General features: G+C 42.5%; 2 protein-coding genes across 2 annotated transcripts; one reads left to right on the top strand and one right to left on the bottom strand.

Annotated features, from left to right (window-relative positions):
• Positions 1 to 34,871: 34,871 nt before the first annotated feature.
• Positions 34,872 to 52,632, bottom strand: atp5pb (ATP synthase peripheral stalk-membrane subunit b). The gene is made up of 7 exons (XM_070859034.1): positions 52,438 to 52,632; positions 41,558 to 41,594; positions 40,965 to 41,110; positions 40,170 to 40,333; positions 39,660 to 39,785; positions 36,232 to 36,411; positions 34,872 to 35,092 (listed from the first exon to the last, which is right to left on the bottom strand). Exons 1-7 carry the CDS (start codon positions 52,463 to 52,465, stop codon positions 35,021 to 35,023), a joined length of 753 nt encoding a protein of 250 aa, XP_070715135.1. The 5' UTR covers positions 52,466 to 52,632; the 3' UTR covers positions 34,872 to 35,020.
• Positions 52,633 to 52,694: 62 nt separating this feature from the next.
• On the top strand, positions 52,695 to 66,817 carry LOC139227898 (methylosome protein WDR77-like). The gene is made up of 10 exons (XM_070859033.1): positions 52,695 to 52,867; positions 55,453 to 55,638; positions 57,549 to 57,690; positions 58,972 to 59,021; positions 60,295 to 60,365; positions 63,146 to 63,200; positions 64,054 to 64,125; positions 65,132 to 65,243; positions 65,939 to 66,007; positions 66,129 to 66,817. Exons 1-10 carry the CDS (start codon positions 52,789 to 52,791, stop codon positions 66,268 to 66,270), a joined length of 978 nt encoding a protein of 325 aa, XP_070715134.1. The 5' UTR covers positions 52,695 to 52,788; the 3' UTR covers positions 66,271 to 66,817.
• Positions 66,818 to 72,089: the final 5,272 nt, after the last annotated feature.

Below are 72,089 nucleotides of genomic sequence, written 5' to 3'. Positions count from 1 at the left end.
TTATGCCATGGATATATGGCTGGAAACTCATTTCAGGGTTCAAATATGACGCCTAATTTGTGAAGTCTTGTTCACCCTCAGATTGATGCTAGGGTGAGGGATGGAGTCACTGGTTAGGAAACACAGTTTGTGGCAGGGACCAAAGATAATGGCTTCGGTCTTCCCAATATTTAATTGGAGCAAATTTCTATTCATCCAGTACTGGATGTCGGACAAGCAATCTGACAATTTAGATACCAAGCAGGGGTCGAGAGAAGTGGTGGAGAGGTAGATCTGGGTGTCGACAGCATACATATGCAAAGTATGTAACAAAAAAAATCAAATAAATAAGCAGAAGAGGAAATTGTAACTCAGTTGTGCTTGGGAATGGGTGTATTGGTTTTGAGAAGTTATGAGTGAATGTCAGGACAGGTGTGTGAAATATACAAACATTCTTGAGCCATGACATATTGAATCAGCTTGTTCATCATGGTCAGGAACAGTGGAACTGATTATGACATGAATTCCAGCCCTAAATGGCTGTGATGAGATTAATTTGCATTAACGGTGCAAATCCAACAATTTCAAGACATGCAAAGAACCTCACTTCATATTTCAAACACAAAAAGCAACGGTATAAGTAAATTGAATCATTTTCTTATGAAATTTGCAATTAAAAGAAAATCTTTTTGTTGTTAGAAACCTTATTCCCAACACTAACTGCTTACTGTGCCAAATACTTTGACTATCTCAGATGCCAGCTGAAAAGATGTTTCAAAAAGTCTTTTGCGTGATTTCATTGTTTCCTGTTCTATTTGTCGCTGACTTTGATTGCTTGTTCTCTTCGTAGTGTCTCAATGGCAGTTTTCATTCCTACCTTTGATTGCTATTCACTACCTATTTGTTCATGATTTGTTGCAATTACATGACTGTGACATTTGAGCCATTCCGTAGGGTTGCCAACTCTCCAGGATTGTTCTGGAATTAATCGTTAATCTCCTGGGCACTATTTCGAAGAAAAGCAGAGGCATTATCCCTGGTGTTGTGGCCATTATTTATCCCTCAATCACTAAAACTGATTATCTGGTCATTATACATTGCTGTTTGTGGGAGCTTGCTGTGCGCAAATTGACTGCCGCATTTCCCACGTTACAACACTGACTACACTCCAAAAGTACTTCATTGGTTGTAAAGCGCTTTGAAACTTCCAGTGATCGGGAAAGGCGCTAAAGAAATGCAAGTCTTTCTTTTTTAAGCACCATGGGGGGCGGGGCGGGGTGGGGGGGGCAGAAGTTGCTTAGCGCCTTATTTGGGGGCAGTAATAGCTGTGAGGTGGGATTTCCTGCACCAGGCACGGTTGTCCCGCCCTGCGACCTGAATTTGGGTTACCATCCCCACTGCACTTGCCCTGTGTGGCCCGAGCTGGGTGGAATGGATCCGAGAGGGACACAGCGCTACGCAGTGGGTCAGGTAGAAAGGGCCCTTCCCTTCATTAAAGGGGAGGGCCAAGCTGCCGACTCTGCGGCTCCTTACCTGGACCACTGGGGAGCGGGGTGCTGTGGCATCAGCCCAGCATTCATGCGGAGTACCAGGCTGCAAGACTGCGGCCCAGACCCCACGAACCAACATGCAATGGGCTGTGACTGGTAAGTGGGCAGATTTTTTTTTTGAAGTGCCATATCCCCTTTAACGAGTGTCCCGTGAGCGGCATCACCCGGCGCAGCTTCAGGGGGCGCTCCCGAATTTTCACTCCGGGGCGAAAACGGGTCACTGCGCATGGTGATGACGTCGGCATCGCTGGCGCAGTGGAGTGGGGCGCTAATGGTTTCTACCATCGCTAAACTCCCATGGAATTTAGCGGGAACTGTTAGTGGTGCCGTGCCCGGGTGAAAAGTCGTATGCGCCCAGTTAGCACCCCTGGGGACGCTATCAGGAGGTGCAAACGACCTGAATTTCACTAGTGCCTACTGAGTTTTACTATCAAACCTAGTACCCATTGAATCACCCCAACTCCTGCTTTATTTAAACCACTGGCCTAATCAAAATCTGACCTGATTAACATATACTGCTATTTAAATGTGCATGCGGAAGAACAAGAGTGCATTTATATAGCACCAGGACATCCCAAAACGCTTTGTAGCCAATGAAATACTTTTGAAGTGTGGTCACTATTATTACAAAGGGAAATGTGACAGCCAATTTTCACACAGCAGCATCCCAGAAACAACAAGCGATAAATTATTGGATAATCTATTGGTGGAGGAATAAATGTTCGATGGGACAGCTGTCTGAGTATCTCTATTGGTAAGTACAATGTGATCGACAATTTATCACCATTCAACCAAGCAGGCAACTCCACACAATTCAACAAACCCCTAAACTAAATCATTTAAGGATAATTCAAACTTAATATGAATGTGTGTGCGTATCACATCTCCTTCTATCTGCATAAATACAACACTGATGTCATGGAGACTGTGGCAGAAAAATACTAACCTATACATTTGCTTAACATGTGTAAAAGTCCCATCCTACTTTCAAAGTATGTTTCACACAATAGAAGTAAATGACCCTGTACATAATGTAACCTACCCAACTTACTGTCTCCTGGGCCTCTTCCGCTTTGTAGCAATCCAATGGCACATTATATTGAAGTGATCACAGGCAGCCCCGCCCCACCTCTCACAACATCTCATTACTTTGGGTTGAATCACAATCTGCACCCCCCCCCCCAAAATCAAATAATCATGGAGATTAATCCAAGAGCAAATCTCCACAAATATATGATTATAAGTAACATAAGTGTAGAACTAGGTTAAAGGAGCTATATAAATACAAGTTGTTGTTGTTGTTAAATGTTAGGAGGCACAGCTTGTTGCAGAGTTGTCTACCTCTGGAACGGATTGCCCACACATGTAACGAGTGAAGAAATGCTGTAACCATTCAACTGAAATACAGTTCAGTCAAAACAACACCAAGCAAGAGAATTGTGGGTAAGTTTCTCTTGCGTACACACTCGCTGTCATAGTGTAATAACGGGAACGGTAGCTTAGTGGTTATATTACTGGACTAATAATCCAGTGGCCTGGACTAATTGCCAGGAGACATGTCATGTATGTACTTTTGGAATCACTAGCCACTTGATGGCATAACTGTTGGAGGCCATTGGGCTGCACGAACGTGTGTGCAACCCAAGTATAAAAGGCCAGCCATTTTGTATATTGGTCACTTTGGGCCTTAATAAAGCAGAGCCAAGGTCATACCTCTTGGAGTTAAACAGTACTCAGTCTAACAGTTATTGCATACACAACAAGACACGAGCTCAAATTTCATGTAAGCTACTCATCTTAAAAGAAATAATGTGAACAGTTGCATCATGGTTATGTTAACAGTATTTAAATCTGGAATAAAAATGGTGACCATGAAACCCAATAGTTTCAGATTTAAATTCCTTTAACATAACCACCATGCTACCGTTCCCAAGTCGTAAAAATACATCTGCTTCACTGATGTCTTTTAGGGAAGGAAATCTTCCGTTCTTACTCGGTCTGGTTCATATGTGACTCCAGACCCACAGCAATGTGGTTGACTCTTAACTGACTTCTGAGATGGCCCACGTACACCTCCGAACCAAAAGAAAACTACATATTTGCCTTCCTACTCATCTCAATTTAAATGGGCGGCCCCTTATTCTGAGACTATGCCGCCGAGTTTTAGTTTCTCCTATGAGTGGAAATATCCTCTCTGCATCCACCTTGTCGCAACCCCTAATTATCTTATATGTTTCGATAAGATCACCTCTCATTCTTCTGAATTCCTATCTTTATAGGTCCAACCAACTCAACCTATCTTTAAAAGTCAACCCTCTCATCTCCGGAATCAACCTAGTGCACCTTCTCTGGACAGCCTCCGCAGCAAGTATATCCTTCCTTAAATACGGAGACCAAAACTGCACGCAGTACTCCAGGTGTGGCCTCACTAATACCCTGTACAGTTGTAGCGGGACTTCTCTGCTTTTATACTCTATCCCCCGAGCAATAAAGGTCAACATTCCATTTGCCTGCAAAATGGCCCACGGATCCCAAGCGTGTATGTGGTTCGCAAGCTTCCCTGAAATCATGTGGGCCAGCCCAACCAATGACAATGGGGGGATTTCTATTATGCTTATGCTGACTCCATTTACGTACGGAATCCCCACAAACATAATAGAAATCACCGAATAAATAAAATTTCACATCACTTCAATAAAAATAAATGATCACAGGTTCAAAATGAATTAAAATACCCTTTTATTAAACATTTAAAAAATTAAATTTTTTAAAACATGGCAAGAGCTATAAAAGTCAAGACATAATCGCAAATTTATATAAAACCATACACATTGCTATTAAGATCTAGTTGGTTTATTAGCAAAGGTTTGACAATCACACTACACCGTTCATCCACCAAGTTCACAACCGCCTGCCTCATCGTGGATCCTCTGAACCCAACTGGCTGGGGTTTTATTGAGTCTTGTGAACATCATGTGATTGGCTAAGCCATGCACAATTCAACAGCTTTACAACTATTTTGGTAGAAACTTTTATTCAAGTGTCCCCTTGTTTTTTTTTGAGGGCACCAAAAGCCACAAATTAACAAGTGAACATAAAGGGAAACCTTTGTCAAATCAAATCAAATTCAAATTTAAATTCAAATTCTGTTCCCGGTTGAAATGATGCACTCCAGTCTCTCCGGCACCCGCCTCTCGTGGAAGGCCGTGAGCGTACCGGTGGACACCGCGTGCTCCATCTCCAGGGACACCCTGGCCCGGATGTAACCACGGAAGAGAGGCAGGCAGTCAGGCTGAACGACCCCCTCGACCGCCCGCTGCGTGGAGCGGCTGATTGCCCCTTTGGCCATGCCCAGGAGCAGTCCTACGAGGAGGCCCTCGGACCTACCCGCTCCCCTCCGCACAGGGTGCCCAAAGACCAGGAGCGAGGGACTAAAGTGCAACCGGAATTTGAGGAACAGCCCCTTCAAATATTGTAATTGGGGCTGCAACCTCACACATTCGACATAAACATGGAACATGGACTCCTCCAGACCGCAGAAATTGCAGGCAGCCTGGGAGTCTGTGAACCGACTTAAGAACCTATTGCATGGGTCAACAGCTTTACAAACGTGTGCGCATACTCTCAGGTGCATACATTATATTGCTTCCCCTTTTTTTTAGAAGCAATGTATTTATACAATATTTCAAAAGATTACTTATCATGATTACAATTTTACAAATTCAACTGCTGAGCCTGTGTATCTTGTTGTAAGCTTTTAGCTTCCGCCTGTTCCGACCTCCATTACTTTGCAGTTGGCTGGCTATGACCATTTTCTATATTCTTATTTGACTCCGGAGACAGTCTTGGGGAATTTCTGTTTTCAGGGCGTGTAGCCCAGGATTCCTGACCTCTATCCTCCTGTGTCCTCTTGAGTTTCCTTGGAATCCTTACATCCATCCTAGTGTTAGCTTTCTTCCTAAGATCCTGATATTCCCAGTTATCAATATCCTGTCTAGTTGATTTGCGTTTCCTTGTTGATCATCTCAACTGAACCGCAACTCCACCTCCCCCCATGGAAGATACAGAGTCTCTGCGAGATTGTCCCATACCTGCAGAACCACCATCAGGCGGCTGAATCTGGTTGGTGGGTATATGGATGTTGTGATCATTGTGTCCGTTGAAATACTTGGACCTGCCAACTCACTCTGATCATTGTCCAAGTCATAATTATCTAATCATGGTACCGAAGGTGCATCACTCGCTAGCAACATTTGATCCACCTGAAGTTTCCTGATGTATTCACCAATTTTGACCAAGTACTGCTTGGTGCCACATACCTGAATAATTGTACCAATGTCCCATTTGCGTGGGCTTGTCCTTTTCAACAGACTGAGAACTCTGACCTGATCAGCCTTCTGAAAGCACCACTCTTTAACCTCGGAATGATAATGATGTTTCTGCACTGATTGTACCTTCTCTACCTAATCAGACAAGTTCGGTTGCAATAAACTGAGACGCGTCCTCAGCCGACACTTCATCAATAATTCAGCAGGTGTGTACCCTGTTGCAGATTGAGATTCTGTATTTGAATAGAAAATTCGCTAACCTGTGCCTCATGCTCACCGATGATCCAGTCTGTAGAACTTGTTTCCGCAAAGCCTCCTTAACAATCCTGACCAAGCTTTTAGCTGCACCATTCGAAGCAGGATGATATGGTGCTACCAATGTGTGTTTGATACCGTTGTGTCTGGCAAAATTCGCAAATTGCATGAACCGAAATTGCGGCCCATTATCTGACACCATTTCTTCGGGCAGGCCATGGCATGCAAAAATGTCCCGCAATTCATCCAATGCATGCTCTGTAGTCGTAGATGACCCCGTATGCTGTAACTCCAGCCATTTCGAATGGCTATCGATTAGAACCGGAAAAGTATCACTGCCGCTCTCATAAAAATCAATATGTACACTTTGCAATGGTCTCGTTGGTCAAGTCCATATTTGCAGCGCCGTTTTAGCTGGCACGGTTATGCAGTCTTGACAGATAGTACACTTCTAATATTTCTAAGTCTTTATCCAACCCAGGTCAATAAACAAAACTTCAGGCCATCGCTTTCATGCCTACGAAGCCAGTATGCTCAGCGTGAAATTCTGTCAAGACTTTGGCCCATAGTGCACTGGGAATTACTACTCTCAGGCCCCATTGTAGACATTCCTGCTCACATGATAATTCGTGCCGACGATGATAAAAAGTCTTCATCTCCTCATCCAGTTCTGGTCTCCGTATTTAAGGAAGGATATACTTGCATTGGAGGCTGTTCAGAGAAGGTTCACAAGGTTGATTCCGGAGATGAGGGGGTTGACTTATGAAGGTAGGTTGAGTAGGTTGGGCCTATATTCATTGGAGTTCAGAAGGATGAGAGATGATCTTATTGAAACATAAGATAATGAGGGGGCTCCACAAAGTGGATGCAAAGAGGCTTTTCCATTCATAGGGGAAACTAAAACTAGGGGACATAGTCTTAGAATAAGGGTCCGCCCATTTAAAACTGAGATGAGGAGAGATTTCTTCTCTCAGAGGGTTGTAAATCTATGGAATTCTCTGCTCCAGAGAGCTGTGGAGGCTGGGTCATTGAATATATTTAAGGCGGAGATAGACAAATTTTTGAGCGATAAGGGAGTAATGGGTTATGGGGCGCGGACGGTGAAGTGGAGCTGAGTCCATGATCAGATCAGCCATGATCTTATTGAATGGCGGAGCAGGTTCGCGATGCCAAATGGCCTATTCCTGCTCCTATTTCTTTTGTTCTAATGTTCTTATCTAAATGACTCTGATCTTCAGACCACCCTCGCAGGGTGTGCTCATCGGCCCGCTGTAACGTGACATCTTTCTGTGTGTGCTCTGCAATAACAGAGGCGGTAACCGGAAAGTCTTCATCAACGACTTCTAGAGTAAAGAATGACTGTTCGCGGCCAATTTCAAAATCTTCATGAGGCAACCTTGAAAGGACATCCGCCACTGCATTCTGCTTCGACGTACGATACTCGATTTTATAATCGCACTGAGACATCTTTGCATCCTGGAAGCCACCATAGATGGAATTGCCGCCTTTGGACCTAGGATAGCTAGTTTGTGATAGATTACTGGTGTGAATTGCTGTCCCAAAAGAAACTGGTGAAACTTTTTAATACCAAATGTAATTGCCAAAGCCTCTTTCTCAATCTGGGCATAAGCTTGTTCACTTTTGTTGGGCGTACACGATGCAAAGGCAACTGTTTTTTCCTGCCCATCATTCATAACATGGCTGATTACTGCTCCCACACCATACCCAGAGGCATAGAGTCATAGATTCATAGAAGTTTATAGCACAGAAGGAGGCCATTTCGGCTCACCGTGCCCGCACTGGCCAGCCAAAAGCTATCCAGCCTAATCCCACTTTCCAGCTCTTGGTCTGCAGCCCTGTAGGCTACGGTACTTTAAGTGCACATCCAAGTATCTTTTAAATGTGGTGAGGGTTTCTGCCTCTACCACCCTTTCAGTGAGTTCCAGACTCCCACAACCCACTGGGTGAAGAAATTTCCCCTCATATCTCTTCTAAACCTCCCCCCAATTATTTTAAATCTATGCCCCCTTGGTTGTTGACACCTCTGCCAAGGGTAACAGATCCACTCTATCCAGGCCCCTCATAATTTTATACACCTCAATCAGGTCTCCCCTTAGCCTCCTCTGTTCCAAAGAAAACAGACCCAGCATTTCCAATCTTTCCTCATAGCCAGGCAACATTCTTGTAAATCTCCTCCGCAGCCTTTCCAGTGCAATCACATCTTTCCTGTAATGTGGTGACCAGAACTGCAGACGGTACTCCAGCTACGGCCTAACCAGTGTTTTATACAGTTCAAGCATAACCTCCTTGCTCTTTATTTATTTTTCTATCTATTAAAACTCATATGCTGGTAAAAGCCTTATGCCTGCTTTAACCATGCATAAGAGTTTGAAGGACATTTGCTGGACAAGAGTTGAGCAATTAGCCCAAATTTCCGCCCGCGAAGGCCCTTCTCCTGGGCGTGCGTTGGAACTGTCAAAAGAAATGTTGACAGTTCGCAAGTGCCGGATTTTGGCACATGTGCATTGCGCGCCTAGAAACAGCACTTGCGGAGCCTCTATGGGTGCGTGTGCACATTGAACGTGCCCATAGAGACCATCATTTTTGGCCCAATATTATCCTATTACACTGTGTAAAAATAGGCACGAGGGAGTAATTAAAATAGGAAAAAACCACAATCTCCAGCTTTAGGTGAGAATAAACTATGGTTTATGACTTTGCCCTTTTTGTTGAGATTATTTTATTGTCGTAACTTTGGCTTCCATGCCCATCGTTGTGGTTGAATCAAGGAACTCCTGATGTCATAAACTGCAGCAGCAAAGTGAGAACAGTTTGGACATGTTCAACTTCTGAGTTTAAATTAACGTTACGTCCCTCCCGACTACTTGATGTGTTATATAATAAGTAGAACTTTGTTGAAGCAAATGATTTGTTAATGCTCTGGGCTTGGCATTTTCATTCCCTTTGGGATTTTAACATCTGGGATGCCACTCCAGTGCAGTACCGAGGGAGTGCTGCACTATCGCAGGTGCTGTCTTTCAGATGAGATGTTAAGCCGAGGCCCCGTCTGCTCCCTCCGGTGTACGTAAAAGATCCCTTGGCACTATTCTGAAGAAGAGCAGGGGAGTTATCCCCGGTGTCCTGGTCAATATTTATCCCTCAGTCAACATCACTTAAAACAGATTATCTGGTCATTCTCACATTGCTGCTGCCGGCGACACAAGTAGCACTTGCAAGAAAGGGGCAAATTGATCAGGAGGACGGCAACTGGGGAGGGGGAAGGGGTTGAGTTAGCGATCTCGGGGGCGGGGAAGGCCAGCAGTGATCGGCAGTATGGAGCTGGGAGGAGCACTGCTGCACCTCCAGGCTCCACATCCACGTAATATTTAAACGATACATTTTTGGTGGCAGCCTGCAGCGGTCCCTTTAAGGACTGCTGGTTAGACCGCATGTAGACCTGGCGTTGGCTGCATTCAGAGCAAACCAATTTGGTACAGGAAGTATCTGCAAAGTGTCCAACACTTATTTCAGGTGAAGGGCGCAGAGCGCCTCGTTTGATGCCTTTATCAATATGGCGGACAGCACACGTCCAGCTCAGAGCATGTGCACGCGCACATCGCCTGCCTTATTGGGTGCTTTGGCGCCCAACTTCTGTCCATAAAATGGGTACAGTTTCAGAATTTCTAGGCCAGCTAGCTCCCACAAACAGTAGAAATATATTAGGAGGTAATCCTCAATAGTGATGTTGCATGAGGGATAAGTGGTGGCTAGGACACCGGGAGAACTCCCCTATGCCTCCCCTACTCCAGGGAAAAATTTTGAATTTTAATATTTCAATTACAAAATGTCACTATAAGAACAAGAAATAGGAGCAGGAGTAGACCATTCGGCCCCTCGAGCCTGCTTTGACATTCAATACGATCATGGCTGATCTTCTACCTTGACTCCACTTTCCTGCACTATCCCCATATCCCTTGATTCCCTAAAATCGAAAAATCTATCGATCTCTGTCTTGAATATACTCAACGACTGAGCTTCCACAGCCATCTGGGGTCGAGAATTCCAAAGATTCACAACCCTTTGTGTTATGTTCAGAATAACTCCACAAGACTGTGTGCTGTAAGCTCAAACTGGTGTGACCTTAGTCTCTTTAATCAAACTCCAGAGTGAAGAAGCAGCATGGCAGACAACCTTTCATACTTGCTTGCACGAGGTGTGCAGGTGATCCTTGGGTCTCCAACAGGTGTGCCCCCTGGTGGCAAGTCTTACACTATTATAAAGTTTACATACATAACATCACTCCCCGCCAAAGTCTTAGATACAAATTATTTACAAGTTGAGGCGATCCAGGGCTCTTCGTTCCTGGGTTGATCGCCTGAGTTGAAGTCCTGCCATGGGTGAGTCGGTCAGATCAATGATGCACTGCAGCGCGGCTGGTCTGATTGAACTGTCAGGCATGGTGGATTCATCCTCGTGATTGACAGCGAGGTCGATTGCTGGTTGGATGTGTGTTGGTGGATCAATGGTGGTAATGTCTTCTTCAAACTGTTCTTGGTTGTCAGTGAATCGCAGTTTGGTCTGATCCAAATGCGTTCTGCACATTTGTCTGTTCAGAAGTTTGCAACAAACACTCTAATCCCCTCCTTGGCTAAAACAGTGCCAGCAACCTATTTGGGACCGTGACCATAATTAAGAACAAATACAGGGTCATTAACCTCAATGTCAGGCGATACAGCCGTGCGATCGTGGTACGTGTTATGCCAGTGACGTCGGGTTCCTACATGATTATTGAGATCCGGGTGGACTAAGTAGAGCCTGGTTTTGAGTGCTCTCTTCATTAACAATTCTGCCGGGGGAACCCCGGTAAGTGAGTGTGGTTGCGTCCGGTAGCTGAGCAGAACCCAAGGTAACCGAGTCTGCATTTCAAGCTCTGCTTGATAGTTTGGACTGCCCGTTCCACTTGATTGTTGGATGCGGGCTTAAACGGGGCAGACCTGACATGTTTGATGCCATTGTGGGTCATGAACTCGTTAAATTCCGAGCTGGTGAAATATGGTCCATTGTTATTAACAAGGATGTCGGGCAAACCATGGGTGGTGAACATGGCCCGGAGGCTTTCAATGGTGGCAGTGGACGTACATGATGATCTTATTGCACATTCAATCCATTTAGAGTAAGCGTCCACTGCTACTAGAAACATCTTTCCTAGAAAGGAGCCACAAAAATCTACGTGGATCCTGGACCACGGTTTGGAGGGCCATGACCACAGACTCAGTGGAGCCTCCCTTGGTATATTGCTCAACTGTGAGCAAGTGTTACATTGGTATACGCATGGCTCCAATTCTGAGTCAATGCCGGGCCACCAAACGTGTGGCCTGGCGATAGCCTTCATCATGACTATGCCTGGGTGAGTACTGTGTAGGTCGCGTATAAATGTCTCCCTGCCTTTTTTTGGCAAAACCACGCGATTCCCCTTTAGGAGGCAATCCGATTGAATGGACATTTCATCCTTGCGTCGGTAAAACGTCTTAATTTCGTCTTGCATTTCCTCAGTAACAGCCGACCAGCTCCCATTAAGGACGCAGTTTTTTACTAGTGATAGCACAGGCTCCTGGCTAGTCCAGGTCCTGATCTGGCGAGCCGTGACGGGTGACCCCTCGCTCTCAAAAGCATCCATTACAAGAAGCAAATGTGCGGGTTGTGCCATTTCCACCCCTGTGGTGGGCAATGGTACCCGACTGAGGACATCAGCACAGTTCTCAGTGCCTGGTCTGTGGCAGATTACGTAGTCATACGCAGATAATGTTAGTGCCCATCTTTGGAGGCGGGACGAAGCATTGGTGTTAATACCTTTGCTTTCTGAAAACAGCGAAGTGAGCGGTTTGTGGTCGATTTCGAGCTCGAACCGGAGTCCAAATAGGTACTGGTGCATTTTCTTAACCCTGTATATGCATGCTAATGTTTCTTTCTCAACCATAGTGTAGGCTCTTTCAGCCTTAGATAAACTTCTGGACACATATGCCTGATACATTGGCTTGCTGTAACACACAACCGACCCGGTACGAAGATGCATCACAAGCTAGTACTGAACATTTATACGGGTCATACAATACAAGTTACTTGTTAGAACATAGCAGGTTTCTGGCCTTATCGAAGGCTGTCTCTTGATATTTACCCCAAACCCAGTTGTCACTGTTACATAGCAATAAATGTAAAGGTTCCAGCAAAGTGCTTAACGCGGGTAGAAAGTTACCAAAATAATTGAGGAGTCCCAGGAATGAACGCAGATCCGTCACATTCTGTGGTCTGTGTGCATTCTTGATGGCCTCCGTCTTAGAGTCCGTGGGTCTGATGCCATCTGCCGCAATCTCTCTCCCCAAAAATTCGACCTCTGGCACCAGGAAAACACACGGAGCATTTCAGCCTGAGTCCCACTCTGTCCAGTCGCTTTAGAACCAAAACCTCTTCCAGGTTGTGCAAGTGTTCGGTGGTGTCATGACCAGTGATCAGGATGTCGTATTGGAACACAATGGTGCGCGGAACCGATTTCAGCAGACTCTCCATGTTCTTCTGGAAGATGGCAGCAGCCGAGCGAACCTCAAAAGGGCATCTGTGGTATATGAACAGTCCTTTGTGCGTGTTGATGCACGTCAATCTTTTTGAAGATTCAGCCAGCTCCTGTGTCATGTAAGCAGAGGTTAGATGCAGCTTGGTGAACGACTTCCCCCCTGCTAACGTTGTGAACATGTCCTCCGCTTTGGGTCGTGGGTACTGGCCCTGTAACAAGACTCGGTTGATCGTTTCTTTATAGTCTCCACAGATTCTGACCGTGCCATCGCTTTTCAACACCGGAACAATTGGACTGGCCCACTTGTTGAACTTGACTGGCAATAAAATTCCCTCTCATTGAAGTCTGTCCAGTTCAATCTCGACTTTCTCCCGCATCATATATGGAAACGCTTGGGCCTTGTAATGAACAGGCCGTGCATCAGGGACTAGATGGATCTGCACTTTGGCGCCTGTGAAATTGCCGATGCCTGGCTCAAATACCGATGGAAATTTGTTTAGCATTTGAGTGCACGAGACGTCATCCACCGAAGACTGCGCTTTGATGTTGTCCCAGTTCCATCGGATCTTTCACTGCCAGCTTCTGCCGAACAACGTTGGGCCATCGCCTGGTACAATCCATAGTGATAAATCACGCACAGCTCCATCGTATGATACTTTCACTGCTGCACTGCCAATGACTGAGTATGAGCTCTTTGGTGTAAGTGTGCAGCTTTGTATGAATCGGGCTTAGTTTTGGCCTTTGTGCTTTGTTGCCCCACAGTTTCTCAAAAGCCTTCTGGCTCATAATTGACTGACTCGCCCCCGTGTCCAATTCCATCGAAACTAGAATGCCGTTTAATTTAACTTTCAACATTATAGGAGGACTTTTGGTGGTGAAGGTGTGTACCCCATACACTTCCTCTTCAGCCTCGGGTTGAGTTGCCTCTGTTATTTGTTCAGCGTGATCCACGCCAGATCGGTCATCTTCTGCCGACTCTACCATGTGGTGAGTCGCAGCACGTTTGCACATTCACTGGAGGTGCCCCAATGTTTCACAGCCTTTGCACACATAGTGCTTGAATCGACATTGATGGGCTCTATGATTACCCCCGCAGTGCCAACATATTGTTAATGGATTCGCATTCATGCCCCACGGACGGACTGAGTCATCTTCAGTCTGGCCTCTGCAGTTTGAGCTTACAGCATACAATCTTGTGGAGTTATTTGAACATAACAATTGGTGACAAGTAACACATCACAAACTTTCACGTGGTCATGACTGCCGTTGGTATTCTTGAGAGATTTGTTGAGGGTGATGATTGGGAAGTCTTCGTTGAGTGTCTTGACCAGTACTTCATGGCTAACGAACTGGATACGGACAGTAACGTGGTCAAGCACAGGATGATTCTCCTCACCGTTTGTATGCTGAAGGTGTTATTTTATGCACAGTACTTGCCGGTGAGCTTCGATGCTGAGAAGATATCTGCTTAGTGTTATCATTCGTGGACATGAAAGCCTGGGCTATTGTGATGGCCTTGCTCAGATCTAGGGATTCGACAGACAGCAGTTTGCGAAGAATGACCTCGTGTCCGATTCCAAGCACGAAAAAGTCCCGCGACATTTCCCCCAAACATCCGGCAAATTCGCACGGTCCCGCAAGGTGTCTTAGGTGGGCAACATAGCTCGCCACGTCCTGGCCCTCGGAGCGATGGTGCGTATAAAAGCGATACCTGGCCATTAAGATACTCTCCTTCAGCTTGAGGTGTTCCCGAACCAGTGTACACAACTCTGCATATGTCTTGTCCGTTGGTTTCGTTGGTGCTAGCAGTTTTTTGATGAGGCCATATATCGTGGACCCACAAACGGTGAGGAGAATCGCCCTGTGATTGACCACGTTACTCTCCATATCCAGCTCATTGGCCACGAAGTACTGGCCAAGACGCTCAACGAAGGCTTCCCAATCATCACTCTCAACAAATCTCTCAAGAATACCGACGGCAGTCATAACCGCGTGAAAGTTTGTGATCTGTTACTCGTCACCAATTGTTATGTTCAGAATAACTCCACAAGATTGCATGCTGTAAGCTCAAACTAATGTGACCTTAGTCTCTTTAATCAAACTCCAGAGCGAAGAAGCAGCATGGCAGACAACCTTTCATACTTGCTTGCACGAGGTGTGCAGGTGATCCTTAGGTCTCCAACAGGTGCGCCCCCTGGTGGCAAGTCTTACACTATTATAAAATTTACATACATAACACTTTGAATGAAAACATTTTTCCTCATTTCAGTCCTAAATGGCCCCGTATTCTGAGACTGTGACGCCTAGTTCTAGACGCCCCAGCCAGGGGAAAGATCCTCCCAGCATCAACCATGTCAATCCCTGTAAGAATTTTATATGTTTCAATAAGATCACCTCTCATAGGCCTAGTCTACTCAATCTCTCTCAGAGCACAATCTCCTCATCCCAGGAATCAGTCTGGTGAACTTCGTTGAAGTCTCTTTCAAGTATATCTTTCCTTAGGTAAGGAGGCCAAAGTACTCCAGGTATGGTCTCTCCAAAGCCCGATATAATAAAACCCTCAAAGGTCTAATTTGTTTTGTAACGAGTCACTAGACATGACAAAGTGGCCAAAAGCTTTGTCAAAAAGGTCACTGCATTCATTTTGATAAGTTTGTAAACTTAAGATTATAGTTCTTAAATGACTTGTGTAATATCATCACACAACAATGGTGTGAATCATATAGACAGTGGTGGGCTGACCCCTGTTGCTGGTAGGCCACAGTGTCAGATAATCCTACAGGAGCCTTGAGTGCATCTAATGGAGGAACCACCCAGTGTCAATCAAGAGGTTTGTGCACCTAATGAGAAACCTAGGTGTTGAACCCAAGACTCGCAGACAGTGACAAGGCCACTTGATGACCAAAAGGATGTGAAGCTTTGAGAAAGAGGCATGGAACTAGCCTCCTGATTGCCAGATTACATATCATTACATAGAAATTATAACACGGAGACAGGCCATTCGGCCCAACCAGGCTGCCTTGGTGTTCATCACCCACATGACTACATGAGCAGTAGTCCTGATTATATGTCCACCCCCTTTTCTTTCCATATCTCATTATTCCCCTTTTTCTTTATTTGTTCCTGGGATGTGCGCATTGGTGGCAAGGCCAGCATTTATTGCCCATTCCTAATTGCCCTCAAGAAGGTAGTGGTGAGCCGCCTTCTTGAACCATTACATTCCGTGTGGTGGAGGTACTCCCACAGTGCTGTTAGAGAGGGAGTTCCAGGATTTTGACCCAGCCACGATGTAGGAACAGCAATATACTTCCAAGTCAGGATGGTGTGTAACTTGGAGGGGAACTTGGAGGTCGTGGTGTTCCTATTCACCTACTGCCCTTGTCCTTCTAGGTGGTAGAGGTCGCGGTTTTGGGAGGTGCTGGCGAAGAAGCCTTGGCGAGCTGCTGCAATGCATCTTGTCGATGGTACACATTGCAGGCATGGTGCGCCGGTGGTGGAGGGAGTGAATGTTGAAGTGGTGGGTGGGGTGTCAATCAAATGGGCTGCTTTGTCTTGGATGGTGTCGAGCTTCTTGAGTGTTGGAGCTGCACTCAGAAGCATGTACTGGCAGTGCAGCGTAGGTGCTGGCAACAGCTAAAATGCAAGATAATCCCACTATAAGATGTAATGCTGGTTTTTGAGGAGTCACAGCTCTTGGATGCAGGTCTAAAAATTATCTAGGTATATGTAACAATTTCTTCAATCTGATTTGCGAATGAATTCTGCCACTGCTATACATCGGTGTGCGGAGAACAGTATCAGATGAGTTCAGCTTTACCTTGTTATGGCTAATTTGGGCTAGATTTTCCACCCGCCCATAGTCAATGGACAGAAAGTATTGCATATAAGCTGCCAAGCATTATTGCATATCTTCTGTTTACTTCTCTATGATCGCTTGACCTAAATCCTACTTGACTCTTAAATTAAATGATACTGATCATCTAAATTGACTGGTGCTCTCCATAGCTTAACCAGTGCTCCACATTTAGATTGGATTGTGTTCATAGAATCATATTACCCAGGCCATTCGGACCATCGTGCCCGTGTCGTCTCTGTGTTCTGCATCTAGATTGACTGGCGGTGTAGTGACCTGAAAGTCTAGAATGTTTTTACCGTCTTCATATTCGGTATAATCTGCCCGTTGCATCAAAGAATTCCTCAAATAAAATTAATTCAGAGGCAAATACATATGTCTGACAAAATAAGCTGTGTTTGATTGCTTACTATGCAGCACCATCTATTGACAAATTATGTCATCACATGTAGGTGAAGATTTTACTTTCATTGATTAGATAGAATTGTGACATACAATCACTAGAGGGAGCTCACTCTAAAATCAGTGTCCAACAGTAGACTGGCTCCACTGAAATGTTACTTTTTATTACAGAATATTGATAATCAGGAGGAATAACCAGGGTGAATAATGAAGAGGGACACTGAACAAAAGTGTCAATGGGAATATCCGAGGTGTAGGGATGTGTTTGTTTTTCTTTTTGCTGAACACATTCATCTCACCACCTTCTCAGAGCATCGAGGGATGGGCTATAAACGCAGCCTTGCCGGCATCAAGAGAACACATATTTTAAAAACTAGGTAAGTACAGCACAGGCACGATGGGCCAAATGGCCTCCTTCTAAGCTGTATCATTCTAATAAGAAAGAAAGAACAACAGATTTATATAGTGCCTTTCATGACCACCGGATGTCTCAAAGTGCTTTATAGCCAATGAAGTACTTTTGAAGTGTCGTCACTGTTGCTCTATAGGAAACACGGCAGCCAATTTGCACACAGCAAGCTTCCACAAACAGCAATGTGATAATGACCAGATAATCTGTTTTTTGTGATGTTGATTGAGGGATAAATATTGGCCAGGACACCAGGGATATCTTGCCTGCTCTTCTTCAAAATGGTGCCATGGGATCTTTTACGCCCACTTATATGCTTTATAGTAAGTGTTGTTGGAGCTGCACTCATCCAGGCAAGTGGAAAGTATTCCAGCGTATTCCTGACTTGTGCCTTCTAGAGGGCGCAAAGGCTTTGGGGAGTCAGGAGGTGTGTCATAATACCCAGCCTCTGACCTGCTCTTGTACCCACAGTACTTATGCGGCTGGTCCAGTTAAGTTTCTGGTCAATGATGACCACAAGATGTTGATGGTGGGAGATTTGGCGATGGTTATGCCATTGAATGTCAAGAGGAGGTGGTTAGACTTTACTTGTTGGTGATGGTAATTGCCTGGCACTTGTCTTGCCACTTATCAGCCCAAGCTTGAATGTTGTCCAGGTTTTGCTGCATGCGAGCACAGACTGCTTATTATCTGAGGAGTTGCGAATGGAACTGAACACTGTGCAATCACCAGCAATCATTCCCACATTTGATCTTATGATGGAGGGAAGGTCATTGATGAAGCAGCTGAAGATGGTTGGGCCTAGGACACTGCCCTGAGGAACTCTTGCAGTGATGTCATAGGGCTGAGATAATTGGCCTCCAACAACCACAACCATCTTCCTTTGTGCTAATTCTGATGCCAGCTAGTGGAGATTTTTCCCCCTGATTACAACAGTGACCACACTTCAAAAGTACTGCATTGGCTATAAAGCAATTTGAGACATCCTGAGGTTGTGAAAGGTGCTATATAAATGCAAGTCTTTCTTTCTTCTCTCTCATTCTCTTTTCCCCCTTCTTTCCCTCAATCCCTGTCCACTAGTTCCTCTTTCCTTGTCTGTCTTGGGAGGATTCATTAAAAGGCATGACGATGGCTAGGCAATGGCTAACATTTAAGGAACGAATGTATAAATTGCAACAGCTATACATCCCTTTCTGGTGTAAAAACACAAAAGGAAAAGTGGCCCAACCATGGCTAACAAAAGAAATTAAGGATAGTTTAAGTTCCAAAGAGGAGTTAGACAAAGTTGCCAGAAAAAGTAGCAAGCCTGAGGATTGGGAGCAGTTTAGAATTCAGAAAAAAAGGACCAAGAGATTGATTAAGCGGGGAAAAATAGAGTATGAGAGTAAACTTGTAAGGAACATAAAAACCAACTGCAAAAGCTTCTACAAGTACGTAAAAAGAAAATGATTAGTGAAGACAAATGTAGGTTCTTTACAGACAGAAACAGGAGAATTTGTAATGGGGAACAAGGAAATGGCAGAACAATTAAATAAATACTTTGGTTCTGTCTTCACGGAAGAGGACACAAATAATGTCCCAGAAATGCTAGGGAACCAAGGGTCTAGTGAGCAAGAGGAATTAAAGGAAATGATTATTAGTAAGAAAATAGTGCGGGAGAAACTAATGGGACTGAAGGCCGATAAATTCCCAGGGCCTGATGATTTGCATCCCAGAGTACTAAAAGAGGTAGCTATAGAAATAGTAGATGCATTGGTTGTAATCTTCCAAAATTCTATAGATTATGGAACAGTTCCTGCAGATTGGAGGGTGGCAAATGTAACCCCATTATTTAAAAAAGGAGGGAGAGAGAAAATGGGGAACTACAGATCGGGTAGCCTAACATCAGTAGTAGGAAACATGCTATTATAAAGAATGTGATAACGGCACACTTAGATAATATCAACGGGATTAAACAAAGACAGCATGGATTTATGAAAGGAAAATCATGTTGAAGTTTTTTGAGGATGTAACTGATAGAATAGATAAGGGAGAACCAGTGGATGTAGTGTATTTGGATTTTCAGAAGGCCTTTGATAAAGTCCCACATAAGAGGTTAGTGTGCAAAATTAAAGCATATGGGATTGGGGGTATTGATTGGCATGGATTGAAAATTGGTTAACTGGCAGGAAACAGAGAATAGGAATAAACGGGTCTTTTTCGGGGTGGCGGGCAGTGACTAGTGGGGTACCACAGTGATCAGTGCTTGGGCCCCAGCTATTCGCAATATATATATAAATGATTTCGATGAGAGAACCAAATGTAATATTTCCAAGTTTGCTGACAACATAAAACTAGGTGGGATTGTGAGTTGTGAGGAGAATGTAAAGACGCTGCAAGGTGATTTAGATAGGTTGAGTGAGTGGGCAAACAGATGCAGAATCAGTATAATGTGGATAAATGTGAAGTTATCCACTTTGGTAGGAAAAACATAAGGACAAAGTATTATTTAAATGGTGATAGCTTGGGAAGTATCGATGTACAGAGGGACCTGGGTGTCCTTGTACACCAGTCATTGAAAGCAAACATGCAGATGCAGCAAGCAGTTATAAAGGCAAATGGTATGTTGGCCTTCATTGCAAGAGGATTTGAGTACAGGAGTAAGGATATATTACTACAGTTGGTGAGACCGCACCTGGAGTTTCCTGTGCAGTTTTGGTCTCCTTACCTAAGAAAGGATATACTTGCCATAGAGGGAGTGCACCGAAGGTTCAGCAGACTGATTCCTGGGATGGCAGGACTGTCATATGAGGAGAGATTGGGTTGACTATGCCTGTATTCACTAGAGTTTAGAAGAATGAGAGGGGATCTCATTGAAACGTATAAAATTCTGACTGGGTTGGATAGACTAGATGCGGGGAGGATGTTTCCCCTGGCTTGGAAGTCTAGAAAAGGGGTCACAGTCTCAGGATACGGGGTAGAAAATTTAGGACCGAGATGAGGAGAAATGTTTTCACTCAGAGGGTGGTGAACCTGTGGAATTCTCTACCACAGAAGGCTGTGGAGGCCAAGTCACTGAATATATTTAAGAGGGAGATAGATAGATTTCTAGAAACAAAAGGCATCAAGGGATATGGGGAAAAAGCGGGAATATACTGTTGAGATAGAGGATCAGCCATGATCATATTGAATGGCGGTGCAGACTCGAAGGGACGAATGGCCTACTACTGCTCCTATTTTCTATGTTTCTATGTCTCTTTCTCTCATTTCTCCCTTTCTCATTGGTCCATTCCTTCCTTCTTTCTCCAATCCACTCTCCTATATTCCTTTTGTTGTACACAATTACCAACAGTGGGTCTATATCCCTTAATGCCGAGTCTCCTAAAGCTAAGTGGCACCTATCGTAAAGATTTCCTTTCTGTGCATTTGCACCAAAGGTCTGTACTTGTATCAGGAAGAACGATGCAGCTCCACATATAATCCTTTTCCAAGCTCCAGACCCACACATTGTTTCAGGGCTAAGTGTGTGTTGCAGCCCTCATGTGGTGACGCATTCAGGTTACAATTACATGAATAAAAATTGATTCCACAAACATGCTTTATCTTACAGCATAAATATGAACTAAAGCATTTCTAATGCAAGAAATGAAATCCAAAAATGCTGGAAATACTCAGCAGGTCGGGCAGCATCTGTGGAGAGAGAAACAGAGTTAACGTTTCAGACTGATGACCTTTCGTCTAATGCAAGAATTCCAGTTACCAAACTTCACTCTCACTCATGATCGACTTGTTCTTGTCATGAGAATGGATTGAGAACAGGAAGTCTGATTACTCTAAGAAGGTTGTTCATTTTCCTGAAAGAAAGGCCAATGCTTACTTTGGTTGCTCTCATCAGATTCCCTTCCCTAAAGGACATTAGGGAACCAGATGGGTTTTTACGACAATCTGGTAATTTCATGGTCACCATTACTGATACTGGTTTTTTTTAATTTAACATCAACATGGAGGATACATACAACAACAACTTGCATTTATGTAATGCCTTTAACATAGTAAAATGTCCCAAGGCATTTCACAGGAGTGTTAAAGAAACACAATTTGACACTGAGCCACATAAGGAGATATTAGGGCAGATTGGCCAAAGAGGTATCATAGAAACATCATCGAATCATAGAATGGTTATAGCATGGAAGGCAGCCATTTGGCCTGTGGAGCCCGTGCTGGCTCTCAGCTAGTCCCACTCCCCCGCCCTTTCCCCGTAAACCCTGCAATTTTTTTTGTCTTTAGATACTTATCCAACTCCCTTTTGAAAGATAAAATTGAGTCTGCCTCCATCACCCTTTCAGTCAGTGCATTCCAGATTTTAACCATTTGCTGAATAAAAAAGTACTTCATTGGTCATGAAAGACACTATATAAATCCAAGTCTTTCTTTCTTTAACATAGTGAAATGTCCCAAGGCGCTTAGCAAGAGTGTCACCAGTAAAATAAATTGACACTGAGCCACAGAAGGAGATATTAGGACAAATGACCAAAAGCTTGGTCAAAGAGGTAGGTTTTAAGGGGCATCTTAAAGGAGGAGAGAGAAGTAGCGAGGCAAGGTAGAGAGGCAGAGAGGTTTACGGAGGGAATTTCAGAACTTAGGGCCAAGGCAGCTGGAAGCATAGCCGCCCATGGTTTAGACAGAGGCCGTTTGACTCAACCTGCCTAAGCTTGCTCTCTGAAAGAGCCATCCACTTAGTCGCATTCCCTTTCTCCTTATCTGCCCTTTAGATTTTTGGTGGGTTTCACATATTTAACAGGCACGGTGGGCTGAATGGCCTCCCTCTATGTCATGTTTCATTCTTTGATTAATCACTTCCCTTTTAAAAACTATTACAAAATCTGCCTCCACTGCTGTTTCTGATGGGATATTTCATGTCCTAACAGCCCTGTGTATAAAAAATGTCTGATGGGATATTTCATGTTCTAACAGCCCTGTGTGTACAAAAATGTCTCTTAACCTTACCCGAGATAGGTAGGGACGAGGTCAGGAAAAATATAAACCCAAGGATAAAAATTTTAAATTTGAAGTGTTGGGGGACTGGGAGCCAATGATTGTTGGCAGGGGGAGGGCGGGGCAAAGACCAAGGCTTCTGTCGTTCCAATATTTAGCTGCATGAAATTGGAGTTCATCCACAACCAGATGCCAGACAAGCAGTCAGAGGCAGTGGCAGAGTTGTGAGCGGGATGGCGAGGAATAGTTGAGTAATATCATTGTACATGTGGAAGTTGATTCCATGTATTCAGATGAAGTCACCAAGGGGCAGGATATAGATGAGGAAAAGAAGCGGGGCAGGGAGAAGTGGATCCTTCGGGTATTGCTAAGCTGACTATGACAGAAGCAGGAAGAGAAGCCATATGAAAAAATACTCTGACTACATTCGGATCGGCAAGAGTGGAACCAAATGAGGGCAGTCTCAGCAAACTGCACAACAGAGGAGAGATTTTGGAATTGTGGCTGACTGTGTCAAAGTATTCAGTGAGGTCAAGGAGGATGAGGAGGGATAATGCGCCATAATAACAGTCACAGAGAATGTAATTTGTGACTTTGGTTAGAGCCATTTCAGCAGAGGATTCAAACGGAGTTGTAATCAAGATGGACATAGAACCATTAATATGGCTTTGTTATTTCTGAATTTTTCTTTAATTTATCTACATATCTTTTCTATTTTTTCTACTGTTCGATGGTCCATAATAAACTCTCAATAGAGTAACAGTTCCCGTCTTATTACTCAGCTCTAACCAAATAGCTTCAACTCTACCCCCTTTATCATCCTTACATTCTATTGGTATCTCAGGCGGAACCAGACTGTTTGCAACCTTGGTGAACTGTTTAATCGAACTGAGCTGCAGATGCCATATCCTTTTCATCCACAGAAACGTACTTTCACGTCCCCAACATAGCCTGCCTCCACCTACCCTAGCTCCTTAACCATCGAAAGCCTTATAGGTGCACTTCAAGACTCAACTAATCCAACTCATTCCTTGCCGATCACCCATCCATCACCTTCCATAAACTGTGACTTGTCTAAAACTCTGACATGTATCCTGTCTCATATGGTGTACTTTGTCCAGCACCCCAGTCCTCGCTGACCTAAATTGGCTCATTCCCCAGTATCTCCAAGTTGAAAATCCTCATTCGTATCTTTTATTTCCCTCCATAGCCTCACCACACCCTAACTCCACACCCTCCTCTAGACTTAAATCCCCTTCTCCAAAATTTCTGTTCCTTCTTCTTCTGCCGTATCTTGGATTATCCAAATACCTGGGTCCTTCTCTCTGGAATTTCATCCTTAGATTCCCTCAGTCTTTCTAGCCTTTAAAATCTCCTCAAACTCCATCTCTTCAAGCTTTTGGTCACCCATCCTAATCTCTTCTTTCCTGGCTCAGGTTTCCATTTAGCTTCTGTGAAGCATCGTGGGATGTTTTATTACATTAAAAGTGGTGGTTGTATTAGTATTGTAATGTGACAAATACTACTACCGCTCTACTCAAACTGGAGTTCCTACTCAAGCCACTGGGTTCAACCAGGTTTCCATTTTAAATTTAATATGATTGGGTCAAAAATAATTCAGTCATTGTTGTTTCTTGTGATAAGTGGATTTTCAGAGACATTTTATGGCAAATTACAAAGGAACCATAAGGACCAGGTTAAAATTAATAGCAATGTCAAATGTTATGTGCTAGTCCAGATTTAAGATGCTGGCCATAGCAGGGTATTTGTAACTATTTTAATTGGCTTAAAGATGTCAACTGAATCTTGTTATTTGTAGAGGTAACCCAGATCAGTAAAAATTAGGTTAAATCAGCTTTAACTGTTGTACATGTAGTGCGAGAACTGTATCCTACTGCTTTGCTTCAGATTTAAAATGATCCTCTGTGTTTAAATTCCTTCATGGCTTTGCATCCTCTTTACCTCTTTTCCCCCTGGCCCCCCTCCATACTAATATATGGCAAAATCAATGTGGAAACGGGGCCTCACAGGAACAGAAAGAGCGAGCCCTTTGCTACTCCAGATTTACATGCCCACATGAAACATTTGTATGGAAAGTAGATAACTCCTTTTCAGCTTATGGACTTTTATTGTATTAGTGTCTGATGGTTTTGGTCAGATTGCTGTTGTCATTTACATATCACCTTACCTTCTAAAACTTTTAGTTCTACCACAAACGTTGCATACTTCAGCTGAGACAAAACTATTCCACAGATGTATTGTCTTGCATCTTCCGTTCTTAGTTGGTGCAGGGTTATAGAAATCATTGTTACTTTTATCATCCGTGATGGATACCCTTCCCAAATACAGCTTATCCATGTATCCAGCCATATTATCACACAAGTCAGCCATCACTTTACACCAGCTTTTTGTATAACTGTCATCATCATGGTCATATCGCAAGTACACAGTGACTGATTCCCCCAGAGTTCCTTCGCTCATTGGTGGTCCTCTTAGTATTGTAAGATTCAGGATCACGGGTCACTCACAGATACCCGAAGGGTTTTAGGAGTTAAAAGGTATTAAGGGATTGATAGTTCAAATGTAGTCAAATACAACACAATCAGGATAAACTTAGTAGACATACGATCGTGACAAATAGCTTTTATTGGTCCCGATTGGATAGACGGCTGGTGGTATGAACAGTTCTTATCTTCACCGTCTGCCCTGAAATGCCTTCTGGGTCTTTCTTTTATTCTTTTTTTTTAGGGGTGGGCCGTGTGTAGGATATGGACAGGACCATTTAACCGATGATATGTCAGGTTCTTTGTCTCAACTCTTGGGTGAAACCCTCCTCTTCACATCCTCCCAAGGTTGGAGTCAGTCAGGCCGTTCTAGGCCTTCAGATGTTTGGAGCCGCCTGTTATCAGTTATTTATGTTCACGCTGTTCAAGCCGCTTTAGCGATTGTACCCTGGAATTAATTCTTCAATTCTAACATCAGTCTGATGAGGCTTTTTGGTCTCAAGTTATTTCTTCCAGTCCACGATTTCTTACAATGTACATGGAACCTGCTGGTATGTGGATTGAAGACAGGTTTACAACACAAATCAACAGAAAGACATGCCAGTGAATTTTTGACAAGTGTTACTTAGTATGATAAACATTGTACCTGTCATAAGTTCCAACCCCAATTCCAGATCATTTCAGTCTTCAGAGAAATTAAGCACATGGGTTATTTTCTGCAATAATGGGTTTCTTTAGTTTTTTTCCTGTCTTCTGATGTATTACCCCCAATTTTTAGGCAAAGTATAGATCGTATTCTTACTGAGAACACCAGAGCTAATTTTGCCATCTTGGCTTATATTGATTTATAAAGGCAAAAAAAGTGAATTTGGAAAAAATACTCCTGATTTTCTCATTGGTAACCAAAACATACACAGAAAAACTATAAGCTGAACAATGAGAAAAACTTTCTCTTTTAAGTTTTAAAAGTAGTAGGCCATTTGCCTTCCTCTGCTTTAATGCTTATTTATATTTACATAGTACAATCACAATCTTTACTGCCTTACCTGATATAAACATCAATAGCAATAGAGCCTTTAAATCCATATTCTGCCCATAAGTAAAGACCAGCATCTTCTCAGTTTGGGATTTTGATCATTTACTTGAATTTGCATTTCACAGTTTTCTGGATTGAGGAAATTTATCATTGTAACGTTTCTGAATTATTGCTCAATAGATTGCAACTGCCATAAGTTAACACATTGCAAGGTTTTAGACAGGATTGGTCTCTTGAAGATATCCAACTGATTACAGAGCAACGATCAACAAAAACCAATACTATGCTGAAATATATATAGCCAAAACAGTAGAATCCAAGTCAAAGTCCTAATCAAATTGTACTGCGTTCTAGTCACACCCCAGAGGAAAGCACAGATTCAGGAAAGGGAGGGTGTGACTGTTGGGGAGCAGGGTAGTGGGGATTTAGGAAAGGTTGAGAAAGAGGTCCCACAGACGCTGGTCCTGCCCAACAGGTAGATGGAATTACTACCTGTGAGGACAAGAAGACTGCAGGGAGAATGGCCACAATGCAGACCAAGACACCGTGGCTCAGAAGGCTGTCCAAGGGCCGGGGGAAGTGGTAGATAGGAGACTCTATAATTAGGAGGATAGATAGCATCTTCTGCAGCCAAGATCGAGAATCCCGAAGGGTGTGTTGCCTACCTAGGTGTGAGGGTAAGGGATATCTCACGGCAGCTGGAGGGGAACTTGGAAGGGGAGGGGGTAAATCCAGTTGTCCTGGTCCATGTTGGAATAAACGACATAGGTAGGAACAAGGAGGAGGTCCTGCTGAAACAGTATCAGCAGTTAGGCTCTAAATTAAAAAGCAGGACCTCGAGGGCAATAATCTCTGGATTATTACCCGAGCCACGTAAAAATTGGCATAGAAGCAGACGGATTAGGAGAATTAACATGTGGCTAAAGGGTTGGTGTGGGAAAGAGGGGTTCCTTTTCATAGGACACTGGCACCAGTTCTGGTTCAAGAGCTGTACCGATGGGATGGGCTCCACCTGAACCGGGATAGGACCAGTGTCCTAGCGGAAATGGTAAATAGGGAGGTGGCAAAGGCTTTAAATTAAGATGGGGGGAGGAATCTACAAGAAACGTAACCAGCTTAAATATAAACAAAACAGGAAAAGAGTGCATAGGAAAGAATAAAGTAAGGGAGGACATTGATGGCAAGGGAATAAATAGAGTTATAGAACAGGAGTCTAAAAAGATGATTAAACATAAAGTGAGAGAAAATCCTATTAAAAATGAGTTAAACGGTCTGTACAGCGATGTATACAATGTCCGTAATAAAACAGGGGAGCTGGAAGCAATCATGCGTTGCGAGGAACCAGACATAGTAGGGATTACTGAGACATGGCTACACAAAAATCAGGACTGGGAATTAAACATTGCAGGGTGTAAGATAAAGAGGGAAAAAGGAGAAGTGGAGTAGCTGCACTTATTAGGGATAACATAATGGCAGTAGAAAAAAGTGATGCAACTATCAGCAAGACAAAAATAGAATCCATATGGATAGAGATAAAAGATGATAAAGGATCAATCACACTAATAGGTGTCGTCGACAGACCACCTAATAGTGGAAGGGAGGCGGAGGAAGAAATATGCAAACAAATGAGGGAAATGAGTAAAAAAAAAATCAAATAATAATCATGGGGGATTTCAACTACCCCGATATCAACTGGACAGAAGGGGTAATTAAAGGGGATAAAGGAATGGAGTTCCTACAATATGTACAGGACTCCTTTCTAACCCAATATGTAAAAAGCCCAAGTGAGGGTTTGCTATTGGATCTAGTAATGGGGAATGAACCAGAGCAGATAAGAGAAGTAAAAGTAGAGGAATAGCTGGGCAATAGTTATTATAATATAATGCGCTTTAAAATGATAATTGAGAAGGACAAACGTATGATGAAAACCAGGGTAATAGATTGGAGAAAAGCTGATTTTGAGGGACTGAGAATAGAACTAGGGAAAATAAAATGGGCAACAATATTGGCAAACAACGATGTAGAACAGCAATGGGAAACATTTAAAATGGAGTTCAACAGAGTGCAGCAACAATATATTCCACTAAAAGGAACGAATAAACTAAACACTAATCAGACTCCATGGATGAATAAAGCCATAATGGAACAATTGAGGGTAAGGAAAAAGGCATACATTAAGTACAGAGACAGCAGGGCAGTGCATGATAAGGGAGGATACGAAAAGATTAGGAAAAAAAACAATTAGGAAGGCAAAGAGGAACTATAACATTTAATTATCAAGCAACATAAAACAAAATAGTAAAATATTTTACAGGCACATCAATAAAAAACAGGACGGTTGGGATGGGAATAGGGCCATTAAGGGATAGACAGGATAATACCACAGGTAATGATAGAGAGATGGTAGAAATATTAAATTATTTTGCTTCAGTATTTACCAGGGAGATAGAACAGGTGAACATGACGTTGGATGATGAGATTAGTAATGAGATAAGTACATTTGAAATAAAAGAAGGGATATCTTAAATAAACTAATCAAACTCAAAGAGGATAAAACCCCTAATCCGGATGGATTACATCCACGCATTTTAAAAGAATCTAGGGAAGAGATAGCAGAGGCATTACTACACATATTTAATCATTCGTTAGAACAAGGTGTAATGCCAGAGGACTGGTGGATAGCTAACATAATATCTATATTAAGGGGAATAGAACATGTCCAGGGAATTATAGACCGGTTAGCTTAACATTGGTGGTGGGAAAAATAATGGAATCCCTACTAGAAGAGAAAATAGAAAAACATCTAGAAACTAAAAATATAATAACGAATATTCAGCATGGATTTCAAAAGGGAAAGTCTTGCTTGACCAACCTCATTGAATTTTTTGAAGAGGTAACAGAGAGAGTAGACAAGGTAATTTATCTAGACTAATGAACAAGGTCAGAGAATGCGGAGTCAGGGGCCAAGTAGCAGAATGGATAGCTAGCTGGCTTCAAGACAGAAAGCAGAGAGTAGGGCTTAAAAGGTAGCTATTCGCAGTGACTGAAGGTGGGTGGTGGTGTTCCACAAGGATCAGTGCTAGGACCACTCTTGTTTACAATTTATATTAACGATTTAGACTTTGGAATCAAAAACACAATTTCTAAATTTACGGATGACACCAAATTGAAAGTCAATACTGAGGAAGACTGCAACAAATTACAGGAGGGCATTAATAAACTTGCAGAATGGGCATATAATTGGCAAATGAAGTTCAACACAGATAAATGTGAGGTATGACATTTTGGTAGGAAGAATAGGGAGGTCACTTATTACTTGGAGGTGTGAGTCTAGGTGGGGTAGAGGAACAAAAGGGATCTTGGGCACAAATACACAAATCACAAAATTGCGACACATAGAAACATAGAAAATAGGTGCAGGAGTAGGCCATTCGGCCCTTCTAGCCTGCACCGCCATTCAATGAGTTCATGGCTGAACATTCAACTTCAGTACCCCATTCCTGCTTTCTCGCCATACCCCTTGATCCCCCTAGTAGTAAGGACCTCATCTAACTCCTTTTTGAATATATTTAGTGAATTGGCCTCAACAACTTTCTGTGGTAGAGAATTCCACAGGTTCACCACTCTCTGGGTGAAGAAGTTCCTCCGCATCTCGGTCCTAAATGGCTTACCCCTTATCCTTAGACTGTGACCTCTGGTTCTGGACTTCCCCAACATTGGGAACATTCTTCCTGCATCTAACCTGTCTAACCCCGTCAGAATTTTAAATGTTTCTATGAGGTCCCCTCTCATTCTTCTGAACTCCAGTGAATACAAGCCCAGTTGATCCAGTCTTTCTTGATAGGTCAGTCCCGCCATCCCGGGAATCAGTCTGGTGAACCTTCGCTGCACTCCCTCAATAGCAAGAATGTCCTTCCTCAGGTTAGGAGACCAAAACTGTACACAATACTCCAGGTGTGGCCTCACCAATGCCCTGTACAACTGTAGCAACACCTCCCTGCCCCTGTACTCAAATCCCCTTGCTATGAAGGCCAACATGCCATTTGCTTTCTTAACCGCCTGCTGCACCTGCATGCCAACCTTCAATGACTGATGTACCATGACACCCAGGTCTCTTTGCACCTCCCCTTTTCCTAATCTGTCACCATTCAGATAATAGTCTGTCTCTCTGTTTTTACCACCAAAGTGGATAACCTCACATTTATCCACATTATACTTCATCTGCCATGCATTTGCCCACTCACCTAACCTATCCAAGTCGCTCTGCAGCCTCACAGCATCCTCCTCGCAGCTCACACTGCCACCCAACTTAGTGTCATCCGCAAATTTGGAGATACTACATTTAATCCCCTCATCTAAATCATTAATGTACAGTGTAAACAGCTGGGGCCCCAGCACAGAACCTGGCGGTACCCCACTAGTCACTGCCTGCCATTCTGAAAAGTACCCATTTACTCCTACTCTTTGCTTCCTGTCTGACAACCAGTTCTCAATCCATGTCAGTACACTACCCCCAATCCCATGTGCTCTAACTTTGCACATCAATCTCTTGTGTGGGACCTTGTCGAATGCCTTCTGAAAGTCCAAATATACCACATCAACTGGTTCTCCCTTATCCACTCTACTGGAAACATCCTCAAAAAATTCCAGAAGATTTGTCAAGCATGATTTCCCTTTCACAAATCCATGCTGACTTGGACCTATCATGTCACCTCTTTCCAAATGCACTGCTATGACATCCTTAATAATTGATTCCATCATTTTACCCACTACCGATGTCAGGCTGAGCGGTCTATAATTCCGTTTTCTCTCTCCCTCCTTTTTTAAAAAGTGGGGTTACATTGGCTACCCTCCACTCCATAGGAACTGATCCAGAGTCAATGGAATGTTGGAAAATGACTGTCAACGCATCCACTATTTCCAAGGCCACTTCCTTAAGTACTCTGGGATGCAGTCCATCAGGCCCTGGGGATTTATCGGCCTTCAATCCCATCAATTTCCCCAACACAATTTCCCGGCTAATAAGGATTTCCCTCAGTTCCTCCTCCTTACTAGACCCCCCGACCCCTTTTATAACCGGAAGGTTGTTCGTGTCCTCCTTCGTGAATACCGAACCAAAGTACTTGTTCAATTGGTCCGCCATTTCTTTGTTCCCCGTTATGACTTCCCCTGATTCTGACTGCAGGGGACCTACTTTTGTCTTTACTAACCTTTTTCTCTTTACATATCTATAGAAACTTTTGCAATCCGTCTTAATGTTCCCTGCAAGCTTCTTCTCATACTCCATTTTCCCTGCCCTAATCAAACCCTTTGTCCTCCTCTGCTGAGTTCTAAATTTCTCCCAGTCCCCAGGTTCGCTGCTATTTCTGGCCAATTTGTATGCCACTTCCTTGGCTTTAATACTAACACAGGTTAGCAAGGCCATAAAAAAAATCAACCAAGCTCTAGGGTTTATTTCTAGAGGTATAGGGAAGTTATGTTGAACCTGAATCGAACCTTGGTTAGACCACACTTAGAGTACTGCATACAGTCCTGGTTGCCGTATTATAAAAAGGGTATAGAGGCACTGGAGAGGGTGCAGAGAAGATTTACAAGGATGATACCAGAAATGTGAGGGTGTACATATCAGGAAAGGATGAACAGGCTTGGGTCTCTTTTCTCTTGAAAAAAGGCTGAGGGGTGACCTAATAGAGGTTTTTTAAATTGTGAAAGGTTTTAATAGAGTGGATGTAGAGAGAATGTTGCCACTTGTGGAGACGAGCATAACTAGAGACCATCAATACAAGAGTCATGAAGAAATCCAATAGGGAATTCAGAAGAAAATTCTTTACCCAGAGTGGTGAGAATGTGGAACTCTGTACCACAGGGAGTGGTTGAAGTGAATAGTATAAATGCATTTAAGGAGAGGCTAGACAAGCATATGAGGAAAAAGGGAATAGAGTGTTATGCTGATAGATTTAGATGAGGAATGATGGGAGGAGGCTCGAGTAGAGCATAAACACCAGCATGGACTTGTTGGACCGAATGCCCTGTTTCTGTGCTGTATATCCAATGTAATCCTATGTAATCAGATTTAAATACAGTGTCCAGTTCTGGTCCCAGAGTCGCAGGGAGACATTCAAACGATGGAAACAGTGCAAGGCCAAGAGGCAGATTAGTGTCAAATGTGAGTTAGGAGGAAGATCTGAAGAAACGTGGGCGTTTCAGCCTAAATTAAAGAGATTAAAAAGGTAAATATGTAATATAACTTAAGTTACATTGTGAGAGTAGGACAAAACAAGAGTCAAACTAGTTGAAAGTAAATTCAGGGCTGATGTGAGGAAATACTTCTTTACAGCATGGTCCACCTATGAAACAGACTTCTGGGGAGAATAGTGAAACCAAATCCTGGAATTGTTAAAGGAAGAAACGGACACAAAAATGGGGGACATTAAAAGCCTTATAGATAAACTAAGGTGGCCCAAAAAGCCTTTCCCATCCAAAACTGCCTTGCAATCAACTGTAAACTAATATGGTTGTCTCTATACTCCAATAATAATTTTTGTTCATGTTACCTAGGAATCAAATGTATTCTGTGGCAATATCTATGCTTCTGGCTCCATCCACAATGCCTGAGGATGTCAGTTTATATACAATTTATCAACACTATAGTATTTTTGCCAATTTAACAGCAGAGAAAATACTGCGATTCAGCTTGAGAAGCAATCATTTTTGCAAATGTGGCTGTATTTCAATATGTTAACAGGCATTCCGTTCACAAGAGTTAAACAAATATTTTTAAACTAAAATGTCTTCCTTCGAGATCATTTTTTTAAAAAAAGAGGAAATAGGTACTGTTGCAATTCTGTTTGAATTTCTATTCTCAAAGATGTGGGATACAACGCCAAAATGTGTGGTCAGTCTGGCAGATTCCGCACGAAGATAAAGACTTTAGGAATATAAATAGCTAATGCAAGCATAGCCAGCCTACAGTAATATACTTTGGGTAGATGATGTTACACTGTTGAGGAAGCAATGACCCGGATTTTGCTGTCAGCGGTGAAGAAATGGCATTCCTTGTTCACCGCGTTGATTGTTGTCCAGAAATTTTGCAGGCTTGTCAGCGTAGATTTCCTCGAATATAGAGCATTTTGCAGTGCGCCATCCTCTACAGGGTATCTGTGGCATCTATGAGGAGGGCAAGAAATAGCGAGGCTCTTCAACTGAAGATTGAAGAATCCCCACAGACCTAGCGTCCAAACCAGGAAATATAAAGCAGGAAGCATAAAGCAGGAAACATAAATGTGATTTAAATGATGTACAGAAAGCGATATAAAGATTGGGAAATACAGATCGAATTAAGGGAGATGAGATACAGAAAAAGTTTTAAAAAAATCTTCAACATGAATTTTCTTCTGAGGGAATGAGACTCCACTTTAAACATTAATTTTTCAAGGCCAGAGAGGTTGTAATTATCATGCCGTTAAAAACCCGCTTACTCCTGAATGTACGAGCCGTAACTTTTGCAGCAAAATGGAACTAGTGGGCGAGTAGTCATTTCAATGCCGACTGTGTTGGCGAGGACTGCAACAGCGCACCCCGAGGAGCGGGGTACCTCCGACAGCAACTTCCAGATTTCCGCGATTAATTGTACATGTGCGGACGCCAGAAGTTGCTGTCTGACTTACCCCGTAATAACTGGGTGATAGCCTCACCATTATTATTATGTGGGTCAATGTATTTTAAGCCAGGGTATCAAAACTTTTGTCTTTGCGAGCAGAACTGGTCCCCATTATGGACTGCGGAGGGATACATGTTCCCATTAATTTGCATATGCCAATACTAATAGACCTCTGTATTTTGATTCACTGTTCAAGCAACAGCACTAACAGCAGCTCTTTACAAATGCCAGGGCCACTAAATTTAAACAGGGCAAACCAGCAAAGAAATACAAGTGCAAATAAGAGAGTTGCCAGGGCTGCAGGCTGGACATTTCTGGTCTAAACCTTTCTACATATGTAGCCTCATTTATGTACCAGCTCCTCCTCCAGCTGCTTTTCAAATTATTAATTAAATAACTGTGGATCACAACAGGAAACAAAAGTTAGCTTCTCCCAATCATCCCTGGTAAAATCTATATGCTTCTTGCTCCAGCTACACATTAGTGACAAAAGCAGACCAGTTTTGGAAGATATTTTTGTCTGGATTTTACTGAAGAAATTCTTCTGTATGCTATTTACTGTGCCATGATCTATTCTATATTTCTAATACATGACACTATCCACCTGCTGCTATACTGTCACTCAGTAACATATCCTGCATATGCATGTGGTAAGCTTTTGAATGAACAGAGCAGAGGAGCCACTGAAAAAGGCAAACCAAGATTTTAGTAGCATGATAGGTGGGTTCAGTAACAGACTTCATCACAAAACAGTTGCCACTACCCGTAATTGAGCCTGATATTGTACTTCTGTCAATAAGTGAGACTCAATACAGGTACATGACACAGACATTGTTTGCCAGAGTAAGTTAATAACCTCAAAATTGTTCTTCTTAGAGCAGAGAAGGCTAAGGGAGATTTCATAGAGACGTTTAAAATCATGAAGAGTTTAGACAGAGTAAATATAAACTGTTTCCAATGGCTGAAGGGTCAAAAACCAGAGGGCACAGATTTAAGAACCAGAGTCAATGTGAGAAAAACAAAGTTCATGCAGCAAGTGGTTAGGATTTGGAATGCACTGCCTGATAGAAACAGATTCAATATTAGTCTTCAAAACGGAAGTGGATGAATACTTGAAGGGATATGGGAAAGGAGCGGGGGAGTGGGACTGACTGGAATGCTCATTGAAAGAGCCGACGCAGACTCGATGGGCCGAATGGCCTCCTTCTGTGCTGTACTATTATATAATTCGAAGTGCTTGGTATGAAAAACAATGCAGATTATAAATAGGATAATTACAAATATTCTACAAATAGCATTTTTGAACTCATGAGTTCAGGCAGTTATTAAAAATAAATGAAAGGATATCAAGTGTAGATTTATCAACACTGCATTTTAATGTTTTTCTCTCAGTTTACAAGAACATTTCAGGTCAGTGCAGTTTATTGGGAAATTAGATTATTCTTTTCAAAGTTACACATTACATATTTTGTTTCTATATGGGTAGTAGTTCTGAATCAAGGCTAAACCTTTGCTTGAGCTGCCTTGGCCAGTACTTTGAGGTCAGAGATACATTTGGCAATGCTCTCTTTCTCCTATGAAGAAAAAAGCAAAATATTAGCAGAATCACATCCTTTTAAGCCACTGTATGAACAAAAATACAAAAAATCAACGTAGGAACTGATGATGCAAAGACAAACATTGTGGCATAATGGTGATTAGAGAGATCTCTGCCCATTTTGAGTCAGCCAATCCCAGGCAGTAGGCATGGCATTGGGGGGCGGGGGGGAAAGAGAAGAATGTCTAGGAAAAGGGATAAAACAGTCAGAGCTCCCACTCATCTAGTGACGCCGAGAGCGTGCAGAAATCAAGCGCAGACAGCGGAAAGAGTGTGCGTCAAACCAGTCCCACCCACCCCTTCCCTCAACGACTATCTGTCCCACCTGTGACAGAGTCTGTGATTCTCGTATTGGACTGTTCAGCCACCAAAGAACTCACTTCAGGAGTGGAAGCAAGTCTTCCTCGATTCCAAGAGACTGCCTATGATGATAATGATGACAAATCCTGGACATCTGAATGCCAGATGAACATAATAATGGCTCCCACGTTTCAATTGATGCTCACGGTGCAATTTCCCGTGTGAGTTGCTGTGCATGTACCAGAGGTGTAGAACTGTAGCCTAACATGAGTCTCCACTTCAGGAGAGGTGGGGAAGAGAAAAATCAGACGGAAGATTCGAGGAATGGAAAGAGTACACTACTTTTGACATTTATAAAATTTAAAACTAGCAAAATATTGTAACAGCCAACTAGGGCATAATCTCCCACAATTATTATTTAGTTGCACCTGGTAAACACTAAATAAAAGCTGTCAATTTCAATTGTGTTGCGTGCTTTGACTTATCATCTCATGTATATGCATGCTTTAAATTGTAGAATTATGAAAGAGTAAATATCAAGAACTGGGACATGTGTAGTCCTCTTGTACCTCAGATAGGTTTGGCAACTCTATAATTGATGTACAGCTCGCCCATAGACTCTACAGCTGTCCAGTACCACTTGCACCACTGCACGTTTTTACATACCAACAGTGAAGTTGGTAATTTTGCAACTGTTCAAATGCCTGCAGACATGTTCCTTCTCATCACATTTGTAACACGTTGCTGTTCTAATGTATTAGCAGAAGTTGGTTTGTACAAAAACCCGCATCTCTTTCATCTTATTTCCCTACCTACCTGTTGTGGTGTGATGCTCTGGATTACACTCTTCTCCACCCAGTTAACCATATGTTCTTGTGCAAGCCTTCGCTGTAGATGCTGGAGACCGATTTGGTAATCCAGGCGTTTCTTCACTGCATTGTACACCATGTGCAGTCGTTCACGGTGGTTGGTTTCTAGCATCATTGCAACATTATTCTACAAACAAACAAACACTGTTCAAATGCCTGCAGGCATGTACCTCATCACATTTATTACACAATGCTGTAGTCAATGTTAGAAATTTATAATTTTAAATACATCGTAGCCAGGGTAGTAGTGCTCCATTCTTCATAAATTACTACAGAATTTCCCCCCTGCCCATAATGTTTTTCATCTCTGTTTCCCGCATCATTTTGTACTGGAATAAATGTTGGTTATATCAATACCAATAACTTGGCACAAAAAAACGGAAATGCTTTAAACATTCAGCAGGTCAGTCAGCATCTGAGACTGACATTTCAGGTGTGGACCCTTCATCAGAACTGCAGGATATATTAGAACAAAGGGAAGAAAGTAGGAAGGAAAAACACACAAGGGAAAAATAGAATAACCTGTAAATTGCTTACGTGGAACTCATGAGATGGTTAAATGACAGAATTGATATTAGTACCAGACAATAGAAGAAGTCAAAGAAATGAAAGACATTTATGAGACAGAGAATGCAGGAATATTTTTGGAGCTGGTTGATAAATGGAAACACAAACTACTTTAATGTTATAATTCAGAATAGTGCCCCATTAACTTCAATTTTCTAATTTCTATTCATCTGCAATTCATTAACCTCCTTGCATTTCACATCCAGCTGTAGTTCTTACAAAGAGTTGCAACTGAAATATCACTTGGCCTTTCTCTTCACATTCCAGTCATTTTATTTTTATATCTGCGATCGATTACTTGCCACTTTAATGCTTTTTTGTCACATCTGGTTAAGGGACAAGCAGATGAGACAGCTGGCTGTTAAGTGGTATCTTATAGGACCCTGAAATGAGCCTTCGACCGCATAGCCACAGCATAGAACGCCTATTTCCACCTCCGTAACATTGCCAGTCTCCGCCCTTGCCTCAGCTCATCCGCTGCTGAAGTCCTCATCCATGCCTTTGTTACCTCTCGACTTGACTACTCCAATGCACTCCTGGCTGGCCTTCCACATTCTACCCTACATAAACTAGAAGTGATCCAAAACGCGTCTGCCCACGTCCTCACTCGCACCAAGTCCTGCTCACCCATCACCCCTGTGCTCGCTGACTTACATTGGCTTTCAGCTGAGCAACGCCTCAATTTCAAAATTCTCATCCTTATTTTCAAATCCCTCCATGACCTCGCCCCCTCCCTATCTCTGAAATCTCCTCCAGTCTCCACCCCTACCCCCCACTCCCAAGATGTCTGCGCTCCTCTAATTCTTCCCTCCTGAGCATCCCTGATTATAATTGCTCAACCATTGGTGGCCGTGCCTTCTGTTGCTTAGACCCCAAGCTCTGGACCTCCCTTCCTAAACCTCTCTTTCCTCCTTCAAGACGCTCCTTAAAACCTACCTCTTTGACCAAGCTTTTGGTCACCTGCGCTAATTTCTACTTCTGCGGCCCGGTGTCAAATTTTTTTAATCGCATAATACTCCTGTGAAAGGCCTTGGGACGTTTCATTACATTAAAGGCGCTATATAAATACAATTTGTTGTTATTACTGTAAACTCGTAAGCGGAACATGGATACTCAGAAGGTAAAAATGCTTGCTACATTTAAACAGTTTAAAATGCTCAGTCAGTGTAAACAGAAGGAATCCGTTTAGCAGTTTTTAATAGTCTTATAAAATAGATTTGCCAGATTCTATATTCTGTTGCTTGTGCTGCTGAAGAAACTGGGATTGACGTGCTGTGAAATTCTTGGAGCCCTGATATTAACTGACCTATGATGACAAAATAACATCCAGCCCTTTTCTGCATTATGTCAGTCGACCAAGCAAAGCTTTTTAAGATTTCCTTCGCCAAAAATACCACAAGCTAATTATAGTAGTCCATCACACCTCCTTGTAACGCAAAACGCCATAAAAGCATCTCATTACCCCAGTATAAGCCTTTCATATTTCATGTTGTACCTCCATCTTGAACAAGGCTCAACTTCATGGAATGTTTAGGATCATTTATTTACATGTACAATTTGAACCTGATTAAATAAATAAAACTCATTTCAATTCCACAGCAAGAGAACTATTAATTGTAACAGGAAATGTTACCTCTAATAAAGTCAGGTGCTAAGACTTCATATGAATTATGATCACAGGGTAGTTCACAACTTTTGCAGTTAATTCTACTGCTTTAAACAGCATCTTTATTAGGAACTTTATGCTGAAGAAAACAAGGCACTGCCTATGATAAGTATATATATATCATCATAGGCAGTCCCTTGAAATTGAGGAAGACTTGCTTCCACTCTAAAAGTGAGTTCTTAGGTGATTGAACAGTCCAATACGGGAATCAGTCCCCGTCACAGGTGGGACACATTCCGTGAAGGAAAGGGTGGGGACTCGTTTGCTCCATGCTCCTTCCGCTGCCTGAGCCTGTTTTCTGCATGCTCTCGTATACACGCACACACACACACACACACACACACAAGAAGCTAACTTCCAGTCTCAAACAATGGTCAATAGGTAAGGTTTGTTCGGCTGGCGAGTATGAAGGGAGATGTACTCTGAGATGTGTCGCTTCCAATCACTAAAAAGCGATGATCAGCGAGGAAAGATGTTGTCTCCAAACATCTAGGTACTGCTCAGTAGGGGTGAAGGATAATGACTGCTCAAAGGAAAGGATGGTCGGGGGGGGGGGGGTGCGGGGTGTGTGGAGGAGAAAAGAGAAATTATGTGTATTCGGGGTTTGTTTCCACTTATCTGTGCTCATGGGAAGGAGTGTCACCTTTATTTCCATTTAGATTTCAGCAGTGCTGGCACTGGAAGATCAATGGAAACAGCAGGAGATACTTTGATTATTAAAAAGAAAATCCAGTTTTGAGAATCTGGACTCATTCTGCATCTACCAGTCTGACACACAAAAGTGGGTTTCACGTGTGTATGAAATGACATTAGATCAGTACAGCAGGAAGTTTGTCAAATTGCTCTCAGGATTTCTTGAGTCCCCTGATTTACAATACATCAGAGAATGCATTTTGGCAATTTTGGACCTGATCTAATCTGCAGCATGACCCGCGTAACAAATAAAGACAGAGCTTTAGTGAAATAGGAGAATTAATTAGCAACATCATTCATTTACCAATTTCAAAACCATTGCAAGTAACAAGACTATTACCATAATTACTTTATGCCAATTAAATTAATAGCAATAATTAAAATTGGAGCAGAAAAAGGGTCACAGAAATTTTTCATACAAGGGACCACTAAACAAAATGCATTCGTACCCGCTTTGCATCAAAAAGGTGATGACGACCGTCTATTCTCCACTGTTCTTTTTTCTCTGCTTCAATAGCTTCTGACAGGCTGTTCATGGCCAAGTCTTTTACTTCTTGTGCTTTTTGAACTTTGTCCTGTTATTGTCAAACAAAATAGGCAATATGGAATGCAGCTGAATCATAAATACATCACTGGTATTTTGCGAAAGATTACATATAATCAGAATTTGCACAGAAGATTTCTTAGAGGAACATTAAAAAAGGGATATGTACAAGAAAATTATTTTGAAGGTAGCAATATTTAACCAGTGGCTGCAGTGGTCACTAGCATATCTTTAACCACTATCGTAAATATGCTTATAGAATGCCAGAACACAAAACATGTCCTCTTTTTACACAACTGACAAAGTATTTGATATGCTTCTCTAGATTAAAACATCACATCTGAACAGAATTCAAATTTTGAAAGAAACCCAGTTTTTGTACCAAGCCCAGGCATTAAATCCCATATTACTCTACCTCATTCAATTTGTCAGCAAATGTTGCCACGTCCTTGCCAAACTTTTTGATACCATAGAGGATAACAATGCCAACGGATATAGCTGCAAATGTTTCATGGTTAATGACATAGATTTCCTTTGATAGAAGGTAAGTCAACAGGCCAGTGCCGAACATATAAGGGCCTATGAGGGAGGAAAAAAAAAATATGTACCAAGATTGTCCTAAAATCGTTGTGTTAAAAGTGACCAATGGTAGAAAATTTCCTTCTGGTCATTAATATTCTACAATAACGAGAATACAATTTATCTGTAGAAGTGAATTCAGACTTACTGCTCGACAGACTTGTTTGAAGCTAAAAATGGTGCATTAATTCTGTTTCTATTCAAAGTTGCACATAGAACATGAAGTCCAAAACCCACATTCAGTGCTAGCTTGCACCAATAATAATAGTTGAGCATTTGCAACTCCACAACATTAAATATTACCGCACTTTAGTGTTAAATGACACTTTGGATAAAGTTCTCAGTCAAAACTGCAGGTGATTACTGAATTTGAAAGGAGACCTGTTGTATTAAAACACTTAAAGTACCTCTGTTGCTCATTTATGTAAGAAAACTTTTTCCAAATATAATTTTAGATCAGTGACTTTATAGTTATGATCCAAGAGGAAAATATTCACAAAGACTGTTTTTACAAATGCTAAGCAATGGAAACTAATAACAGTATTTCAATGCACCATAACAAAGGATAAATAAAGCAATCTTGGAAACAGAGGAACTTACTATACAATTTGCAAAGATATTTTGTACTGACCCGTTACTCCAGTCTTGGGATACAAGAACTGAAAGAATTCTTCTGGAAATAGACCATGGCGCACTTTGCCTCCTTGCTCAGGGAGGGGTGGCACTGGCGCTGGAGACTGACGGCTAGTATGAAAAGTCTTGGATACTGGCAACAAACTGGAAAAAGAATCAAGCAACAACGTTGAATAGTTTGCAGAGTTCAGATGGATATTAGCAAATTACCACAGCATAGAAACATTTAAGAACACAATTGTACTTTTATACTTTTGGTCTGAGATATTGAGATAGCTCCTTGGGTGTAGTGACACAATACTTTTGATTTATATAAACCTTGCTCCTTCAGAAAAAAACAGCAGCCTCAACATTTAATCTTTTTTCCAAAATTAGAATAGTACTGCCACTATATAGATTTTGATTATAAAATAAGACATGTGAAAACTGGTATATTGAAATGAGAAATACAAGGAAGTTCACCAATTATAGTATTGCAACTTTTTGCATGGTCACGTCCAATAGATTGCACTGTCTCTTAAAACCGATGCCATTTTGACAAAACCTCAACATTAATATACACTTTACATACAAGAAACACCTGTCACTAACCTGGCACTGATAGGTGCCGATGTCTTCACAGCAGAAGCTGAAAAAAGAATTATACATAAATGCGTAAGACTAGAACAAATTAGTCAGTAAATACATTAAAAAAAAGTTTATCTTCTTTGTTAAAGATACATTTTTTATGGTTCAAAGTGATGGACATGCAACCTCCCCATTTCAGGCACCCAGTTGCAGTATCCTGTACTCCCAAAATCTGAAGATCACTTATAGGGCCCAAGTTTCCACACGATAAAAAACGGGCGCCTCTCCGAGCTGGGCGCCCGTTTTTCGCGCCTAAAACGGTGCCTAAAAAAAAAATTGCGATTCTGGAGCGTTCTGCAGCTCCTTGTCTGCCTGGCGCGGCGCCCAGGGGGGCGGAGCCTACACTCGCGCCGATTTTGTAAGTGGGAGGGGGCGGGTACTATTTAAATTATTTTTTTTCCTGCTGGCAACGCAGCGCGTGCGCGTTGGAGCGTTCGCGCATGCTCAGTGTGAAAAAAACATTGGCACTCGGCCATTTTTGTAGTTCTTTGTAGCTGTTTAATTTTTGAACATTTTTTTAATAAAAGCACATTAGCACTTGCAGCCTTCTCACTGTCTCCTCCCACCCCCGCGGGAAGAACGGGCGCCCTCTCCCCTCCCCCCCCCCCCCCCCCCGGGAAAGAACGGGCGCCTCCTCTCCCTCCCCCCCCCCCCCCCCCCCCCGCGGGAAGAACGGGCGCCTCAGGCTGACTGCAGAATTCTCCGTGCCTGAAGCACTTTCACACAGGTAGGAAGATGGTTTATTTAATCTTTTCTTTGCTTATAAATGTTTATTCAGGTTGGATTTATTTGTATAATATTTGTAGAAGTATAAATAAGGATTTATTGTAGAATTTAATGAGTTCCCTTCGCCCCCCCTCCCCCCCCAACTCGTTCCCTACGCCTAATTTGTAACCTGCGCCTGATTTTTTAATGTGTAGAACAGGTTTTTTCAGTTCTACTAAAATCTTCACTTGCTCCATTCTACTTTAGTTTGGAGTACGTTTTCACTGTGGAAACTTTGAAATCAGGCGTCAGTGGCCGGACACGCCCCCTTTTGAAGAAAAAATTCTGTTCCAAAGTAGAACTGTTCTACCTGACTAGAACTGCAGTAAAAAAAATGTGGAGAATTGCGATTTCTAAGATAGTCCGTTCTCCACCAGTTGCTCCTAAAAATCGGGCGCAAATCATGTGGAAACTTGGGCCCATAGAGTCAGTCTGCCATTTCCAACTATCCTTCTGGAGTCAATGAGATTGCCAACTCAAATATACCAAATGAAGATTTTTTTTTTTGCGAGCTCACACCCATTAGAAACTGTGTCAACATTGCCTAAACTCATTTCACATGGGACCCTCAGAGTCAGCCTTTGCGACCCCAGTGTATTCAAGACCATGTCCCAGGAGGTCCAAAGATAAAGTGTTAATGCAAGTATTTTTTATGGTAAAATATTTCCTCGATGCTTGGGCTTGTCGTTGATTAAATATACTGCTCAGGTAGGGTAACTAAAACACACCTATGGTCTATTCAGTCCCTCATTTAAAATAGAAGCACTACAATACTTAAGATAACCAGAGTTCATAGGACAATGGAGAATATGAACAAATCTTCAGTAATTTGACATTAGAACCCAAAGCTGTAAAAATTTGGAAGTTATCCAAAATAACTTCCAAATGCTGCCAGACCCCATTCCATATGGCTATTCTACACCATCTTCCACTGTAAAATGATATAAAAATATCAAAATACTGATACTACCTCTGAATGAATTAAAGACAGTAACCTCAGTATTCAGAAGCGCATAAACTATTGAAGATGTCATCCAAATTTAACTATAATAAAGTCTTTAAATATATTAATGTTTTGCAAAACTTTGTAGTATTCAAGACAGTATGGACAATACAAGAGATTTTACAATTAAAACCCAAGCAATGGCAAAATACTTGATCATGTGTTTCTAGAAAATATCACCATTATGTTTTATGCAATAGCACATCTAGATGTAGTAAAATAATTAAACATTTACTATCAACTGCTTTAGCAAAGTGGAACGAACTCTCCATAAAATACACTTCAACTCTGGCATTTGGTTTGCTTCTGGATCAATATCCTAATTCCAGGATTCATAGAATCACAGAATGGTTACAGCACAGGAGGCCATTCGGCCCGTCAAGCCTGTGACTGCTCTCTACAAGAGTACCTCAGCTAGTCCCACTCCCCTGCCCTTTCCTCGTAGCCCTGAATTTTTTTCCCCCTTCAGGTACTTATCCAATTCCCTTTTGAAAGCCACGATTGAATCTACCTCCACCACCCTTTCAGGCAGTGCAGTCCAGATCCTAACCATTTGTTGCATAAAAAAGTTTTTCCTCATGTCGCCTTTGGTTCTTTTGCCAATCACCTTAAATCTCTGTCCTCTGGTTCTCGACCCTTACACCAATGGGAACAGTTTCCCTCTATCTACTCCGCCTAGACCCATCATGATTTTGCCGGGAGATCGAGGCCCTGATAAAAGGGCGCAGGGAGTCGGAGGAGCAACACATGCCGGGAGATCGAGGCCGAAGGTAAAACAAAGAAGTAAAAAAAAAAATCGAAGTGTGATGTCACAGCCAAGCGGGTAAGTGATTGCCTGGTGAATTGGTAAGTATTTTATCTTTTTCTTTTCTTATCAGTAGGAAACCCTTGGCATTGTTGCCAAATTAAGTTAATTTAAGGGTTAAGTCATGGCAAGAGAGCCCAGACCTGTGTTATGTTCCTCCTGTGCTATGTAGGAAGTCAGGGACGCTTCCAGTGTCCCTGACAACTACATGTGCAGGAAGTGTATCCAGCTGCAGCTCCTGACAGACCGCATTGCGGCACTGGAGCTGCGCATTGACTCACTCTGGAGCATCCGCGATGCTGAGGATGTCGTGAATAGCACGTTTAGTGAATTGGTCACACCACAGGTAAAGGTTACACAGCCAGATAGGGAATGGGTGACCATAAGGCAGAGCAGTGGAAGAAAGGTATTGCAGTGGTCCCCTGTGGTCATCTCCCTCCAAAACAGATACATCACCTTGGGTATTGTTGGGTGAGATGACTCATCAGGGGAAGGCAGCAGCAGCCAAGTCCATGGCACCAGGGGTGGCTCTGCTGCACAGAAGGGCAGGAAAAAGAGTGGGAGAGCTATAGTGATAGGGGATTCTATTTTAAGGGGGATAGGCGTTTCTGCGGCCACAGACGAGACTCCAGGATGGTATGTTGCCTCCCTGGTATAAGGGTCAAGGATGTCTCGGAGCGGCTGCAGCGCATTCTGGAGAGGGAGGGTGAACAGCCAGCTGTCATGGTACATATAGATACCAACGACATAAGTAAAAAATGGAATGAGGTCCTATAAGCTAATTTAGGGAGCTAGGAGTTAAGTTAAAAAGTAGGACCTCAAATGTAGTAATCTCAGGATTGCTACCAGTGTCACGTGCTAGTCAGAGTAGGAATTGCAGGATAGCTCAGATGAATACGCGGCTTGAGGAATGGTGCAAGGGGGAGGGATTCAAATTCCTTGGACATTGGAACCGGTTCTGGGGAAAGTGGGACCAGTACAAACCGGACGGTCTGTACCTGGGCAGGACCGGAACCGATGTCCTAGGTGGAGTGTTTGCTCGTGCTGTTGGGGAGGGTTTAAACTAAAATGGCAGGGGATGGGAATCTATGCAGGGAGGCAGTAAAAAGGGGGCAAAAGCAAAAGGTAGAAAGGGGAAAAGCAAGAGTGGAGGGCAGAGAAATCAAGGGTAAAAATCAAAAAGGGCCACATTACAACATAATTCTAATAGGACAAAAAGTGTTAAAAAAAACAAGCCTGAAAGTTCTGAGTCTCAATGCGAGGAGCATTCGTAATAAGGTGATTGAATTGACTGCGCAGATAGCTGTTAATGGATATGATGTAATTGGGATTATGGAGCCATGGCTCCAAGGTGACCAAGGCTGGGAACTCAACATCCAGGGGTATTCAATATTCAAGAAGGACAGACAGGAATGAAAAGGAGATGGGGTAGCGTTACTGGTTAAAGAGATTAACGCAATAGTAAGGAAGGACATTAGCGTGGATGATGTGGAATCTATATGGGTAGAGCTGCGAAACACCAAAGGGCAGAAAACATTAGTGGGAGTTGTGTACAGACCACCAAACAGTAGTAGAGAGGCTGGGGATGGCATCAAACAGGAAATTAGGGATGTGTGCAATAAGGGTACAGCAGTTATCATGGGTGACTTTAATCTACATATTGATTGGGCTAATCAAACTTGTAGCAATACTGTGGAGGAGGATTTCCTGGAGTGTATAAGGGACGGTTTTCTAGACCAATATATCGAGGAACCAACTAGAGAGCAGGCCATGCTAGACTGGATCTTGTGTAACAAGAAGGATTAATTTGCAATCTAGTTGTGCGGGGCCCCTTGGGGAGGAGTGACCATAATATGGTAGAATTCTTTATTAAGACGGAGAGTGACACAGTTAATTCAGAGACTAGGGTCCTGAACTTAAAGAAAGGAAACTTCAACGGTATGAGACGTGAATTGGCTAGGATAGAATGGAGAATGATACTTAAAGGGTTGACTGTGGATAGGCAATGGCAGATATTTAAATATCACATGGATGAACTACAACAATTGTACATCCCTGTGTGGCGTAAGAATAAAAAAGGGAAGGTGGCTCAACCGTGGCTAACAAAGGAAATTAGGGAAAGTGTTGTCCAAGGAAGAGGCATATAAATTGGCCAGAAAAAGCAGCAAACCTGAGGACTGGGAGAAATTTAGAATTCAGCAGAGGAGGACTAAGGGTTTAATTAGGAGGGGGGGAAATAGAGTATGAGAGTAAGCTTGCAGGGAACATAAAAACTGACTGCAAAAGCTTCTACAGATATGTGAAGAGAAAAAGACTAATGGTCCCTTGCAGTCAGAGTCAGTTGAATTCATAATGGGGAACAAGAAAATGGCAGACCAATTGAACAAATACTTTGGTTCCGTCTTCACTAAGGAAGACACGAATAACCTCCCGATGTTACTAGGGGATCGAGGATCTAGCGAGAAGGGGGAACTGAGGGAAATCCTTATTAGTCAGGAAATGGTGTTATGGAAACTGAAGGGACTGAAGGCTGATAAATCCCCAGGGCCCGATAGTCTGCATCCCAGAGTATTTAAGGAAGTGGCCCTAGAAATAGTATATGCATTGGTGATCATTTTCCAACATTCCATGGACTCTGGTTCAGTTCCTATAGATTGGAAGGTAGCTAATGTAACTCCACTTTTTAAAAAAGGAGGGAGAGAGAAAACAGGGAATTATAGACTGGTTAGCCTGACATCGGTGTTGGGGAAAATACTAGAATCAATTACTAAAGATGTAATAGCAGTGCATTTGGAAAGCAGTGACAGGATTGGTCCAAGTCAGCATGGATTTATGAAAGGGAAATCATGCTTGACAAATTTTCTTGAATTTTTTGAGGATGTAGGTTAGGTGAATGGGCAAATGCATGGCAGATGCAGTATAATGTGGATAAGTGTGAGGTTATCCTAGTAGAGTGGATAAGGGAGAACCAGTGGATGTGGTGTATTTGGACTTTCAAAAGGTTTTTGACAAGGTCCCCCACAGGTGATTAGTGTGCAAAATTAAGGCACATGGTATTTAGTATTGGGGGTAATGTATTGACGTGGATAGAGAACTGGTTGGCAGACAGGAAACTAAGAGTGGGAATAAACGGGTCCTTTTCAGAATGGCAGGCAGTGACTAGTGGGGTGCCACAGGGTTCAGTGCTGGGACCCCAGCTATTTACAATATACATTAGTGATTTAGACGAAGGAATTGAATGTAATATCATCAAGTTTGCAGATGACACTAAGCTGGGTGGCAGTGCGAGCTGCGAGGGGGGGGGGACTTGGACAGGTTAGGTGAATGGGCAAATGCATGGCAGATGCAGTATAATGTGGATAAACGTGAAGTTATCCACTTTGGTGACAAAAACAGGAAGGCAGATTATCTGAATGGTGACAGATTAGTAAAAGGGGAGGTGCAACGAGACCTGGGTGTCATGGTACATCAGTCATTGAAGGTAGGCATGCAGGTACAGCAGGCAGCAAAGAAAGCAAATGGCATGCTGGCCTTCATAGCGAGGGAATTTGAATATAGGAGTAGGGAGGTCTTACTGCAGTTGTACAGGGCCTTAGTGAGACCACACCTTGAGTATTGTGTGCAGTATTGGTCTCCTAATCTGAGGAAGAACATTCTTGCTATTGAGGGAGTGCAGCGAAAGTTCACCAGACTGATTCCCGGGATGGCAGGACTGGCATATGAAGAAAGACTGGATCGACTAGGCTTATATTTACTGGAATTTAGAAGAATGAGAGGGGATCTCATAAAAACATATAAAATTCTGACGGGATTGGACAGGTTAGATGCAGGAAGAATGTTCCCGATGTTGGGGAAGTCCAGAACCAGCGGTCACAATCTAAGGATAAGGGATAAACCATTTAGGACCGAGATGAGGAGAAACTTCTTCACTCAGAGAATTGTGAACCTGTGGAATTCTCTACCACAGAAAGTTGTTGAGGCCAGTTCGTTAGATATATTCAAAAGGGAGTTAGATGTGGCCCTCACGGCTAAAGGAATCAACGGGTATGGAGAGAAAGGAGGAATGGGGTACTGAAGTTGCATGATCAGCCATGATTATATTGAATGGTGGTGCAGGCTCAAAGGGCCGAATGGCCTACTCCTGCACCTATTTTCTATGTTTCTATGAACACCTCTACCAAATCTCCTCTCAACCTTCTCTGCTCCAAGGAGACCACCAGCTTCTCTAGTCTATCCACAATCTCACAAATCCAGGGACCCCAGGTAGGATTGGGATGGCTTTTAACTATTATTTAAATACTGTAATTAGGATTTAACCGTCTTCTCCTTTAGTATATGAAAACTTGTTTCATTACCGTATAGTAATGACAGTACAATATCAACAGCGTACAATCCAACAAGAATTTAAACTTGCTTCCTTGTTTTGGCTTTAAAGTCCAAGATGTATATAGCACTTCATCAGCTTCTGCACACACTCATTAACAAGCAAGCAATGCATTAGTGAGAAACGATATTGGCTAAGAAGATCTAGCTGTTGAATCAGTTTGGGTGGAGATAAGGAATAATAAGGGGAAAAAGTCACTGGTGGGCATAGTCTATAGGCCCCCTAACAGTAATACACAGTTGGACGGAGTATAAATCAAGAAATAATGGAGGCTTGTAATAAAGGAACGGTAATAATCATGGGCGATTTTAACTTTCATATTGATTGGACAATGCAAATTGGCCGGGGCAGCCTTGAGGAAGAGTTCATAGCGTGTATCCAGGATAATTTCCTTGAACAGTACATTGCGGAACCAACCAAGGAGCAGGCTCTTATAGAGCTGGTACTGTGTAATTAGACAGGATTAATAAATGATCTCATAGTAAAGGATCCTCTCAGAATGAGTGACCATAACATGGTTGAATTTCAAATTTGGTTGGAGGGTAAGAAAGTTGGTTCTCAAACCAGGGTCCTAAGCTTAAATAAAGAAGACTACAAAGGTATGAGGGCAGAGTTGGCTAAAGTGGACTGGGAAAATAGATTAAAGTTATGGATGGTTGATGAGCAGTGGCAGACATTTAAGGCGATATTCCATCACTCGCAACATAAATATAGCACAATGAGAAGGAAAGACTAAGAGAAGGGATAACCATCCGTGGCTAACTAAGGAAATAAGGGAGGTTATCAAATTGAAAACAAGGACATACAATGTGGCCAAGACTAGTGGGAGGCCAGAGGATTAGGAAACTTTTAAAAGCCAACAAAGGACAACTAAAAAAATGATGGAGAGGGAAGATAGATTATGAGAGTAAACTAGCACAAAATATAAAAACAGATAGTAGGAGTTTCTACAGATACATAAAAAGGGAAAGAGTAGCTAAAGTAAATGTTGCTCCCCTAGAGGATGAGACTGGGGAAATAATAATAGAGAACAGGGAAATGGCAGAGATGTGAGATGTTGAACAAATATTTTTGTATCGGTCTTCACGGTAGAAGACACTAAAAACATCCCAATAGTGGATAATCAAGGGGGCTATAGGGAGGGAGGAACTTAATACAATCACTATCACTAATGAAGTAGTACTCAGCAAAATAATAGGACGAAGGGCGGACAAGTACCCTGGACCTGTTGGCTTACATCCTAGGGTCTTAAAAGAGGTGGCTGCAGAGATAGTGGATGCATTGGATATATTCAAGAGGGAGTTAGATATGGCCCTTACAGCTCAGGGGGTCACGGGGTATGGAGAGAACGCAGGAAAGGAATACTGAAGGAATGATCAGCCATGATCTTATTGAATGGTGGTGCAGGCTCGAAGGGCCGAATGGCCTACTCCTGCACCTATTTTCTATGTTTCTATTGGTTGTAATCTACCAAAATTCCCTGGATTCTGGGGCGGTCCCAGCGGATTGGAAAACCGCAAATGTAACGCCCCTATTTAAAAAAGGAGGCAGACAAAAACCAGGAAACTATAGACCAGTTAGCCTCACATCTGTCGTTGGGAAAATGCTAAGAATCAAGCAGAACCAGCATGGTTTTATGAAAGGGAAATCATGTTTGACAAATTTGCTGGAGTCCTTTGAGGATGTAATGAGCAAGGTGGATAACGTGGATACCAGTGGATGTGGTGTATTTAGATTTCCAGAAGGCGTTCGATAAGGTGCCACATAAAAGGTTACTGCACAAGATAAAAGTTCATAAGGTTGGGGGTAATATATTAGCATGGATAGAGGATTGGTTAACTAACAGAAAAGAGAGTCGGGATACATGGGTCATTTTCCGATTGGCAAACAGTAACTAGTGGGGTGCCGCAGGCTCAACTATTTGCAATCTATATTAATGACTTGGATGAAGGGACAGAGTGTAATGTAACCAAGTTTGCTGATGATACAAAATGGGTGGGAAATCAAACTGTGAAAAGGGCACAAAAAATCTGCAGAGGGATATAGACAGGCTAAGTGAGTGGCAAAAATCTGTCAGATGGAGTATAATGTGGGAAAATGTGAGGTTATCTACTTTGGCAGAAAAAAATTGAAAAACAAATTACAATTTAAATGGAGAAAAATTGCAAATTGCTGCAGTACAGAGGGACCTGGGGGTCCTTGAGCATGAAACACAAAAAGTGAGTATGCAGATAACATCAAGTGATCAGGTTATTACAAGGGGATAGAGTATAAAAGCAGAGAAGTCCTGCTACAACTGTACAGGGTATTGGTAAGGCAACACCTAGAGTACTGCATACAGTTTTGGTCTCTGTATTTAAGGAAGGATATACTTGCATTGGAGGCTGTTCATAGAAGGTTCACTAGGTTGATTCCAGAGATGAGGGGGTTGACTTATGAAGTTAGGTTGGACCTATACTCATTCAAGTTCAGAAGAATGAGAGGTGATCTTATTGAAACATGTAAGATAACAAGGGGGCCCAACAAGGTGGATGCAGAAAGGATATTTCCACTCATGGGGAAACTAAAACTAGGGGACATAGTCTCAGAATAAGGGGCTGCCCATTTAAAACTGAGATGAGGATGAATTTCTTCTCTGAGGGTTGTAAATCTGTGGAATTCTCTGCCCTAGAGAGCTGTGAAGGCTGGGTCATTGAATATATTTAAGGGGGAGTTAGACAGATTTTTGAGCGATAAGGGAGTAAAAGGTTATGGGGAGCGGGCAGGGAAGTGGAACTGAGTCCATGATCAGATCAGCCGTGATATTGAATGGTGGAGGTGGCCTAATCCTGCTCCTATTTCTTATGTTCAATCCTACCCAGGATCCTTGGATTTGAGAGATTGAATCCTGGAATTAGAATATGGATCCAGAAGTAAACCCAATGTTGCAGACTGGCGCAATCCAAGATCCAGGATTACGTGCTGAGGGACGCACTTAAAATTGGCGCAGCCGCCGCAAAGGCACGGTGGGGAAGGGCCACAGTTTAAAGCCCTTCTGCCACGGTAAACCCGGGGGCAGGAATCAGTACAAAACTCCCCTCGGGCCGTACTTGTAACTTCTTTTTTGTGTACATGGAGCACCACGATCTGTAAACACCTATGTAGTGCCATGTACAATGCAAGGTCTGTTTCGTAATGCACGTTGAAAAGAAAAAATGTAAATGTACTGTCACCCATTCCATGTACTGTATAGTGACACATGTAATGTAATTTGTCGAATGTACTACAATGTATCCCGTATTGTACCAAATTGTACTTGAAATGAAAAGCAGGGAAATGTATCGAACGGAACTGCCGTCAGCACCCAAATGTAGTGTATGGGATTGCTGACCGCAGCTAAATGTACTGAACTGCTTTTGAATGTACTGTACAAATTTTTATATGAATAAAGTAGATTTTGAAATTTAAAAAAAGTAAACCCAATGTCAAGAGTTGAAAGTGAACTGAAGCGAGAATGAGGGAAGGGCAGTGGACTAAGTGGTTAGCTCTTTCTTCCGTGCTGTAAGATTGTGATTCTATTTCTGTCATTAAGTGCGGCTAACTTCGGTATAAAAACAACATTCACTTCACTGCATTTGATGCAGCAGCCTTGTGACCTTAAAGCTGGGCGCCGCACTGTATAACTTTGCCTGGAGGACATGAGCATCCAGGCCTCGGCGCTGAGGATCCCTTCACCCGCCCGGTTAGGAAGCGGAGTATTGCCGGCCAGTGTTGTCGCAGCCGGACCAGAGGCGGGCGAGCCGGCACCTGGTGAACCAGGGCCCTGCGAGCGGCGACGGCTGCGCTCCCGCTCTCCCCGCGGCCTTGTCTGACCCGAGCACCGGCTCCCGCACACTTTTCTCGCTTACCCGAGGCCAGCGCGACGCGGGACAGCATGTTCTCAGCTCCTTTTTAAAAAATATATATATATTAGTTGTCCGGTCGTGTAATGGAATGGAGCAGAAAGGAGAGTAAAGATCGGCAACGGCGGCGTTCTTGTTCGCCTCCCTCTCCTTCTCTGGCGCCGACCTCTAGCCCAAAATGGCGACCATCAGGCCGCGGGAGCGTCGGGTAACCGTCAGCTGGGGCGCACGCAGTCTCGCGAGAGTCAGGCTGGCGTGCCCGGGGGTGAGGGGTGAGGGGGTCAGAGGGCTCGAGCGGAAGCACGCGGGCCCGGCGCGGCGTTGAGCGGACCGCGGGAGCAGAGCCGAGCTGAGAGGATGGACAACCGCTGGCACATCCCGCCCAACGCGCCCGCCTGCATGGAGAGGCACCTGGACGCGCTTCACTACCGGAAAGGTAACCGGGAGACGAGAGGCTGCGGCTCGAGCCCCCGATAAGATGGCGATAAACGCGTGGGAAAGTGTGTTTAGCGCGGCGAGCTTCAGGCGACCACTGCGCCGGCCCCAGCTTCAAGGGGGAGGGGTGTCTAACACTGGCTGAACTGTTCTCGTTTACAATCCCTGCCTCTCGCCTGCACCAGGATGAAACCTCGGCTGTTTATATTTCGCAACATAAATATATATATATATATATTGCCGTGTATTCGCTTTAAAGTTTCGCTTTTTTTTGGTAAGAACAATTTTTTTTGACTTTTCGGGTCATTTAAAACTGAAGTTGCATTTCTGAAAACCAGCAAATGCGCCAGGATCCTTTCATCCCGTCTGATTCCTTTTGTTTCTTGGCGCCCGCTAACACTTCTCTCTGGCTCTTATTTCACGTGGGTTGACGCTGCCAGACTTCAGATGGTAATGTTTCAGCCCACTGTCTGGAGAAAATGCTTGCTTTGTTTTGTGGAGCGCTCACCACTGAGGGGGGGATCTCGATATGCTTTTCTGAGCGTTCTTTGGTGGGTTTTAACCGGGGGGCTAAGCACTCATTTTAGGATGTAGGAGTGAGCCTTCAGGGACCGCACAGAAACCCCACACACTGTTTTCCCTTGTCTCGATTCTGATCTGAAATTGCATCATGACAGTAACAGTCAGCAATCCCTGACATCGTTATTTAAATTAACTTTTGAAATGTTGAGTTTAAAGATGTGTAGTGATTGGATAATTCATAAAAATGCTTAGTAAATTCATTGAAATTGCTTTACAAGCTAGGATATCCTTTATGCAGCATTTATGCAAATGATAAAGGAATTTACTATGCTCATAATTGTTTGACATGAAGTGAAACGAGCAATCACTAGCCTATAGTTAAAAGCTTATGAACTCGAAAGACATGATGAAAGGTCATCGACCTGAAACATTAACTCTGTTTCTCTCTCCATAGATGCTGCCTGGCCTGAGTGTTTTCCAGCATTTTATTTTATGTTTTATATATTACCATATGTACAGTTCCTTAGTGATTAAATGTGTTCTGGGCTGCCCTACTGAGCGATTATAAAACAGAAAAATCCCAGATTTCATTCATTGTAAAAGTTATCGAACCTTGGAGTTAGCAGTGGGGTGCTAATGGTGACTTCTGCAAGTGTGATGCTGATTTGCAGTAAGCTACCTCTTTCACTCTCCCTCATTCTGAGTCTCCATCTTTGGCCTTCTACACTGTACCAACCAGGCTCAATGCAAGCTTCAGGAAAAGTATCTTATCTTGCAGCTTTCTGGTCTAATCTATCTTGTGAACACTGGCTTTAAGCATTTCAGACTCTCTTCCATCTCCCTCGCTCTTTAATTACTGGGTAGGGTTCTGGTGCATGAGATGGGCCTGTCAGTTTCCAATGAAGAAGGTTGACATTTCAAGTGTAGCCCTTAGTCAGAATGCAATTCTGGCAAGGGGTATGCACTGGGTGTTAACAACAACAACAAGAACTACTTCCATTTACATAGTGACTTTAACATAGTAAAACGTCCCACGGTGCTTAACAGGAGTGTTATCAATAAAAATTTTGACACCGAGCCACAGGAGGAGATATCAGGACAGATGACCAAAAGCTTGGTCAAAGGTAGATTTTAAGGAGCATTTTAAAGGAGGAGAGGCAGAGAGGTTTAGGGAGGGAATTCCAGAGCTTAGGGCCAAGGCAGCTGAAAGCATGGTCGGCAGTGGTGGAGCGATTAAAATTGCGGATGCGTAAGATACCAGAATTGGAGGTGCGCAGAAATCTTGAAGACTTGTAGGGCTGGAGGAAGTTACAGAGATAGGGAGGGGTGAGGCCATGGAGGGATTTGAAAACAAGGATGAGGATTTTAAAATTGAGGTGTTGTCAGACTTGGAGCCAACGTAGGTCAGCGGCACGGGGGTGATGGGTGAACGGGACAATGCAAGTTAAGATACAGGCTGCAGAGTTTTGAATGAGTACCAGTTTATGGAAGGTGAGACTCTGGCCAGGAGAGCATTAGAATAGTCAAGTCTAGAGATAACAAAGGCACGACGAGGTTAACTTGTGTTTTCACTTTTCTGGTAGGCCTACTGCATCTTTCTATCAATTTTCTATTCTAGTTTCAGACCTCAATTTTCATTTTTGCTCTTTCCATTTTCTTGCATTTTTTTTCTGTGTGGGCCTCTCTTGGGTCTTTTTAACATCTTCGTTATTTGCATCATCTTTTGATGCCTCGCCGAGCTGATCCTTTATTCCATCAAACAGTTTTCTGTTAAGAACTTTGCAGGTCATTCAGTGCATTACTTTCTTACTGTGATTGTAGCATCTGTTCTCTTTCTCTCGCCCTCCCCTCACCCGCTACTCCGTTTTCATTAATGAACAAAGTGTTGTGCCTCAAATATTAATGTCTTTTTTGCTTTTCATATATGTACTAATCTTTGTATTTACAAGTACTTAATATTTTTGCTTCATTATTCATTAATTTGTTTGTTGCAGCACGGTAGTTGCCAGATATGTTTTTGATTCTCCGACCTACTTAAGTTGCTGTATCTGTTTTTGATTGCAGATGGAGCTCTGTTACTTGGAGCATCTACATTATCTGGGCGCAGTTGGCTGGGCTCTATCTGGTTGTTCAAAGACCCACTCAAGGCCCCTAATGAAGGGTTCTGCACGGTTGGTGTCCAGACGCAGGCAGGGGTGGTGGATACATGTTGGGTTTCTGACAGAGAAATCCTTGTAGCATCTGATTCTGGTAAGGCTGCATTTTAAGTACTTCATTGAGTAATAGAAATTACAGCCTAGGAGACCATTTGGCTGTTGGGGCTTCTACCAGTGCTAGATTGTCAGCTGGTGTTATCCAGCATAAAGCCCATTTTTCTGTTCCTTCCTGTAGCATTTTATCATCATCCTTTTCAAATCAATAGTTTGAATCTTAATCAGTGTCATTTTCATTGATTGACCATAAGTTTTTGGATACTTTCCAAAAATGTCTTCTAATTTGATTGAGTTTTGGGCAAAGTTATGAATATCTAAAGCCCGGTAAACTGTAGAAAGGAGTTTTTCAGGAGTGTGCAGATAATTAAGCAGACTTGAGCATTTTATATCATAGAAACATAGAAAATAGGTGCAGGAGTAGGCCATTCGGCCCTTCTAGCCTGCACCGCCATTCAATGAGTTCATGGCTGAACATTCAACTTCAGTAACCCATTCCTGCTTTCTCGCCATACCCCTTGATCCCCCTAGTAGTAAGGACCTCATCTAACTCCTTTTTGAATATATTTAGTGAATTGGCCTCAACAACCTTCTGTGGTAGAGAATTCCACAGGTTCACCACTCTCTGGGTGAAGAAGTTCCTCCGCATCTCGGTCCTAAATGGCTTACCCCTTATCCTTAGACTGTGACCTCTGGTTCTGGACTTCCCCAACATTGGGAACATTCTTCCTGCATCTAACCTGTCTAAACCCGTCAGAATTTTAAATGTTTCTATGAGGTCCGCTCTCATTCTTCTGAACTCCAGTGAATACAAGCCCAGTTGATCCAGTCTTTCTTGATAGGTCAGTCCCGCCATCCCGGGAATCAGTCTGGTGAACCTTCGCTGCACTCCCTCAATAGCAAGAATGTCCTTCCTCAGGTTAGGAGACCAAAACTGTACACAATACTCCAGGTGTGGCCTCACCAATGCCCTGTACAACTGTAGCAACACCTCCCTGCCCCTGTACTCAAATCCCCTTGCTATGAAGGCCAACATGCCATTTGCTTTCTTAACCGCCTGCTGCACCTGCATGCCAACCTTCAATGACTGATGTACCACGACACCCAGGTCTCTTTGCACCTCCCCTTTTCCTAATCTGTCACCATTCAGATAATAGTCTGTCTCTCTGTTTTTACCACCAAAGTGGATAACCTCACATTTATCCACATTATACTTCATCTGCCATGCATTTGCCCACTCACCTAACCTATCCAAGTCGCTCTGCAGCCTCACAGCATCCTCCTCGCAGCTCACACTGCCACCCAACTTAGTGTCATCCGCAAATTTGGAGATACTACATTTAATCCCCTCATCTAAATCATTAATGTACAATGTAAACAGCTGGGGCCCCAGCACAGAACCTTGCGGTACCCCACTAGTCACTGCCTGCCATTCTGAAAAGTACCCATTTACTCCTACTCTTTGCTTCCTGTCTGACAACCAGTTCTCAATCCATGTCAGCACACTACCCCCAATCCCATGTGCTCTAACTTTGCACATCAATCTCTTGTGTGGGACCTTGTCGAACGCCTTCTGAAAGTCCAAATATACCACATCAACTGGTTCTCCCTTGTCCACTCTACTGGAAACATCCTCAAAAAATTCCAGAAGATTTGTCAAGCATGATTTCCCTTTCACAAATCCATGCTGACTTGGACCTATCATGTCACCTCTTTCCAAATGCACTGCTATGACATCCTTAATAATTGATTCCATCATTTTACCCACTACCGATTTTGTTTCAGGATTATCATCTTGTACTGAGTATACACTATGGCATTTAACATGTAATATTCCATAGTGGCTTTCTATGATGGTTAATGCCCCAAACATTATGTTGTTTATACCTTTTTGCTGGAAGAAGTCAGTCCATCACTTAATTCCCCTATTTTTTTTAACCGTTCCTGCAGGTGCTGTAGAATTGTGGGAGGTGGCTGAGAGTGAAGCACTGATGGTGAGCAAGTTCTGTAAATATGAGCACGATGACATTGTTACTAAAGTGAGTGTGCTCTCTGGTGCAACGCAGGCGGTTAGCGGCAGTCTAGATTGCAGGTTTGTAATATCACCCTTCTCACACCGTCTAACCGTGCTTTTCTCACACGTTCTCTTGCTGGTACAGTCCCTCACTATCACACTTTGCTTATGGGTCTCAAATGAATAAAGAATGCTTGGGGCTTGTAATGTTCACTGATCCCAGCTCAGTTCCTATTTTTATATAAAATAAGCGCTTAAATTCATTAACACTTTTGGAGCAAGTGATTGATGATGCAAAGGTCTTGCATATTGTATTACTTAAGAGAAATCAGACTTTATATAAATATAAAACGCATTGGCGGCATTGACTCTGAGGAATCCTGCCACTGCGCATACATAACAAATTAATGAGTAGATCAGAAAACTACAATAGAGTTAAAACCAGCACAATACCGGCGCGGACACGATGGGGCAAAATGGCGGCCTCCTGTGCTGTAAATTTCTATGTTTCTAATATTTTACAGTCAATGGGCTGGATTTTTGGCTTTGCCGTTTTTGGGGCGAAAACGGAGACGGGGTGAGAAATTTACCGCCTGATTAACGTTTGCGCTGGGTGGAGTAATTTTTGTCATTTGGGCCCTGCGCCAGAACGCGAAGGTAGGCGTTGTACGACTTTTGCGGTGCAAAAACGAGAACCTCATCGACTAAAGTGCGGGGCTAGGAGCGCTCCGAGAGGGGCCTTTTGCGGGGGGGAGGGGGAGAGAAACAAAAAAAAAATTCACAGACATTCAGAAAACATTGCCAACACCCTTACAACACAAATCGCTACAAAAGAATAAACACTGGAACTTACCTTTTTTGCGGTTTATCTACCTCACCGCCACTGGCAAGGTTGGACCACTGTGTTTTTCCTGGCGGTCATCGTGGGGCGTTTTTTGGGGCGTATGGGTCGGGTGCGAGTCGAAACTACTGCCGGTGTCACAATGAGAGCTGTTGTACACCCGGCGCAGTTCTCCCCGGCGGTGTTTAAGTGCCGCCGTAAAACCCGACCGGAGGATCTCGACCAGAGGCAAAAGACCTCGCCGCCCCATTTTTCGCCACAGAGGGTTAAAACTCAGTGAAACCCGGGTCGCAAACGACCCAAAAATCCAGCCCTTTATTTCACAGTTATAAGACTATAATAAATAAGCTGGTAAGTTTAAAAAGAAACGATCCTTGTATAATTTGCTATAATTTATTGTTTTATTCCTGCAGTAAATGTAAATGTGCATATGACTGACATTAAACGCTGAAGATAGTCTGGATATACTGTGCAAGATTTAGCTTAACCTGTAATAACCATGCACTTTGATTTATTAGTGTGAAGATTTGGGACCTAGAACAGAAGACCGTGTTGCAGTCTTACCAAGGTGAGCAGTAGCAGATATGGTATGAGCAATTCTGTCACTCTCCAGCAATTATTGAACCTGCCACACACTTGTATTTTAATTTGGGTAGAATTATTGTGCATTGCTGATATCTCTATGATGGGTAATATTTCGGTGTGGCACAATAAATTAAATGCATGAAACAAATGTGAGTATGTTCATTATATAGCAGACTTTGAGAAGCCCATCAGTCAAAAGACATTTTAATTATGCACCGCTGTCAGTAGAGAATTGTGTGACAAAAGCATAATTTGTTGGTTAATGTACCAACAAAATATATATATAGGATTTCCTGATTTCGGTAAGGTTAGCACTGCATTGACTAGTAAAATGTATTTATTCTTTAAAATGAGATCAGGGCATGTGTGAACTTATATTATTTGAAAGTGATCTTCACTTGATTCACTTGAAAGGGAAAGATGGAAACTATATTAGCTTGACACCACAATACATAGGATCTAAATTAGCTTGTATAAACCCTGTGAAAAGGCTTGCTGGGGTATTTTAGCATGACACACTGTCACGATTGAGCATAAGCTCCGACACAGATCAATTGTTTTCCATCATTAATTGATACTGGGGAGTCAGGATGTACAGAACACGTTTTTAATCTTTGTCTCATCATAACTGTGTTCCTTGCTTCATTATTCAAATCAGTTTAATTCCAATGGAATGTAAAGTTAATACTGTTCCCTAAGGTACACAAATTGCATTTGGTTAAAAGGCACAGAGCATTTAAACATATCACTTCTAAAAGCGTTGTAGTCAACAGTTTACTGGTGTAGCTATCAATTGCAGCCAACATTTCTATTTTCACATTTAAACTAGCAGATCTTCAGTGACATTGTTTATGGTAAGTCGGATGATATGCAGCTTTATATTGACAGGAATGTTATACCATGTAATGCACAATGTGTTATTCTGCACTGAGATGCGGCTCTGACAATTGTGGTTTGCATTACCCAATATTAATTTTAGTTTTCACATGCTAATGGTATCTTCCTGTTAGTGGGGTGTGGGAGAGGGAATGCTTGCAGAGCTTCAATCACAGGTCTGCACAAAACTGGATACCCAAATATGAGGAGGGGAAAAAAATGATAATATAAACTTTTTAAATGAGTTAGAATTTTGCAGTAGAAAGGGTTTTGGTGCAAACAGAATGTGAGCAAGGGGGATTGGTTTTAAATGATATATAAATACTTAGATCAAGAATTGTTAATTATCTATTAACTGATTATTGACTTTCTAAATACAGCTCATTCAGGGTCTGTGATGTGTGTATCTGGCTGCCCCAGCAATGAGAATCTCTTCCTCTCTTGTGCTCAGGTAAACTGAAAAGTATTTAAGTATTAACTGTAAAGTCAGTCTGCCTACTGGTCATGCAGAAATCCTCCCTTAAAACTACATATTTAGTATGAAATGTCTTTCGGAGCATTCAAATTTTGTTGCGATGTATAAATCTATGAAAAAAAACAACAAACTTTGTAACTCATGGAGCCCGATCTTTTCCCTCTGCAATTGCAGGGGCACATTTGGAAGTGTAAATATCTGTGTAAGTGCCAATTGTGCAGAGAAATTTGATCTTTCATCGTGGATTGGCTGCTGAGAAAATTGAATCATATCCTCCATACATCGCTTAGATGAAATTGAAGCCAGCATTGTGGTCATGACAAATAATGCGCGCGGTCAAGTTATTGTCTTGCCCCCGACCCCCACCCAAGCCCTTGCGAATAGTGGCATGATGTGATTAAATGTGATACTAAGTTTGAGGGAGAAGAGAAAGTCACAAACCAAAGTTTTAAATTTAAGCAATTCAAACTTTGAAGAGATGGATTGACTAAAAATAAACTGGCCTTAACTATTGATGGGTAAATGTTGGGGTAAAAAGAAGTCTTCTCTTCAAGGTGGATTCCCTGAAATAAGGATTCAACACCTGCCCATATAACGACCCTCAAAGCCTCCCTGGTGAAGTGCGACATCACCACTGACACCTGGGAGACCCTGGCCGAAGACCGCCCTAGATGGAGAAAATGCATCCGGGAGGGCGTTGAGCTCTTCGAATCTCAACGCTGCCAGAGTGAAGAGGTCAGGCGCAGGAAGGAGCGTGCATCAAATCAGTCCTACCCCTCCCCACTTTCCCCTGACGTACATCTGTCCCACCTGTGACAGGGTCTGTGGCTCTCGTGTTGGACTGTTCAGCCACCAAAGAACTCACTTTAGGAGTGGAAGCAAGTCTTCCTCAATTCCGAGAGACTGCCTATGATGATGATATGGCAACCACGGAATCAGTCAGACAAAACCTTGGATTCACTTCTCCGATCTTTATTCAAGCATATGCAGGGGAAGCGTTCCAAATGAACCTTCAATGAACAAGGGTTCTACATGCACAGTTATACAGTTTTCAAGGCATGGTGGCCTCGAGAACACTAGTTCCCGATTACCGGTTGGCTTACAACTGATCTACGGAGTTACATTGATTCGTTAATCCTTATCAGACTGGCTGCTGAGTGGTTTTCTAGCATCTTTATTTCTCTATTGCAGGTGGGCCGAACTCAGCCTTTTGCGATGTGTTGTTCTACGGTGTTAACCTTGCTCTGATTTCTCATAGCTAGTTCTGCATTCTTTATAAGATAAGCACGCAAACAAAGCTACTCCCTTTAACCTGATTCTATGCTGTTCCTTTAAAGTCTTAACTATCTAAAGTTTCCATTTTATGTTAAACGGCCATTTTCTATCATTTTATAAACGAGTTTTACATACAATCTGTCAATAGGCAATATCTTACAATCCTTACCTTGAGGTGGAGGAACTTCTGACTCCTCACAACCTCCTAATACTGATCAGCCCTTTTAATCTGGACCATTTTACGTGTCAGATCAATTCACTATCTTCAGTACCCACTCTGGTGACCATCTGTCTGTAGTTTTTACCCCCTTACAGTAAACCTACAGAGAAACAGTGGGAAGTATTCAAACAACCATTCGATTCTGTACAAAACCAGTACATACCCCAAAAAGGCAAAAGTTTCACGTGTAATTATGCCCAAAGATGAGCAAATGGAGTCAGCCAGGATCTAATCGAGTGGCGGAACAGGCTCGAAGAGCTGAAGGCCTACTGCTGTTCCCTTTTTTTCCCCCCATCTCTCATAAAGCAGTAATTCTTGCTGTAGTATGGTAGTATGCACTGGTGGGGTTTTGGTACCTCAAGCACGTGGCCATTCTTTGTGTGTCAGCTAACTGAGTTTTGGCAGCTCATTTAATCGTAGGTACCAAATCTGAGCTTAAATCTATTCTTGTCCAAACTTCTGCCTCCTCACAAACACTCAAATCCATTCACTCTCCCCAGCAGGGATTGCTCGGTAGTAATGGGAAGTGAACATCCTGGATTATTTCCTCCTCCCTATCCTCAGATCTGGGAAGCTGAGGCCAATTTTGGTGAACTCACTGCTGCCTTGGTTGACATCAGTAACTCAGCGTAGATTTGAGACCGTCCAATATGGCTAAGCACCGTACTATAGACATCACGTGGCATATTTGCCCGTTGGCATTTGGAGATGTGTGCTGTCATATCTCTTGAGAGATAACAGCCAATAATACAAGCACTGGACAGAAGTATATTATCCTGCCCTAACATAGTGAAGGCTAAAACAAACTGAATTATGACTATTTTCTGATTTAACATCAGATTTAAATTTGCACATCAACTCCTGATCATTAGTATCAAAATTCAAATTGTCTGATTGTATACCAAGAGATTTTATTTGAGATCCATAGACAGTGCACATTAGAATAATATAGTAATGGCAGCTAATAACATTCCACCAAGCAATGAGCCCATTATGTTTCTCAGTAGCTTTGCTTAGTAAATAAAATATTTTTAAAATATAAATACAAATAAAAGGGTAGTGTAAAAATTAGGCTACCAAAGGTATGGATTGAAACTTTTGGATGTCCACCTAATAAACCCTGTAACACTGGAGGTTTGGATTCTGGTCTGCTATTTGTGTACCCCTACCTTGGTTCAACCCTGTCTGCCGATAGAGATATAACTCAGCAAGTACTTTAAATAAAACAACCCCTTTTTTTCGATTGATTTTCCTCTTTCAGGACAGGAGACTTTTACTATGGGACAGAAGAAATTCCAAACCAGCATTGCGGATTGGTGTGTATCTTGCCTCCATTTAGTGATGTCTGTGTTTGATCAGTAGTAATTTCAATTTGTAGGCTTGCTATCTGCATTTCATTTGCGTGCGCACTGTCTAAAAGGCGGGGGGGGGGTCTGGATCGGGCGCGAAACAAATATCGAGACGGTGTCGCAACCAGGAGCGTTGCACACCGGCTCGACACTCCCGGCGGTACTGCTCCGCGCCCCCGCAAACTCGCCGTCAAATGCCCCGGCGAGGCACAAACAGAGGCGGCGACAAGCTGAAATTGCAGCCCATGGCGTTTCACAGTTCTGATGTCCTTAGAAGGCATGAAAGAAAAAAAGAAAGACTTGCATTTATATAGCGCCTTTCACGATCAGCGGACGTCAAAAGCGCTTTACAGTCAATGAAGTACTTTTTTGAAGTGTAGTCACTGTTGTAATGTAGAAAATGCGGCAGCCAATTTGCACACAGCACTCTCCCACAAACAGCAATGTGATTATGACCAGATAATCTGCTTCATAGGGATGTTGACTGAGGGATAAATATTGACCAGGACACCGGGGATAACTCCCCTGCTCTTCTTCGAAATAGTGCCACAGGATCTTTTACATCCACCTGAGAACAGATGGAGCCTTCGACAGTGCAGCACTGGCGTGTCAGCCGAGATTTTGTGCTCAAGTCTCTAGAGTGGGACTTGAGCCCACAACCTTCTGACTCGGGGGGCGAGTGTGCTACCCACTGAGCCACTGGCTGACATGAATAAGATGGGCTAATTTCAACACCGGGAAGAGTAGTTCTGTTGTATTGTAAGTTTAACTGTTATCACAGTTCATGACATGTTTTTCTAAATGTTAAATTTGGTTTCAGAAACGGGGATATTGTGCTGTTCTCCAACCACCGTTACGTGGCATCCACAGAATGACCAAGTCATTGCATTTGGTAATGTGATTCCGAATCTACAGTTTATTTCTTTTCAACTTCAACCTGTGTTAATATTATAGACACTGAGTTAGGCAGTTAGAAAGGTTGGCTGTTGGCATGCGATTTGAGGGATAGGCTACTTGTAAATCCAGGTGTGCTAGACTCTTGGAACATGCTGTTAAATTCATTGCAATTTGAATATGTGCATTTCTGTATAAATTATATTTTAATACACCATTGCTGTTATTTTTATGACTTTGTAATCGATATAAAAATTTTATAGTGTGGTAATTCACTAAATTATTTAATTGAATGAATTCTTGTTGCATTTGTGAGAAGAAACAAATTGTTATTCAGAACTATTTTTGAACAGTTGGTTGTTGAGAATACGAGAAAATGTGAAATAAATAATTGTCAATCGGGCCTGTAGTTTCCAACGACCTTTCAGAATTTGCACTCCTTGACACATTCTCATACCCAGGAGAGTAGAATAAATACATTTAGAGCCTGATTTAATTGGGGAAATATTAGAAAATAAAGTGATTAAGTTGCATAAAATGATGTTTTTTCTGCAATAATCTGCCATTATGAAATCTCATCGACTCATTAATATTTTAGTCACAAGTTTTTAATTTGCATTATCCCGTACTTAAATTTATCTGATTTCCATTAGAATGTAGTCCATTTTATATTTGATTAATATAAAACACATATTTAATAGAACTCTTATTTTAATATGTAATGGAAAGTAATAAATAGTGTTGATTGTTCTGCTTTCTAACAGTTTATGTATCCTTATGTTTATTATTATAAAAGATTATGGCTTTTTTCACAACTAAAAATAAGAAAGTACATGTTGATCAATATATTTTAATTATTTTAGATTTAAGCTACATATATATCAAGATCAAGTGATTTTATTTTCTATCTTTTTTCTAATATAAATCTGAGGGGAAACTAATTAGAAAGCAACACTGTAGTTCTGTTAGTTGTTCTTCTAAAGCTACATTATTTAATTTAACAGGAACTGAAAGTGGAATTGTTGGTGTAAAAAGCTTACAGAAGCAGGCTGATTCTATTCAGAAATCTACAGTCCATTCACGACCTGTTTCTGGGCTGCAGTTTTCCTCACACAGGTAATTTGATAGCTACCTTGATAAATATTGGATGGCTTGTTTAAAAGATTCATAGCGGATGAACATTACTGTGCCAGTGACATCCGCTGTGTTGGTGAAAGGATGGCAAGAACTGATTAGTGGCAAGGATTGTTACTTATTTTAGGAGAGAATAATCCCCATTGCAAAGGCTCACCTAGAAGATAACAGGCTCTTAAATTAATTGATAATAATTCACTTATCTGTGGTTTTCAATTTTCGTCTCACGAATAATAAGTCTCAACAATCCATGGGACTTATCGATTTTAGTGATTCAGCACAAGAGCGAAGCTAAAGTCATTTTTATTCAATTTATTTGGAGAAGGCAGCTTTCCGAAACTACTGCCACCTTTCGCTGTATTACTAATTACGGGGAAAACTCTGCCCCTGGCTTTTTGTTTTCCTCATCTAAGTAAAAGAAAGGTGTGGGTACATCCAAATAGTAATATCCCTTTAGCCTTCAATTTTCCTCCCGAATAACAATGTGACATTGGACAGATTTAATATTTCACGTTACAAATTCACCGAAAGTTGTTCCACAACTTTGACAGAAATATGTATTAAAACCTGCAGAGGCTGTTAAATACACGGGGTTAGTCTTCAGCTAATGTCAGAGAGGGAGATGTAGGGGAAACCCTTTTGTCTGACTGAGCGATGTTTCACTTTTTATCTTGCAGCTCTCCCCTTTTGGCTTCAGTCAGTGAGGACTGTACACTGGCTGTTGTTGACGCCAACCTCTCGGAAGTGTAAGTGACGGCAGAACCTGCGCAGAGATTGATTACTTTAACTGGCAGGAAAAAAAGCATTCTTGTGTTTGCCCATAAATTAAGTAGAACATAAATATTCTTTTTTTTAAATTATTTTTAGGTTTAGGGATAAATCGCACAAGGACTTCGTTCGTAGTGTATGCTGGTCACCTCTGAATTCAGATCTACTCAGTACAGCGGGCTGGGACCATCAGGTTCTACATCACACGGTCAGCTCAGATAAGGACGTCGACACGGCATGAGGAGAAGATGATGTAGTATTCAAAATCCTTCTTTTGTACCTTTTCTATAACCATGTTACATCTTTGAAACTGCTCTGAGTTGAGAGGTAAATCACACAGGCGTATCATTGGGAAACCCAAGTGTCAAAGTAGTGGTAGAGAAAAGGGGTGGGGGAGGGTGGAAATCATTCATAACACTCCAGATTTCTCCTGGCCAAAAGTCACTAACATCGCCAAAAGTCTGTACCCCTCCCCCATCAAGCTCCAAGAACATATATGCACCCACTTAGTTCTGCTCTGACAGAGCAGAGTATTAGTAAGATAATCAAGATGTTATCATTTTTGTGGGGAGGGGGTTCTTGTAGAAATGGGAATAAATGTTCAGTAGAATGTCGTGCATTAGAGATGGGTAGCCAACTGGATTTCTGATGCTCATAATTTGATGGCTTGAGAAATATTTCGGTAGCCTGGAGCTACGAGATTACTGTGAATTTTGATCCCTGCTACTATGTTTCACATTATGTTTAGGACGAGCAAGAAAAGGATTAAAAAACCATTAAAAAAACATGATCTAAGCTTGTCAGTTTTTACATATTTTCTGTATACTCTGATTGTTTAAGAAACTATCCTGCTGTAGTGCAAGAATGTATTATTGGGCTCAAAGTAAAGCTGTACAACCCACATAGTTAGCAACAGCTAGCAGTGTGGATCAAACAGCACCAGTCCATCAATGTGACAGAATCTAAAAGTAGGCTTCTCTGTTACACATAGGCATGAACTGGAAATAGACTCAGACATTTATGGCACAGGCGGATTCCATTTGGCCTATTGTGTCTGTGCCGGCCAAAAAAGAGCTATCCACACTAAGTCCACTTTCCAGCTCTTGATCTGTAGTCTTGTAAGTTACGGTTCTTCAAGTGCATATCCAAGTACTTTTTAAATTCGATGATTGTTTCTGTCTCTACCGCCCTTCCAGGCAGTGAGTTCCAGAACCTCACCACCCTCTGGGGTGAGAAAAGTTCTCTTCAACTCTCCTCTAATCCTTCTACCAATTACTTTAACTCAATGCCTCCTGGTTCATGACCTCTCTGCTAGAGAAAATACATCCTTCCTATCCACTCTATCTAGGCCCCTCATAATTTTATACACCTTAATCAAGTCTCCCCTCACCTACCTCAATTCCAAAGAAAACAACCCCAGCCTATCCAATCATTTTCCTCATAGCTAAAATTCTCCAGTCCTGGCAACATCCTCTTAAATCTCCTCTGTACCCTCTCGTGCAATCACATCTTGAATGTAATGTGACCAGAGCTGTACACGGTACTCAAGCTGTAGCCAAACTAGTGTTTTATACAATTCTAGCATAACCTCCCTGCCCTTGCATTCTGTGTCTCAGCCAACTAAGGAAAGTATCCCATATGCCGTCTTAACCACCTAGTTTTGATCGCCTGGATGGGTCGGAGAGGAATTTTACCACATTTTATAAAATCCCAAATTGGCCTGGTTTTTTCCTCTCCCAGGAGACCACATGGCTCCGGTTGGGGTGGAGTGTTGAATGTTTCAGTGTAAGGGGTGTCGCAGTTGTGTGGGGCAGACTGGTTGGGCTGGGTGCTCTTTACCGTTCCACCATTGTTCATAGGTTTATACGTAACCTTTAGGGTTGCTGACCAAGGGCCGTGTGGCTCTTTGTCAGCCGGCGCGGACACGATGGGCCGAAATGGCCTCCTGCGCTGTAAATCTCTACGCTTCTATGTTTATCTACCTATCCTGCGACCTTCAGGGATCTGTGGACATGCACTGCAAGATCCCTCTGTTCATCTACACTTCTCAGCATCCTACCATTTATTGTGTGTTCCCTTGCCTTGTTAGCCGTCTCCAAATCTGATCATGGACTCGGCTCCCCATACCCTTTACTACCTTATCGCTCAAAAATCTGTCTATCTCCGCCTTAAATATATTCAATGACCCAGCCTCCACGGCTCTCTGGGGCAGAGAATTCCATAGATTTACAACCCTCAGAGAAGAAATTTCTCCTCGTCTCAGTTTTAAATGGGCGGCCCCTTATTCTGATACTATGCCCTCTAATCTTAGTTTCCCCTATGAGTGGAAATATCCTCTCTGCATCCACTTTGTCATTATCATGTGTTTCGATGATCTTATTCTTCTGAACTCCAGTGAGTATAGGCTTAACCTATCTTCATAAGTCAACCCCCTCATCTCTGGAATCAATCTAGCGAACCTTCTCTGAACAGTTTCCAATACAAGTATATCCTTCCTTAAATACGGAGACCAAAACTGTACGTAGGTGTGGCCTCGCCAATACCCTATACAGTTGTAGCAGGACTTCTCTGCTTTTATACTCTATCCCCCTTGCAATAAAGGCCAACATTCCATTTGCCTTCCTGATTACTTGCATACTAACGTTTTGTGTTTCATGCACAAGGACCCCCAGGTCCCTCTGTACTGCAACACTGCAATTTTTCTCCATTTAAATTATAATCTGCTTTTCTATTTTTTCTGCCAAAGTGGATAACCTCACATTTTCCCACATTATACTCCATCTACCAAATGTTTGCCCATTCTCTTAGCCTGTCTATATCCCTTTGCAGATTTTTTGTGTTCTCACAATTTGATTTTTCACCCATTTTTGTATCAACAGCAAACTTGGTTACATTACACTCTGTCCCTTCACCCAAGTCATTAATATAGATTGTAAATAGTTGAGGCACCGATCCCTGCGGCACCCAACTAGTTATTGTTTGCCAACCGGAAAACAACCCATTTATCCCGACTTTCTGTTAGTTAGCCAATCCTCTCCATGCTAATATATTGCCCCCAACCCCATGAACTTTTATCTTGTGCATAAACCTTTTATGTGGCAAGTTATCGAATGCCTTCTGGAAATCCAAAAACACCGCATCCACTGGTTCCCCCTTATCCACCCTACTCGTTACATCCTCAAAGAACTCCACCAAATTTGTCAAACATGATTTCCCTTTCATAAAACCCTGCTGACTGCTTGATTGAATTATGCTTTTCCAAATGTCCTGCTACTGCTTCCTTAATAGACTCCAGCATTTTCCCAACAACAGATGTTAGGCTAACTGGTCTATAGTTTCCTGCTTTCTGTCTGCCTCCTATTTTAAATAGGGGCATTACATTTGCGGTTTTCCAATCCGCTAGGACCTCCCCAGAATCCAGGGAATTTTGGTAAATTACAACCAATGCATCCACTATCTCTGCAGCCACCTCTTTTAAGACCCTAGGATGCAAGCCATCAGATCCAGGGGACTTGTCTGCCTTTAGTGTCATTATTTTGCCGAGTACTACTTTAGTGAAAGTGATTGTATTAAGTTCCTCCCTTTAGCCCCTTGATTATCCACTATTGGGATGTTTTTAGTGTCTTCTACTGTGAAGACCGATACAAAATATTTGTTCAAAGTCTCTGCCATTTTCCTGTTCCCCATTATTAATTCCCCAGTCTCATCCTCTAAGTGACCAACATTTACTTTAGCCACTCTTCCTTTTCATATCCCTGTAGAAATTATTACTATCTGTTTTTATATTTCGTGCTAGTTTACTTTCATAATCTATCTTCCCCCTCTCAATACCTTCCTACAGTCTAAAGTAACTTGTAAAAATAACTGCATGGAAGGTCTGCTGTTTGTATTGTAATTAATCTATGGATTCATTTTTTTAAAGTAATTCCTAGCATCAATGTCCCCTTCAACCTGTGCGGCCACGCAGTGCGCTGAAAGTCCCGCGCAGCTGCTGAGCCGGCCTTTAAATAGAAAAAACGTTCATAGGTGGAATTTTGAATGGTCTGTTAATGGGGCCGCACGGGCCAAAAGAAATTAGAGGGAACATTGCCTAGCATCCCTGGTGCTTATGTAAATAACGGGCATCAATCCATTGGATCCATTTACATTCAGAGCCCAGGTATCGCTCTGGTGCATAGGAAACTACCGACTGCATGACAAAGTACACACAACTCTTAGATCATTTTAATAGCCATTGGATTGAGATGAATTTAGCCTTGTCTATGAAAAGGGTTTTGGTGTGATGATGCACTGAATAAATTGCTGATTTATGGAGGTTTGTTTCAGAAACTGGTGACGCATGTAAACAAAAATACCACGGGTCCCGTTTTATCAGTACATCACCGGTTTACTCCTTGCTCACTATCTCAGTTTGTTTACACTACACATGCAATCTTTTTAACTACCCTTTTTATACAGAGATGTGGGCTAATAAAAATAGTGCAATGTGATAATGGAAATCAAAGACCTTGACACTCATTGTATGTTTAGGTAGATCACTATCCATTGTGAATAGAAAATAGGTGCCGGAGTAGACCATTCGGTCTTTCGAGTCTGCACCACCATTCAATAAGATCATGGCTGATCATTTACTTCAGTGCCTCTTTCCTGCTTTCTCTCCATACCCCTTGATCACTTTAGCTGTAAAGGCCATATCTAACTCTCTTAAACATATCTAACGAACTGACATCAACAACTCTCTGCGGTAGAGAATTCCACAGGTTAACAACTGAGTGAAGAAGTTTCTCCTCATCTCGGTCCTAAATGGCTTACCCCTTATCCTTAGACTGTGACCCCTGGTTCTGGACTTCCCAACATCGGGAACATTCTTCCTGCATCTAACCTGTCCAGTCCTGTCAGAATTTTATGTTTCTATGAGATTCCCTCTCATTCTTCGAAACTCCAGTGAATACAGGCCCAGTCGATCCAGTCTCTCATCATATGTCAGTCCTGCCATCCCGGGAATGAGTCTGGTGAACCTTCGCTGCACTCCCTCAATAGCAAGAATGTCCTTCCTCAGATTAGGAGATCGGCCTCACCAAGGCCCTGTACAACTGCAGTAAGACCTCCCTGCTCATATACTCAAATCCCCTAGCTATGAAGGCCAACATGCCATTTGCCTTCTTCACCGCCTGCTGTACCTGAATGCCAACTTTCAATGACTGATGTACCGTGACACCCAGGTCTCGTTGCACCTCCCCTTTTCCTAATCTGCTGCCATTCAGATAATATTCTGCCTTCATGTTTTTGCCACCAAAATGGATAACCTCACATTTTACTGCATCTGCCATGCATTTGCCCACTCACCTAATCTGTCCAAGTCACCCTGCAGCCTCTTAGCATCCTCCTCACAGTTCACACCGCCACTCAGTTTAGTGTCATCTGCAAACTTAGAGACATTACACTCAATCCCTTCATCTAAATCATTGATGTATATTGTAAATAGCTGGGGTCCCAGCACTGAGCCCTGCGACGCGACACTCCACTAGTCACTGCCTGCCATTCTGAAAAGGACCCGTTTATCCCGACTCTCTGCTTCCTGTCTGCCAACCAGTTCTCTATCCACGTCAATACATTACCCCCAATATCATGTGCTTTAATTTTGCACACCAATCTCTTGTGGGATCTTGACAAAAGCCTTTTGAAAGTCCAAATACACCACATCCACTGGTTCTCCCTTGTCCACTCTACTAGTTACATACTCAAAAAAATTCTAGAAGATTTGTCAAGCATTATTTCCCTTTCATAAATCCATGCTGACTTGGACCAATCCTGTCACTGCTTTCCAATCATCTTTAATAATTGATTCCAACATTTTCCCCACTACTGATGTAAGACTAACTGGTCTATAATTACCCGTTTTCTCTCTCCCTTTTTTTTTTAAAGTGGTGTTACATTAGCTACCCTCCAGTCCATAGGAACTGATCCAGAATCGATAAACTGAATAGCTCTGAAATGGAGAATAGTAGAAAGAATAGAGTGAGTGAAAATGAAGGGAATGATCACAAAAGAAAAAATACT

This window comes from Pristiophorus japonicus, chromosome 17 (genome assembly GCF_044704955.1).
Source record: "Pristiophorus japonicus isolate sPriJap1 chromosome 17, sPriJap1.hap1, whole genome shotgun sequence".
Classification (NCBI taxonomy): domain Eukaryota; kingdom Metazoa; phylum Chordata; class Chondrichthyes; family Pristiophoridae; genus Pristiophorus; species Pristiophorus japonicus.
Note: the sequence above shows the minus strand (reverse complement) of the source record. Positions and strands in the feature narration are given on the sequence as shown.

Bases quoted from the DNA above. Each gene is read 5' to 3' on its own strand.
- atp5pb (XM_070859034.1), bottom strand. From the start codon at position 52,465: ATGCTGTCCCGCGTCGCGCTGGCCTCGG. The intron at 41,595-52,437 runs GTAAGCGAGAAA...TTCTTTTTTCAG, and splicing joins CCGCGTCGCGCTGGCCTCGG to CTTCTGCTGTGAAGACATCG. The intron at 36,412-39,659 runs GTACGAATGCAT...GTTTGTTTGTAG, and splicing joins ACCTTTTTGATGCAAAGCGG to AATAATGTTGCAATGATGCT.
- LOC139227898 (XM_070859033.1), top strand. From the start codon at position 52,789: ATGGACAACCGCTGGCACATCCCGCCCAACGCGCCCGCCTGCATGGAG. The intron at 52,868-55,452 runs GTAACCGGGAGA...TTTTGATTGCAG, and splicing joins CGCGCTTCACTACCGGAAAG to ATGGAGCTCTGTTACTTGGA. The intron at 64,126-65,131 runs GTAATGTGATTC...TTAATTTAACAG, and splicing joins TGACCAAGTCATTGCATTTG to GAACTGAAAGTGGAATTGTT.